Source organism: Amblyraja radiata, chromosome 1 (assembly GCF_010909765.2).
Source record: "Amblyraja radiata isolate CabotCenter1 chromosome 1, sAmbRad1.1.pri, whole genome shotgun sequence".
NCBI classification, from domain to species: domain Eukaryota; kingdom Metazoa; phylum Chordata; class Chondrichthyes; order Rajiformes; family Rajidae; genus Amblyraja; species Amblyraja radiata.
In genome coordinates, this window is record NC_045956.1 from 20,369,220 (window position 1) to 20,441,308 (window position 72,089).

Sequence of the window (72,089 nt, forward strand, 5' to 3'; positions counted from 1 at the left end):
AAAGAGCAAGCACTAACAAAGCTGGCCTCACAGTCAGAGAACTTGGAAGAGCCAGTGGGAGCGATCAAAAGAGCCAGCCAGCCAGCGAATGAGTTGCACACTGACAGACAGCCGCCAGGTCTTCCAAAGCCGCCACTATCTCATCTTGAGAGCTGTGCACACATACACGAGAGCGCTGATTGCCCGATTGATTTATTTCAACTCTGAAGGGGGCCGTTCGGCCCACTGGTTCTGTCACATTAGTCACACTGAATTGCTGAGGTCATTTGCGCGTATCTGCGATAAAGCAACTCGTGGAATCAAAGAGCCACTGTGATATTTTGTAGCCTTTTATTTTATAGATTTAAGAGCACTTCAGGAAAATTGGGTTTAAAGCGACGCAGCTCGTTTTGACTTTTCCCCTTTATTTAATCGCAACCGAGAATGTAAAGGTGCGCTCCCTCCCTCTCTCTCTCTGGCAGCCCTCCTGGCAAACCTAAAAAACTGGTGCATCAAAAGCTATGATAAATCCACTCTCCCCGTTCATTACTACCTAATTATATGGCTTAGAGACTTGACAGTGTTTTAGATTACAAACCAGTCTGGATAATAAGAAGGATGGGAGGCATAAGATTCCTGTGTTTTTTTTAAGTGGCCCAGCCTGAGTAAGAAATGGTTGGAACAAACCAGCGTGGGCTCGGACGAAACTAAAAATCGCGATTAGTTTAATAAATATGCCCCGGTGAAATTAGATTTATGGACATCATATTCTGTTTAACAATTTGCAGCTGAGATCACAGGGTTACATCAAAGGATTTCATGCTTTAAAAGTCCAGCACTTGTTCAAGAAGTAAAACCGTGAAAAAACGCTGAGTTATTCTGTTCTCTGTGTTGATCACATCATGAAATGATTTTCATTCTTATATGTGGTGATAATGGCATGTTACGTGTAATCCAGGTAAATGGTGGTTAGTCAGTGCACAGCAGCGGTTCTAAACAGCATCAGCTGATGTTGTACCCGGGAACAGTGCTGGACTTCTGCAGTAATGTGAATCAGACTGTGAAATCTGCTGGAGTTGATCATTACAAAGTAGATTCAGACACTGCTAATTTACATGCTTGTGTCTGTATTTTTATAGTGTGATTTTGTTTTAAAGTGTATTGAACCATATTTAGTAAGGTTCCAAATTGTGCTGTCTGAGAATCAGCTTTTTGATGTCCACAATGTATCAGAGTTCCAGGTGTGTGAGTGTGTGTTGAAAAGTGAAAGTCTAAGGATCAGGTGCTGGTGCAATAGGCCGTCCTCTCAGCTGCTGGTCTCATCATTGACTGCAGCATTGGAGCACTGATCAACTGTCGAGATGAGCGGGATGCATTTCACATTCGGCCTCTCAGCTTAATAGGGAAAAATAAGTGCTTGTGTTATTTTACGAAACATGCCTTTAACCCAATGTTCTTATTTTAATGGCATATTTAGTCATACAGTGTGGTAACAGGCCCTTCGGCCTAACTTACCCACACCGACCAACTTGTCCCAGCTACACTAGTCCCACCTGCCTGCGTTTGGTCCATATCCCTCCAAACCTGTCCTATCCATGTACCGGTCTGTTTCTTAAATGTTGGGATAGTCCCTGCCTCAACTACCTCCTCTGGCAGCTTGTTCCATACACCCACTACCCTTTGTGTGAAAAAGTTACCCCTCAGATTCCTGTTAAATTATTTCCGTTACCTTAAGCCCATGTCCTCTGGTTCTCAATTCACCTACTCTGGGCAAGAGACTCTGTGCATCTACCCGACCTATTCCTCTCTTGATTTGATATATCTCTATAGGATCACCCCACATCCTCCTGCGCTCCAAGGAATAAAGGACAAAAGGACAAAGGACTTATTGTCACATACACCAATTGGTGCAGTGAAATTTGAATTACCTTGCAGCACACAGATAAGACAAACACAACACTATAGAATTTAACATAAAACATAAAACATAAAACATCCCCCACTGCGGAATCAATGTTTCCCACTGTGAGGGAAGGCAACAAAGTTCAGAACTCTTCCTCATGTTTACCCGTGGTCGAGTCCCAGCCTGCTCAACCCCTGCCTATAGCTCACACCCTCTAATCCTGGCAACATCCTCATAAATCTAATCTGTACCCTTGTATTTAAAGTGTTCAAGAAGGAACTGCAGATGCTGGAAAATCGAAGGTACACAAAAATGCTGGAGAAACTCAGCGGGTGCAGCAGCATCTACGGAGCGAAGGAAATAGGTGACGTTTCGGGTCCGAAGAAGGGTTTCGGGCTGAAACGTCACCTATTTCCTTCGCTCCATAGATGCTGCTGCACCCGCTGAGTTTCTCCAGCATTTTTGTGTACTTTTGTATTTAAATTTTTTTTAATTAGCTTTCCAGCATTTATATCAGCCAGGGTACTAGAAACTGTTTTGAAGTTGTGAGTAGTTGATGGGCTGCCAAAGGTGTCATGATGTTCCTAGTCATTGCAGGAGTTGAGAAGCAGAGGACAAATTGTATCCATCTATTTGTATCAGATTAATACATGCATGGGGTGTCATTGGAGTCAATAATCAGCAACCATGCATTGTTTAGTTTAGTTTATTGTCACATGTACCGAGGTACAGTGAAAAGCTTTTGTTGTGTGCTAACCAGTCAGCGGAAAGACAATACATGATTACAATTGATCCATTCACAGACTATAGATGCATGATTAAGGGAATAATGTGACTAACATTTATTACAAAATAAAGCCAGTAAAGTCTGATCAAAGATAGTCCAAGGGTCTCCAATGAGGTAGATAGTAGTTCAGGACTGCTCTCTAGTTGTTGGTAGAATGGTTCAGTTGCCTGATAACAGCTTGGAAGAAACTGCCCCTGAATCTGGAGAATACACCTACCCATTGTATTTAAAATATAAAAATTATGTAAACATAAACAGAAAATATTGAAATTGCTGGTCAGTGAGCGATGCAAAAGAAAAAAAAAACACAGTAAATGGCTCAAAATGGTAATACATTCTACCAAATAAACTATTAACAAAAATCAAAATATTGGCACATAATTTTGTAAGTGATAGATTAACTTTTTTTTCTCTAATTTTCTCCCCAGTTGTTATATGGATCTAATTGCCCGCAGTTCACAAAGTATGTATTGTATTAATATAATGCCTTTAACAGATTAAAATTGCATCAACTGCTTCACAGGAGCATTTATCAAAGATTGGCATGGAGTCAAATAAAATAACCACATGAAACGTGACCGAAAAGTTGCCTGAGGAAATAGATTGTAATAATCAACCCGGACATTGAGAGGGGTAGTGCTGTCTAAGGAACAGAGATTAAATACAAGTAATTTAGGAGTCTGTATGCATGAAACACAGAAAGTTAGCAGGAAATAGGAAAGACAATGGAAAATTGGCCTTGTTTCAAGGGATTTGGAAGATAAAATTAGGGGTCTTATTACAGCAACATAGGGTGATCGTGAGACTCTATCTCGAGTAATGCAAATTATTTTGTTCCAACTATTTAGCCAAAAAGTCCCTTCAGCCCAGCTCAGCCATGACAACCAAGACGCCCTCTATAGTCATCTCATTTGATCTATATCCCTCAAAACCTTTCCTATTCCTGTACCTGTCCAAATTTGTTTTCAATTTTGTTACAGTAGCTGCCTCAACCATTTCTTTGGGCAGCTGACTCCATATACATACCATGCTCTGTGTGGAAAAATAAACTGTCCTACAGGTTTCTATTAAATTAGTCCTTTCTTACCTTAAACCTATGCCCTGTAATTCTTGATTCCCCAACCATGGAAAAAGGCTGTGTGCAATCACCCTATCTATGCCCTTCATAATTTTATATACTTCCGTAATATTACCTCCCAGTCTCCTACACTCTACGGAAAAATGTCCTAGCCTACATAACCTCTCCTTATGACTCAGTCCCTTGGGTCCGAGAACATTGGCAAGACGAAACATAGACTTGGTGACCATTTCGATGAACGATGCGCTCAGTCTGCGGAGGTCTATGGAACTCCCTGTTGCTAACCATTTTAACTACCCTTTCCATTTCCACACTGACATTTATGTCTTGGGCCTATTCCACTATAAGAGTGAGGCCACAGGTAAACTGGAGGAACAACACATCATATTCCACAACGATATGAACAATGAATTCTCCAATTTTAGGTATCCCCTCACGTCCCCCAAACCCACCCCTCCCCCAACCACACCCCCCTGCTTTCTCCCCTCCTGTATTTTTCTTTCAACCCCCTTCCTCCAAACCACTGTGCTCTGCCTGGATTCCTACCTCCTTTTATTGATTAGTATGGATGTCAGAGGTTATGGGGAGAAGGCAGGAGAATGGGGTTGAGATGGTAAGATAGATCAGCCATGATTGAATGGCGGAGTAGACAATGAACTAAATGGCCTAGTGCTGCTCCTATAACCTCTGAACTTCTCCCCTCCAACTCCCCTACCTACCCCCCTTCTGCTCTTATCTCTGACATTTGTACCAATCATCTGCCTGTCAAACAGCCCCCTCGCCTACGTCCACCTATTATCTGACACGCTTTGTTCTGCTTTTCCATCTTTCTTCTCCCCATCCCAACTATCAGTCTGAAGAAGAGTCTCGACCCGAAATGTCACCTATCCATGTTCTCCAGAGATGCTGCCTGACTTGCTGAGTTGCTCCAGCATTTTGTGTCATTTTGTGTATTAAAAAGCATCTGCAGTTCTTTGTTTCAACATCCTTATACAGTGGCTTGCAAAAGTATTCATACCCCTTGAACTTTTCCACATTTTGTCACGTTACAACCACAAACATAAATGTATTTTATTGGGATTTTATGTGATAGACCGACACAAAGTGGTGCATAATTGTGAAGTGGAAGGAAAATGATACATGGTTTTCAAATTTTTTTACAAATAAAAAACTGAAAAGTGTGGCGTGCAAAAGTATTCAGCCCCCCTGAGTCAATACTTTGTAGAACCACCTTTCGCTGCAATTACAGCTGCAAGTCTTTTGGGGTATGTCTCTACCAGCTTTGCACATCTAGAGACTGAAATTTTTGCCCATTCTTCTTTGCAAAATAGCTCAAGCTCAGTCAGATTGGATGGAGAGCGTCTGTGAACAGCAATTTTCAAGTCTTGCCAGAGATTCTCAATTGGATTTAGGTCTGGACTTTGACTGGGCCATTCTAACACATGAATATGCTTTGACCTAAACCATTCCATTGTAGCTCTGGCTGTATGTTTAGGGTCGTTGTCCTGTTGGAAGGCGAACCTCCGCCCCAGTCTCAAGTCTTTTGCAGACTTTAACAGGTTTTCTTCCAAGATTGCCCTGTATTTGGCTCCATCCATCTTCCCATCAACTCTGACCAGCTTCCCTGTCCCTGCTGAAGAAAAGCATCCCCACAGCATGATGCTGCCACCGCCATGTTTCACAGTGGGGATGGTGTGTTCAGGGTGATGTGCAGTGTTAGTTTTCCGCCACACATAGCGTTTTGCATTTAGGCCAAAAACTTCAATTTTGGTCTCATCTGACCAGAGCACCTTCCTCCACATGTTTGCTGTGTACCCCACATGGCTTGTGGCAAACTGCAAACGGGACTTCTTATGCCTTTTTTTCAACAATGGCTTTCTTCTTGCCACTCATCCATAAAGGCCCGATTTGTGGAGTGCACGACTAATAGTTGTCCTGTGGACAGATTCTCCCACCTGAGCTGTGGATCTTTGCAGCTCCTCCAGAGTTACCATGGGCCTCTTGGCTGCTTCTCTGATCAATGCTCTCCTTGCCCGGCCTGTCAGTTTAGGTGGACGGCCATGTCTTGGTAGGTTTACAGTTGTGCCATACTCTTTCCATTTTCGGATGATGGATTGAACAGTGCTCCATGAGATGTTCAAAGCTTGGGATATTTTTTTATAACCTAACCCTGCTTTAAACTTCTCCACAATGTTATCCCTGACCTGTCTGGTGTGTTCCTTGGGCTTCATGATGCTGTTTGTTCACTATGTTCTCTAACAAACCGCTGAGGCCTTCACAGAACAGCTGTATTTATACTGAGATTAGATTACACACAAGTGGACTCTATTTACTAATTAGGTGACTTCTGAAGGCAATTGGTTGCACTGGATTTTATTTAGGGGTATCAGAGTAAAGGGGGCTGAATACTTTTGCACGCCACACTTTTCAGTTTTTTATTTGTAAAAAAATCTGAAAACCATGTATAATTTTCCTTCCACTTCACAATCATGCACCACTTTGTGTTGGTCTATCACATAAAATCCCAATAAAATACATTTACATTTGTGGTTGTAACGTGACAAAATGTGGAAAAGTTCAAGGGGTATGAATACTTTTGCAAGCCACTGTATATATTTTCTGCGCTCTTTCCATCTTAATGGTATCTTTCCTAAAGCAGGGTGACCAAAATTGAACACATTACTACATATTGATTCATTGGAGGCAGTTCAAGAAGGTAGATTTACATTGGGTATGCAGGCAATGTCCTTTGAAGAAAGGTAAAACAGTTGGGGATCCTATTCTTCATAAGTTCATAAGTTATAGATGCAGAATTAAGTCTACTCCATCGTTCAATCATGGCTGATCTATCTTTCCCTCCCAACCCCATTCTCTCGCCTTCTCCCCATAACCCCTGACACCCATACTAATCTACAATCTGTCAATCTCTGCCTTAAAATATCCATTGACTTGGCCTCCAGCTGTCTGTGGCAATTAATTCCACAGATTCACCACCTTCTTTTGGAGGTTGAAAGGATGAGGCAATCTCATTGAAACATATAAGTTTCTTTGGGAGCTGGACAGGGTAAATTCTGAGAGGTCGTTTTCTCTCATGGAGAGCCCTGGACCAGAGAGCATGCTCAGAGTAAGATGTCACCCATTTAAGACTGTGATGAGGAAGTATTTTGTCTTTCACGGGTGTGAATCTTTAGAACGTCTTGCCACCACATCATGGGGACAGAATGCTACTGTATATTTAAGCCTGAATTAAGTAGAATTATGATAATAGGGGATGTTATGATGAAGGGGAATTATGATCTTGGGGAAGTCCAGAACAAGGGGTCACAGTTTAAGGATAAGGGGGAAGTCTTTTAGGACCGAGATGAGAAAAACATTTTTCACACAGAGAGTGGTGAATCTCTGGAATTCTCTGCCACAGAAGGTAGTTGAGGCCAGTTCATTGGCTATATTTAAGAGGGAGTTAGATGTGGCCCTTGTGGCTAAAGGGATCAGGGGGATGGAGAGAAGGCAGGTACAGGATACTGAGTTGGATGATCAGCCATGATCATATTGAATGGCGGTGCAGGCTCGGAGGGCTGAATGACCTACTCCTGCACCTATTTTCTATGTTTCAATGATTGAGGGCAGGAGGAGAACTTGAGGGGATATTAGATTAACCATGATTATATTGAGGGCTAAGCAGATTCAAAAGTCTGATTATCTTTTACCTGTTCTCACTAATTGTTGTCTTGGGAAGCACTTTCAGTAAGAAAGCATGGATGCCAATAATAGCAACATGTATTTATCGACTTCTTTAATGCAGTTTAAGTATCCCATTACTTCGCAGTAGTTTTCACAATTGTCAGTTGAATCAATGATCTAAGATAGGTGCTGAGGAACTGTTTTGTGAAATATGTGGAATCAGAGGTTTTTATGAAGGTGTTTGAGGACAGCTGAAGGCAAAGCTCGCCATGGAAGACTGAAGTAAACGGAGAAGCACTTGGTCAAAATTGGAGGAAGGTAGATTTATCAAAGTATTCTAGAGTTGTCCGAACTGAGAGAGATAGGGGTAGTAATCTATGAAAGGATTTGCATATGATTACAAATTTACCGTGTGAGAACATGGTGGATGAGGAAGGTAGTTGAACACCGGGCTTTGACACCAAGGATGCAGAGTTCCATCACATCCCACGTCAGTTATAATGGAAATTCTAATTCTTGGCTTGTTTCTGCCGAACTCAACTATGTCCTGTGGTTCTCGTTTCTCCTACTCTGTGCGCCTAACCGATCTATTCCTCACATGATTTTGTACACCTCTATGAGATCACCCCTCATCCTCCTGCGCTCCAAGGAATAGAATCCTAGCCTGCTCAACCTCTCCCTGTAGCCTAGGCATCTCGAGGCCTGACATCCTCGTGAATCTTCCAGCACCCTTTCCAACTTCTTTTGTAATATATCTCAATCCATGTTGCAAAATGGACGGTGTGCTTTCCTTCCCTTCGTAACATATTATTTTCTGATGCTATCAATCTTTGGTGGATTGAAGTAACAGAAACACCAGGAAAGTCATTGATGCAAAGTGATATCAAGCATTCATATAGAAAAGATATACACAAATGCTGGAGTAACTCAGTGAGACAGGTAGTATCTCTGGAGAGAAGGAATTGGTGAAGTTTTGGGTCAAAACCCTTCTTCAGACAATAGATAAATTAGCTTCCTTGAAGTAGGGGTACGCTATATCCTCTGTGCAACTAGCACTGGATTAAGAAAGCATCTTTATTACAATAATCTCAGTTTAACTTCTCCATTATTTATGATGAGGTGGAAATAAAGTAATAATGTATACATAGTCAAATTTGTACATTTCCAATGATCGTCGATTTAGGAAGAATTTTGTCGGTGAGAAGGTCGGGTATACTTCAAGAATTATCTTGGGGGGAAAAAAAAAATCCTTTATGAGTTTAAGTGTTAGTTCTGTAAAGATGTTTCAGCTGGTCATTCCAATTGGGATTTATAAATAAAGATTGGGATTTATTTTTTGCTTCTCGCATCCTTAAGGTAATTGCAAAACACTTCTCCACAAACAAATTGTGTTTGAAGTGGAAACTAATGTAAGCTTAACATGTTGACTTAATCTGTATATATCCTAGCAATTGCGTTTTTTTAAGTTGCTCTTATTGACTGATTGCTTGGGTGCATTGTGCAAACCTACAGAGACATATTGTGGAGGAAGGAACAAACCAAAGATAGACACGAAAAGCTGGAGTAAATCACCGGAACAGGCAGCATCTCCGAAGAGAAGGAATGGGTGACGTTTCCAGTCAAGACCCTTCTTCTGACGAAGGAGTATTAATATTAATGAAAATTAAGGAGAATTAGTATTAATGCCACAGTATTTCACTGGAGAGAAGGAATATGTGACGTTTCGGGTCTTTACTGTGGCATTAATGCTAATTTCAAGGATGGGATTGCAGAATAAATGGCACAGCATATCACAGTGGGAGGAAAAAGATAAACAGATGTAGAGTGCATTCCAAACAATTGAATAAAACAGCAGCATGTCAACACTAAATGTTACAAAGTGTTTTTGTATTTGATCTGAGAGAACTGTATGGTTTAAGAATTTCCATTCTTGACGCATCTAAATTTTCTTTTTTTTTGTACTGAACTTTAATGCTTTATACATGCGGAATATTTATTAAATTCGAGAGCAAAGACTGGCATGATGCTTATAGGCGCCATGCTTACAGCTGCTGAGTGTGAACATTCCCAGGTGATTTTACCGCTGATTTTTTCCCCCACTGCTTCTCTGTGGAAAACATCCAGGTTTCCACTCCCTGATTATACATCACAGCATGACTGAAGGCCTGAAACATGCTACCTGTGGGAAATCGCAGCTCAGATGTTGTGTCTATCATTATGTGGCATGCAGAGTTTCCAGTGTAAAATACTGCACCACTTGAATTCTTTGAAATATAATCTTTCAAATTACATTTTTTGACATTGCTCACAAAAAAAAAATCAACTTAAAAAAAAGAATCAGTCACAGCATGTAAACCTTGCAAGCAAGGCCTGTATTACTGCCCAATACTATTTGCCCTTGACAAGGCAGTGGTGATCACCATTCTTGTACTGTTGTGTTTCACATGGAGTCAGCACAGTACATTAGGCAGGAAATTCCAGGATTTTTACCTAGCAATCATGAACGAACGGAAATATATTTCCACGTCACTCTGCCGTGTGGCTCAGAACAAAATTGAAGGACTTGGCGTCGCAACATTTCTGTTGCCCCTTGAACTTCATAAAGTAGTTGGGAGCTTTATGGAGGAAATCTGGCCACTCATTGCAGTGTATTTTCATGTGGAAACAACACCTGTGGAGCTGGGAGTGAATATTCAATGTGAAGGATAGGAAAAGTGGATAAGCCTCTTTGTTCTAACTGTTGTCAAGGAGCGTTAATGTTGTTTAATCTCCTCTCATCCAGGCAAGTGGAGAATATCTCATCCTCCCCTTGATTTGTGCTCTCTAGATGACAGAAAAGGGCTTTGGGGAATCAGATGAGCATCTCGTCACAGAAAACCCACCCCCTGATGGGTTTATTTTACCACTATTTACCTAGCAGGTGCAGTCAAGTTACTTATCGATAGTGATACACATAATGTTATTAGTGGGAGTTTTGATGGTAATGCTATTGATGTTAGTGGTTAGGTTTTTGTGATTAGAAATTAATATTGCTTGATCTCTGTATAACCATATAACCATATAACAATTACAGCACGGAAACAGGCCATCTCGGCCCTACAAGTCCGTGCCGAACAATTTTTTTTCCCTTAGTCCCACCTGCCTGCACTCATACCATAACCCTCCATTCCCTTCTCATCCATATGCCTATCCAATTTATTCTTAAATGATACCAACGAACCTGCCGCCACCACTTCCACTGGAAGCTCATTCCACACCGCTACCACTCTCTGAGTAAAGAAGTTCCCCCTCATGTTACCCCTAAACTTCTGTCCCTTAATTATGATGAATGTCACTTGACAGTTGAGCTTGGATGATATCCATGTCCTGCTGCCTGCATTCCCCCCCCCCCCCCCCCCCCCCCACTATCTGAAGAGTTGCAAAATGATCTTAACATCCTCAAGTCATCAGTGAACTCCAACACTTCTGGCATTATGCTGGTGAAAGTCAATGATATAACAGCTCATGTTGTTTGGGCCAAGAATATTGTCCCAAGGAACACTGGAAACAACGTCTTGGGGCCGAAGTCATTTGCTCCCAACAACCACAGGCATTTCCCTTTGTGCAAGTTATGAGTCCAGCCAGTGAAAAGTGCCGGTATTCTTCCTGATTCCCATTGACATATATTTTGGCAGGGTTAGTTTAATTCTGTCACCTAACCTATAGAAATTTAATTCCTTTGTGTAAGTTTGGACAAAGATTGTATTGAGGTCTGGAGCTGTGTGGCCCTGATGGCACGCGATATTATACCTGTGATACTATATATTACAGGAAATGTGCGTTTTAACCTACATATTTATGAATCTATCCAAATATTTTAACATGCATTTTCCATAATAAGTAGTAAGTGAGTAACTAAGTGAGTAATTTAATACCCAAGTTTGTACAAACATACAAGGATAGTTGTATCTGCTCTACCAACTGAAATCAGTCCTTCTTTAGTTTAGAGATACAGCACGGGACAAGGCCCTTCGACCCACTGAGTCCGTGCCGACCAGCGATCCCTGCACATTAACATTATCCTACACACACGAGGGATGATATAAAATTGATACCAAGCCAATTAACCTACAGACCTGTACGTCTTTGGAGTGTGGGAGGAAACCGAAGATCTAAGAGAAAACCCTTGTGTTCACGGGGTGAATGTACAATCTCCGTACAGACAGCACCTGTAGTCGGGATTGAACCCGGGTCTCTGGCGTTGTAAGCGCTGGAAGACAGCGACTCTACCGCTGCTTCACCGTGCCGCCCGTGTTGTATATATTTAGGCCCATTATGGAAAATGATTAACCTAAATAATAATTTAGATTTAATAACCTCAATGAAAATATGCATAAACATAATGAAAAGCAAATGAAATTCCTATGGATAAATTCATGGCCTAATTTTATTCGAGAGGATAGCAAAAAGTTGAATATCTTGATGCCTTCTGAAACTTGACATTTTCTCATTTTAAAATCAAATACTTCAGCTCGGGAAAGTATGATTCAGTATGACAGGGGAAGTCAAGGGCAGTATAAAAATAAAAGAGAAGATGTATATCATAGCAAAGATGAGCGGGAAGCCAGAGGATTGGGAAACTTTTAAAGATCAACAGAAGGTAACCAAAAAGGCAATACGGGGAGAAAAGAGGAAGTACGAAGGTAAGCTAGCCAAGAATATAAAGGAGGATAGTAAAAGCTATGTGAAGAGGATATGTGAAGAGGACAAAAATAGTTAAGACAAATGTGGGTCCCTTGACGACAGAAGCAGGTGAGTTTATTATGGGGAGCAAGGAAATGGCAGATGAGTTGAACAGGTACTTTGGTTCCGTCTTCACTGAGGAAGACATAAACAATCTCCCAGATGTACTAGGGGACAGAGGACCTAGAGTGACAGATGGAAATTCACATTAGACAGGAAATGGTGTTGGGTAAACTGATGGGACTGAAGGCAGATAGATTCCCAGGGCCTGCTGGTCTGCATCCCAGGCTATTCAAGGAGTTGGCTCTAGAAATTGTGGACGCATTGGTGATCATTTTCCAATGTTCCATAGATTGTGGATCAGTTTCTGTGGATTGGAGGGTAGCTAATGTTATCCCACTTTTCAAGAAAGCAGGGAGAGAGAAAGCAGGGAATTATAGACCAGTTAGCCTGACATCGGTGGTGGGGAAGATGCTGGAGTCGATTATCAAGGATGTAATAGCGGCGCATTTGGATAGTAGTAACAGGATCGATCCAAGTCAGCATGGATTTACAGAGGGGAAATCATGCTTGACAAATCTTCTGGAATTTTTTGAGGATCTAACAAATAAAATGGACAAGGGAGAGCCAGTGGATGTAGTGTACCTGGACTTTCAGAAAGCATTTGATAAGGTCCCACATAGGATATTGGTGGGCAAAATTAGAGCACATGGTATTGGGGGTAGGGTATTGATATGGATAGAAAATTGGTTGGCAGACAGGAAACAAAGAGTAGGGATTAACAGGTCCCTTTCAGAATGGCAAGCAATGACTAGTGGGGTGCCGCAAGGCTCGGTGCTGGGACCGCAGCTATTTACAATATATATTAATGATTTAAATGAAGGAATTAAAAGTAACATTAGCAAATTTGCAGATGAAACAAAGCTGGGTGCCTGTATGAACTGTGAAGAGGATGCTATGAGGATGCAAGGTGACTTGGACAGGTTGGGTGAGTAGGCAGAGGCAATATAATGTGGATATATGTGAGGTTATCCACTTCGGTGGCAAGAACGGGAAGGCAGATTATTATCAGAATGGTGTTAGGTTAGGAAAATGGAAGTACAATGAGACCTGCCTGATATTAGAAAACCAGCATTTAAAACCGTATGTAAAATGTATCATCTTACTGGTATGAAAAAGAATATCAAAAAAGAAAATTGTTTATTTGCTTTTCTAATTATCTGCATCTTCCTGATATCTGGGTGGATCAGTGTTTCTGGTTCTCCGCTTATGAAAATGAGATTATCTTTCAGAGCATGGGCGTCAACTTTGAGGTATCCAGTGTCGGCTTCATTATGTGGAAGCTTAATAAAGGTTTGTGACGCATATCTAATCTGTGTGGTTTATTTTCTTAAACAATTAGAAAAAATGTATCTCATGCAGTTAATGACTTAATTTGGCATCACCCCATACAGCCGGGAGGTAAGGAGGAGACAGCAACTGCAGATGCTGGAATCCTGGAGCAAAAGAACAAACTGCTAGAGAAACTCAGTGTTAGGCAGGATCTGTGGAGAGAAATGGATGACATTTCTGGTTGAGACCATTTCTCAGACTGATGGTGATTGAACAGGCTGGTAGAAAGATGAGCGGGGTTAGGATTGGGGCCAGAAGCTGGAAAGGAATAGGTGGGTCCAGGGTAAGGAGTGGTTGAATGGCAGATAAGTCAGGTGGGGGAATGGAGATCGTAACCAAGGCATGAGGTGGCAAGTGAGGGAGACAATGGAATACAAATGGTTGAATCTGCAAAGAAAGTAAGGTGGGGAGTTAAATGTAGAGCCGGAGGGAGGGATGGTAGGTGGATGGGAATGGGGGTGAAGATAAATTGAGAACCCAAAGTAAGAAGGAATGGGTGATGAGTTCATGAAGGATATAGAGGAAGTGAATATTGCTTGTCTATGTCCCTCCACAGATGCTGCAGAACTTGCCGAGTGCATTCAGTTGTATTTTTTGGAGGCTGGTTGGGGTCTGCACACTGCTTGGTGGCAGTGTTGGTGGTAGTGATAAGGTGGAAGGTACCATTGTGGTCAAAGTAAACCAGTACCTGGCATCACTTAGAGTATACATACATTTCAGCGTGACCAATGCATTCTCCGCATGGCTATGAAGTATTGTCATCAGCTTGGCAAAAAGGTAAAGCAATGGTGCATTTGATTTAAATATAAAGTAGAAAAAACTGTTGCACAGGAATCTTCATTGAGATGTTCTCTGGGTAGTTCATAAGCCATAGCAGCATATGTAGACCATTCAACCCATCGAGTCTACTGCCCCATTCAATCATAGTTGATCTATCTTTCCTTCTCAACCCCATTCTCCTGCCTTCTCCCTGACACCTTGACACCCTTGAGTATTTTCAGGACTATACAAGGCATGGTGTTTTTCAAGGAATAGAATTCATTACTAACTCACAGTGAAGGAATCCCTTGGTAGCAGTGAATATAAAATAATTGAACTTATATTTAAGTGAAAGAACAATGAGTTCAGGACTAGTATCTTTTATGTTTTTACTTGGACAATATGAGGTCATGAAGCCAAACAAATGTAAACTGGCAAGTTAGGTTTAAGTGATTGGTCAATTGACATACAATGGGAGATAGTTAAGGGGATCTTTCTGAGTATGAAATGGGAAAGAAAAAATTCCAAGGGGCTGACCCATCATTCTGGTTAATGAAAAAGGATGAAGATGGTATCAAACTAAAAGTAAAAACATGTTTTTGTAGAAAGTTGGATAGAAGGTCAGAAGATTGGATTGAATATTAAAAAAACACCAAACAACATAAATGTTAGCATGGATGGGCTGGACCTAGGGGTTTGCTTCCATGTAGTACAGAGTTCTCTCACTTCAGATACGTTAGAATTGAAGTGGGTAGCATACGTGCTTTTACCTGAAAAGACCAGTGACTGGTCTCTTTGGCTCCGGAAAAGTCAAATGCAAACATTACCTTTCCAAAGCTGCTCCTCCAGCTTCTCTGGGCCCGACAAAAATACTGCCCTGGGCACATGGACCTTTCTCCACTCACCCCAACCTGGCTTCACCTCTTCACCCTGGGGCATAGATGTCGATGCCAGGGCTCACCTTGTTCCAAGACTGTGGAAGTGCCTTCAGGTGCACTTTTTAGCACCCGCAGGTCAATGGTGGAACTGCAAATAGGCACCGAACATGATACTGTTTAAGAAGGAACTGCAGATGCTGGAAAATCGAAGGTAGGCAAAAATGCTGGAAAAACTCAGTGGGTGAGGCAGCAAAGGAAATAGGCAACGTTTCGGGCCGAAACCCTTCTTTAGTCTGAAGAAGGGTTTTGGCCCGAAACGTTGCCTATTCTTTCTCTCCTGATGCTGCCTCACCCGCTGAGTATCTCCAGCATTATAATCTACCACTGTAAATAAGCAAATTACACAGTCGGGAGTTCAAAGTCGTCTTTAATCTGTACACATAGTCTAGCGGTACAGCAGGTTGGTAGTTGTTAGTTCATCGTTACCGCTTCCAAGACTGCCTGGTGTAGCAAGTGGGTGTTGGTATAAAGCATACAGTAAGGTGGGGTTAGTGATGCTATTTCTACTATGATTGGTTCACATGCAATAACCAATCTACATCCTTCCCCGTAAAGAGCGAATATAGTTAAACACTCATGCGACTTCCGAATTTAAACATACTCGCCGTATCTGTCGGGCGGTCTACTAATGCGGCCCGAACGTGTACGGACCAACCCCTCTCTCTCCGTGCCAGAAAAGTTAGTGGGAGAGGGAGGCAGTGAACCCGGAAGTGAGAAAGCAGCAGGGGACACTTGAGGTGACCGATAGGGGGAGCATGCGGGAGAGGTAGTGTTGTTGTTAGTCATAGCCGCCGGTCGCGGTGGAAAACGGGACATGCTGGGACTAGTGGTGGCCACAGCAGCAGACGGCTGGGACAATAAAGGTGGAGCAAAAGGATCGGCTGGTGGAGGTCGTAGTTCCTTTACAGACAGCAAGTGTTGGCGGCTCTGTCGGTACAGGGCGCCATCAACATCGACAAGGTAGGATCGGGGTTCCTTGGACGGGCCAACAACGCAACCTAGACGGGAATGTCCCATAGTAGTTTGCAAGTGGAAGACTTGGCCCCGCAGTAATGGTTTCAGCGAAAGACTTGTCATATGATCGTTTCTGGATGTTGTATTCTCCTGAATGTGCTTCTGGACCGCAGCTGGCTTCAGCACCTGTGGCACCAGCTTCTGCTAGGCAATTGGTATCGGAGGTCGTGTTGTTCTGGACATCAGGCGTTGGGCTGGTGAGCCCAGGACCCTGTATCTAGCGATGTTTCTGAGGTTTAAAAGGTCGAGGTACACATCCGACTTGGCTAGGTGGATGCGTTCCATCTAACGGCCCGTTCGGCGAGCCCGTTACTTTGAGGGTATTCGGGGCTGCTCGTGATATGGTGGAAGTTCCATCGGTTGGCAAAGTGTTTGAAAGCGTGGCTGGTAAATTGTCTTCCGTTGTCGGTTTGCAGACGGACAGATGCGCCGAATGTGGAAAAGTGTCTCTGTAGCTTTAGGTTGTTGTCATGCCGTATACCAGGATGTGTCTCTGCCATATACCAGGATATCATCTACGGTGATGGCACACGGGAGTCCTTGGAACAGCTGTTCCATGTTTCTCTGGAAGACTTCGCTGGCCGAATTGATGCGGAATGGCATCCTGAGAAATTTAAATCTGCCAAACAGTGTGGCAAACGTGGTCAGGTTTGATGACTCGTCATCTACTCGTTCTCATGCAATAACCAATCTACAACCTCCAACAATGCAATGGAATGTTACGATCTACGAAGGCACAGTGTGCTTTTTTAAAACCTTTGAACTTCCTTTGGCCGGAGCCCTAGAACCACAGTTCGTGTATATGGGTAGACATTGATTGGACTCATTATTCATAGAAACATAGAAAATAGGTGCAGGAGTAGGCCATTTGGCCCATCGAGCCAGCACCGCCATTCAATATGATCATGGCTGATCATCCAGAATCAGTACCCCGTTCCTGCTTTCTCACCATATCCCTTGATTCTGTTAGCCATCAGAGCTATATCCAACTCTCTCTTGAATACATCCAGTGAATTGGTTGCCATTGCCTTCTGTGGCAAAGAATTCCACAGGTTTACAACTCTCTGGGTGAAAAAGATTTTCCTCATCTCAGTCCTAATTGGCCTCCCCCCTAATTCTTAAACTGTGACCCCTGGTTCATGGACTCCACCAACATCAGGACCATTTTTCCTGCATCTAGCCTGTCCAATCCCTTAATAATTTTATATGTTTCTATAAGATCCTTCTCATCTTTCTAAATTCCAGTGAATATAAGCCCAGTCTATCCATTCTTTCTTCATATATATTTGTGATCACATATGAAACTAACATTCAGTTGTGAATGTAGGTGGATTTACAATATCACATGCAAGCCATCCTATTTCTGTATTAAATGCTCTGACAACCACCAGAAAACCGCTAGTCCAGACAACGTCTTCAATACGTTGCTGATTCTAGATTTGTAGGTTGTCCAGACTTTTTACTGTTACTTGGATTAATATCCAGACAGGCTTTAATTTCATTTTGTTATTAAAATGCTGCACATGAGCACTCCAGACCCTGGCTGTGAACTTTTAGTCTGTACTCCTGTGCTGGCCACACCCCTGGCCTTGGTGGCACACCCTGCTTGTACTCTGGACCTGCAGCTCACATTACAGACTAATGTGTGAGCCAGATTGTCGGGATTTCTGAACAAATAAATGCTGGATGACTGGGACTTATCCGCGGAAGCAGAGGTCAAAAGACATAATTAATTGTGCTCGGGGACGGGTGTGAGCTCAGGGATGGTCGACTTCTGTGTCTGCATTTGCAAAGGTCTGCTGTCAAGATCGATGTATTACCTCTGTTGATGGGCAGCCCTAGAAAGGTCATCCTCATTGCAAATCTGGGATGGAGATGAAACTGCTCTGAATACGGTGCACAGCTAAAAACTGTAGTGATAATAATGCTGGTATTTTAGGAACAGCGTGAATGCTTACATTTATGATTATAGCGAATAAGGAACTATGCCCTTATAGTAACGTTAATGTTAGAAAAAAGTGTCAACTGTGTTGTGAAAATGCAAATTAAAACAGGCTGATCTGTGCCACTTCTAGAGAGTCCTTTTGACGAGCTAATGATGTTATAATCCCCTCAGAAATTGCGAATGAAAGGATAATTCCACTCATGTCATCCCCTTTTGGTGATTTAGTGATGTCATTATGTCTTTTCATTCGGGTTTTCTAAGCTTGTCACATCTGGGATGTCATAATTGCCATACACAGAAAACGTGTTAATTAGTTAAAAATAATGGTCTTTTGTAGGTGAAGGTAACTTGAACTTTGCTTTGTGTGTGAAACTTCAGTTCAATACCACTGGAGTACTCTCTTTAATGACTGTTTAATGACAGTTCCGTCACTCTACAGATAATTCAGCATTGAGTGTTGTGTAGAGATTTCCAGAGCTTTGTTTTGCACAGAAAGCACACTTAGGTGCCGCAGAATAGTCATGCTACTTATGTACGTTCAATCAGATGGAGTCGGAGCAACTTGTCATTTGAGCCAGGTGGTAGAATATCTCCCCTATGTTTCAAATCTCCATATGCTTTGATGCAGCATCATATCTCAGTGAGAAGTTCAATTTCTGTCCAGGATGGGGTTCAAGAGGCATGATGATAAAACCAAAATACAAGGAATTCCATGGCAGGATTAAGTTATATTCTAAAATTAATTGGGAAAATATTTTTGTCTGTGTGAAGTTTGCCTGTCCTCACAGTGATTGCATGAGTTATCTCCTCTCTACCAAAGATTTTTGGGTTTGAAGGTCAATTGAGCACCATAAATTATCCCAAGTGTAACGATTAATGGAATGGGGAATGGGGGTGGTGCGTGCATCTGTGTGGGAATAAAACATAGAGGTGCAGGAGGAGGCCATTCGGCCCTTCGAGCCTGCACCGCCATTCAATATGATCATGGCTGATCATCCAACTCAGTATCCTGTACCTGCCTTCTCTCCATACCCCCTGATCCCTTTAGCCATAAGGGCCACATCTAACTCCCTCTTAAATATAGCCAATGAACTGGCCTCAACTACCTTCTGTGGCAGAGAAAACTGGCCTCAACTACGTTCTGTGGCAGAGAAAACAGATTAAGGTAGAATTAGGATAAACATTGGTTCTTGATGTTTAGTGTTTACCCAGGGGGCAAAAGAACCTGTTCATGCTGATCCTCTATAACTATAATATAATAAAGTCATGTAATAGAAGAATTAGGCCATTCGGCCCATCAAGCCTACTCCACCATTCAATCATGGCTGATCTATCTCTCCCTCCTAACCTTATTCTCCTGCCTTCTCCTCATAACTCCTGACACCCGTACTAATCAAGAGACTATCTATCTATGCCTCAAAAATATCCATTGAAGGCCTACACAGCCTTAAGTGGCAGGGAATTCCACAGATTCCCCACCCTCTGACTAAAGAAATGCATTGTCATCACCTTCCTAAAGGAACATCCTTTAATTCTGAGGCTATGACCTTTACTCCTAGACTCTCCCAATAGTGGAAACATCCTCTCCACTCTATTCGGGCCTTTCACTATTCGGTGTGTTTCAATGAGGTTACCCCCCTCATTCTTCTAAACTCTAGCGAGTACAGGTCCAGTGCCGTCAAATGCTCATCATAAGTTAACACACTCATTCCTGGGATCATTCTTGTAAACCTCGTCTGGACCCTCTCCAGGGCCAGTACACCCTTCCTCAGATATGAGGCTCAAGGCTCCTTTCAGTCTCAGTAGCTCGCTTCTGCTTCCACTCACCTCACAGCAGAAAAAGAAGACTTCTTTTAACCCTGTTATTTGGCAAAGAGAAGCAAGATGAACTCATTCCAAATGGCTGGGAGATTTCATGCTGTCATGCAGATGGCAGGAGGACTGGTTTGCTTTTCCTTTGTTTACATTCATCTTTGAGTGTTCCAGCACGAAAGGTGAAATCTAGCAGGACATTAGCATACTACTGAAGTTTGACATGCTACCAAAACAGCAAAACAGAAGCATAAAAATAATTCAGCTATTTTTGCTGCAGTTCTTCACCACTGCCTCTCCTAGCAAAAATGGACAACGGGAGACTATTTTACAGCTTCTACTGCACACAACATCGCAGTGCTCACTGGCAGTTAGTGCATCAGAATAGGCCAGGAGAAGGTTAAGCCCTCAATCTTCGTAGAAATTGAGAAGGGAAAAGAATACCACTGAGAACAAAACATCTGAATGACCCAAAAGATCTAGACATATTACTATTTGCCATGAAATAGAAACACAATTTTTCCTAAATCTGTAGCAGGACTGGGATTTCTGTAACATTAAACTTTTAAGTTATGCAAGCACAACTTGTGCTCACTTAATTATGATTTTTATTACATTGTTCGGCAATCAAGGGATGCCAATATTTAACAAAAGGAAAATGGCAGCAAACATTGGTAGAGGGACTGTGACAGCAGTAGGCCGGGGCAGAAATGTATTCAAGAGTCCAACAGCAGGTTGTTGGAGATGGGTTTGCAGTAAGAGTTGGAGGGTAGCAGTGAGAGCCGGGAGGTTGCAGTAGTAACGGACGGCTGGTGATCATAAGGTAGTAAGACCATATGTGAAATGTCTAGAATTAAGCCATTCTGCCCATCAACTCTACTCGCCATTCAATCATGGCTGATCTATCTCTCCCTCCTAACACCATTCTCATGCTGCTCCTCAGGTTTTGGCTCCACTTTAGTCCGACGCTATTGATTTTTGGGCACAGAGGGGGAGGGGTCTCCCTGTCGGTCTGCTCCTGGGCCTGGCCAAGATGGCCATTCGCGGGTTCAGGCAGTGGACAGTTGACGGCCGCACAGCGGTCGGCTGCCTGCCCCTTTTCCGGGGTTACGCCCGTGCATGCGTGTCCCTGGAGAGGGAACACACGGTTCTCTGGAGGCCTTCCGTGAACGCTGGTCACCGCGAGAGGTCGAATGTATTGTTGATAAAAATGTTAATATTTTAATTTGTTAACTTTGTTTGTAAAATGCCAATATAGGCATTCTTTGATCGTGTTACTACTTTGTATTTGTGTTTGTTCTGAATAAAAGCATTTTGTATGAAAAAAAAAATTATCCTGCCTTCTTCCAATAACCTCTGACACCCGTACTAATCAAGAACCTATCTATCTCTGCCTTAAATATATCCACTGACTTTACCTCCACAACCTTCTGCGACAAAGAATTCCTCAGATTCACCACCCACTGACTAAAGAAATTCCTCCTCATCTCCTTCCTAAAAGAACATCCTTTAATTCTGAGGCTATGACCTCTAGTCCTAGACTCTCCCACTAGTGGAAATATCCTCTCCACATCCTCTCTATCCAAGCCTTTCGCTGTTCTGTATGTTTCAATGAGGTCCCCCGCTCATTCTTCTAAACTCTAGCAAATATAGGCCCACGTGCCATCAAACGCTCATCATATGTTAACCTACTAATTCCTGGAATCATAGTATCACAGTGGGAGTTGGTCAGGTACTGTGGTAGGAGTTGCGTAGGTGTAGGGTGGGAGTTGTGTGGGAACAGAGGTGGGATCACTGGTGGAAGTTGGATGGGTGTAGGGATGGGAGCTGAGGCATATGCGGTAAAGGGAGTTAGACAGGTGGGATGGGGGTTTGTGTACGACAGCAGAGTTGGTGGGTGGGAGTCAGAGGTGACTACATTACGAATTATGGGAATGACACAGGGTTTTGAAAGGTGAAGGGAATGGAAGGTTGGCGATGAAGACTGCAACATTTGATGGAGGGAAGGTGAGACTAGGGTGATTATGGGAGCCCAGTTGGGCAGCAGTGGGAATCGCTGGGGGGAGTCGTGTGAGCCATGGGAGACAGTGGAAGTCGAAGAGCAGAAGACGGAACTGTGGTGGAAGTTTGGTTGGAGATGGGAGACTGGAGTGCGCAGTGTGAGTGGGGATGAGATACAGGGGGAATCAGAGGGCAGTGGGAGTCAGGGAAAGAGCGGTGGTGGCATGGAAAGAGTCAGAGATGAGAGTTGGTACGTTTCTGGTGATAGTGGGGTGTCCATGTGGTAAAGGTCACAGCCAAGCGGGTGGAATTGGGCAATTGTTTCAGCAGTTGGTGGGGTAGGGGAGGGATTTGGAGGCATTTGTGGAGAAGGCCAGGAGGAGAGGTGAGAGTAGGCAGCAAGAGTTGTGATGCTGTCAGGAGGAGTAGTTAAACATGTAATTGGAGCAGAGAGATAATGGCACCCATTGTGTTGGGCTACATTTAGTTCATGGGATCCAGGATGTATTCTGCAACATAACAGCATGATTTGTATCCTTCTTAAGCTTGGTGCAATTGGCCGAGACTTCTTTCCTAAGAATGCCTTCAAAGGTGCATGATCTAGTCTGTATAGTCTAGTCTGTATAGTGCACAATTGAATGAGCCCGATATTGATGGAAATGTCAGCATTTTCTAAAGATGGTGAACTGAAATGCTGCTATATGTGCCACAACAGCATTTGATGAACGGGAAGTTCTGGCCAGTATTCATTTTTCAATCATCATCATCATCATCTTTTATTGTCATCTTGCAAAGCAACAGTTGTACAGTGCAAAATGAGAAGACGTTTCCCAGGAAATACCGGAGCATCGCACATAAACTTAAACATTTCACGCATAAAATAAAAACAATAAAAAAAACAATCCAGTTCCTGATAAAACAGTACGAATAGTTTTAAAAAGTGCAGGTAAAAACAGCAATATTAAAATACAAGTAAAAACAGTCATAAAATGACCAGGGCAACTGATTTAAGTGGCCCGAGCCAGTGCCAGAGTTATTACTCAGTGCCAGTTATTAAATTGTCAGTGCAAAAGCAGCAGAATCAGGTGGAGTGACTGTTTAGCAGCCTCACAGCCTGTGGAAGGAAACTGTTTAACAGTCTGGTTGTCCGGGCTTTGATGCTACGGTATCTCTTGCCTGATGGCAGGAGATCTAGATGTGTATGGAGTGGGTACAGTCTGTCCTTTGCTATGCTCAGTGCTTTTTTTCAGGCAGCGGCTCTGGAACAGTTCTTGTACTGAGGGTAGCGAGACGCCAATGATCCTCTCTGCTCCCCTCACTACCCTCTGCAGAGACTTCCTGTCTGAGCAATTACAGTTGGAGTACCACATGTTCATGCAGTACGTGAGTACAGACTCCACCGTGCCCCTGTAAAAAGTCCTGAGGATGTTGATAGGGAGTGAGGCCTGTTTCAGTTTCCTCAGGTAGTGCAGCCGCTGATGGGCCCGTTTGACAATCCCAGTGTTGTTCCTGGACCAAGTGAGATTGTCTGCGATTTGCACTCTGAAGAACTTTATGCTCTCCACTCTCCCCACTGTGGTGCCACTGATGTTGAGGGGTGTGTGTTTGGGCTGCGACCTCCTGAAGTCGACAATCATCTCCTTTGTTTTGTCTACGTTTAATTCTAAATTGTTGTTGCCACACCAGTCCACTAGTTGTTTCACTTCCTCCCTGTACATTGTTTCATCCTGTCCACTGATGAGTCCCACCATTGTGGTGTCATCTGTGAATTTTATAATCCTGTTGTCCCTGAATCTAGCAGCACAGTCATGTGTGAGCGGTGTGAACAACAGCGGGCTGAGCACACAGCCTTGAGGGGAGCCGGTGCTCAGCGTGATCGAGCCTGAGGTGTTAGAATAGAAGAAGTATAAAATAGAATAGAATGCAATTTATTGTCATTCAAACCTAGGTTTGAACGAAATATCATTTCTACAGTTTTTTACATTACAAAACAATCCAAGACCCACACTTAACACAGTTTACATAAACATCCATCACAGTGAGTCTCCAACATCTCCTCACTGTGATGGAAGGCAAAGTCTTTATCTCTTCCCTTTGTTCCTTCTCCCGTGGTCCAGCAGTCCAACTGCAGTGTCGAGGCGAACTGGGGCTCCGATGTTAAAGCCCCCGGCGGGCGATGGTAAGTCCTGAGGCCGTTTAAGCCACGCCGGGCGATGTTAGGCCCCGGCTCCACGTCCTTAAACCCGCGATTCCAGCGGGAGAAGTCGCCGTTGCGGAGCTCGGAAAAGCGGTCTCCCACCAGGGACTTGGAGCTCCCGATGTTCCCGTCCACCGGGTCTGCGGCCGGTGCCTCCGAACTCCAAAAGTCGGGTCGCAGCCGCACGCCACCACAGCTCTTCCCGCTCCGAAGTTGGCCAGCTCCGCAATGTCAGTTCCGCAGGCTCTGCAACTGGAGCCCCCAGGTTAGTCCCGGCCGGAGGTCGCCGCCGGCTCCACGATGTTAGGCCCAACGACATCCGAGACCCGACAGGGAATAGTCGGGTCCCCGCACAGGGAAGAGATTTAAACGGTTTCCCCCACAGCCCCCCCACCACCCCCCACATATACACAGCTAAAAAAAATAATAAAAACTAACTCAAGACATACATTTAACAAGACAAAAATAAAACCAACACGGACTGACTGCGGTCTCTCTGTCAGAAAGTCCAGGATCCAGTGACACCGGGTGGTGTTGAGGCCCAGCAGGGTTAGTTTCTCCACAAGTCTCTGTGGGATGATGGTGTTATCCCAATCAGCAACATTAAATGCAAGATGTGATCATTTAGCTCTTGTGTTCGACATGAAAGTTGGTTGTGTGCAAAAAACGGCTGCCATGCTTGTCCACAAAGAGTAAGGATTTTGTTTTAAAGTGTAATTTTTCTTACCACATTGTTCACGAGATTTCATCAGAATACCGATATGTGTCTTCTTTGCTTTTTCTTGGCCCAATTAAACGAGTATCATTTCATGAGTGCCTTCTCAGTATTTTTTGTTCAATAATTTTAAGATACGTCGTTTGCACATTTCTTCTGAAAGTGGGTTTTTATCTCTCTCGGCAAGAAAAACCTTGTCTTCCTTCTTACCCTCTCTAAGTCTTCTTTTCTTTTTCTCCTTCTCCTCAAACATCCACTCCCTCACCCCTCCTTCCTCTTTCTTCATTTTTTTTGTGCCCCCCTTCCCCTCTCAAATCGTTTTCTAGTTTTTCCGGATGTGGGCCACTCTATAACACATCTGCCATTCACAAACACTCTCAACCTCTCCTTGACTCTTATTTTACGCAAATCCTTTCCATCCTTTTGGTTTCTTCACGCCCTCTCTTTCTTTTGCTATCACCGGGTCCGGTCATCTACGTTGTCTTTGCCGCGGTTTTCTTGTTTTCTTTTTTCTAGGCTTTTAATCTGAGCACCTCTCCTGGCACACCCACTCTGGAAACATGGATTTTATTCACTTGCCTTAAGTCGAACACAAGGCTAAATCCTCCTCGGCGCTTTGTTGCCGGCTGGTTTCACCATTCATCCCGTTGTCCCTGGGATTTTCCACCTTTCTAGATCGGAGTTTGTTTAGTCTTAGTTTGCTTTGTTTTTGTCTTGTTAAATGTATGTCTTGAGTTAGTTTTTATTATTTTTTTTAGCTGTGTATATGTGGGGGGTGGTGGGGGGGCTGTGGGGGAAACCGTTTAAATCTCTTCCCTGTGCGGGGACCCGACTATTCCCTGTCGGGTCTCGGATGTCGTTGGGCCTAACATCGTGGAGCCGGCGGCGACCTCCGGCCGGGACTAACCTGGGGGCTCCAGTTGCAGAGCCTGCGGAACTGACATTGCGGAGCTGGCCAACTTCGGAGCGGGAAGAGCTGTGGTGGCGTGCGGCTGCGACCCGACTTTTGGAGTTCGGAGGCACCGGCCGCAGACCCGGTGGACGGGAACATCGGGAGCTCCAAGTCCCTGGTGGGAGACCGCTTTTCCGAGCTCCGCAACGGCGACTTCTCCCGCTGGAATCGCGGGTTTAAGGACATGGAGCCGGGGCCTAACATCGCCAGGCGCGGCTTAAACGGCCTCAGGACTTACCATCGCCCGCCGGGGGCTTTAACATCGGAGCCCCAGTTCGCCTCGACACTGCAGTTGGACTGCTGGACCACGGGAGAAGGAACAAAGGGAAGAGATAAAGACTTTGCCTTCCATCACAGTGAGGAGATGTTGGAGACTCACTGTGATGGATGTTTATGTAAACTGTGTTAAGTGTGGGTCTTGGATTGTTTTGTAATGTAAAAAACTGTAGAAATGATATTTCGTTCAAACCTAGGTTTGAATGACAATAAATTGCATTCTATTCTATTCTATTCTTCTTCTATTCTAACACCTCAGGCTCGATCACGCTGAGCACCGGCTCCCCTCAAGGCTGTGTGCTCAGCCCGCTGTTGTTCACACTGCTCACACATGACTGCGCTGCTAGATTCAGGGACAACAGGATTATAAAATTCACAGATGACACCACAATGGTGGGACTCATCAGTGGAGAGGATGAAACAATGTACAGGGAGGAAGTGAAACAACTAGTGGACTGGTGTGGCAACAACAATTTAGAATTAAACGTAGACAAAACAAAGGAGATGATTGTCGACTTCAGAAGGTCGCAGCCCAAACACACACCCCTCAACATCAGTGGCACCACAGTGGAGAGAGTGGAGAGCATAAAGTTCCTCGGAGTGCAAATCGCAGACAATCTCACTTGGTCCAGGAACATCACTGGGATTGTCAAACGGGCCCATCAGCGGCTGCACTACCTGAGGAAACTCAAACAGGCCTCACTCCCTATCAACATCCTCAGGACTTTTTACAGGGGCACGGTGGAGCCTGTACACACGTACTGCATGAACATGTGGTACTCCACCTGCAACTGCTCAGACAGGAAGTCTCTGCAGAGGGTAGTGAGGGGAGCAGAGAGGATCATTGGCGTCTCGCTACCCTCAGTACAAGAACTGTTCCAGAGCCACTGCCTGAAAAAAAGCACTGAGCATAGCAAAGGACAGACTGTACCCACTCCATACACATCTAGATCTCCTGCCATCAGGCAAGAGATACCGTAGCATCAAAGTCCAGACAACCAGACTGCTAAACAGCTTCCTTCCACAGGCTGTGAGGCTGCTAAACAGTCACTCCACCTGATTCTGCTGCTTTTGCACTGACAATTTAATAACTGGCACTGAGTAATAACTCTGGCACTGGCTCGGGCCACTTAAATCAGTTGCCCTGGTCATTTTATGACTGTTTTTACTTGTATTTTAATATTGCTGTTTTTACCTGCACTTTTTAAAACTATTCGTACTGTTTTATCAGGAACTGGATTGGTTTTTTTATTGTTTTTATTTTATGCGTGAAATGTGCGATGCTCCGGTATTTCCTGGGAAACGTCTTCTCATTTTGCACTGTACAACTGTTGCTTTGCAAGATGACAATAAAAGATGATGATGATGATGATTGAAAAATGAATACTGGCCAGAACTTCCCATTCATCAAATGCTGTTGTGGCACATATAGCAGCATTTCAGTTCACCATCTTTAGAAAATGCTGACATTTCCATCAATATCGGGCTCATTCAATTGTGCACTATACAGACTAGACTATACAGACTAGATCATGCACCTTTGAAGGCATTCTTAGGAAAGAAGTCTCGGCCAATTGCACCAAGCTTAAGAAGGATACAAATCATGCTGTTATGTTGCAGAATACATCCTGGATCCCATGAACTAAATGTAGCCCAACACAATGGGTGCCATTATCTCTCTGCTCCAATTACATGTTTAACTACTCCTCCTGACAGCATCACAACTCTTGCTGCCTACTCTCACCTCTCCTCCTGGCCTTCTCCACAGATGCCTCCAAATCCCTCCCCTACCCCACCAACTGCTGAAACAATTGCCCAATTCCACCCGCTTGGCTGTGACCTTTACCACATGGACACCCCACTATCAACAGAAACGTACCAACTCTCATCTCTGACTCTTTCCCAGCCACCACTGCTCTTTCCCTGACTCCCACTGCCCTCTGATTCCCCCTGTATCTCATCCCCACTCACACTGCGCACTCCAGTCTCCCATCTCCAACCAACCTCCCACCACAGTTCCGTCTTCTGCTCTTCGACTTCCACTGTCTCCCATGGCTCACACGACTCCCCCCAGCGATTCCCACTGCTACCCGACTGGGCTCCCATAATCACCCTAGTCTCACCTTCCCTCCATCAAATGTTGCAGTCTTCATCGCCAACCTTCCATTCCCTTCACCTTCCAAAACCCTGTGTCATTCCCATAATTCGTAATGTAGTCACCTCTGACTCAGCGTGAGCCCTTGACTCCCACCCACCAACTCTGTTGTCGTACACAAACCCCCATCCCACCTGTCTAATTCCCTTTACCGCATATGCCTCAGCTCCCATCCCTACACCCATCCAACTCCCACCAGTGATCCCACCTCTGTTCCCACACAACTCCCACCCTACACCTACGCAACTCCTACCACAGTACCTGACCAACTCCCACTGTGATACTATGATTCCAGGAATTAGTAGGTTAACATATGATGAGCGTTTGATGGCACGTGGGCCTATATTTGCTAGAGTTTAGAAGAATGAGCAGGGGACCTCATTGAAACATACAGAACAGCGAAAGGCTTGGATAGAGAGGATATTTCCACTAGTGGGAGAGTCTAGGACTAGAGGTCATAGCCTCAGAATTAAAGGATGTTCTTTTAGGAAGGAGATGAGGAGGAAATTCTTTAGTCAGTGGGTGGTGAATCTGAGGAATTCTTTGTCACAGAAGGTTGTGGAGGTAAAGTCAGTGGATATATTTAAGGCAGAGATAGATAGGTTCTTGATTAGTACGGGTGTCAGAGGTTATTGGAAGAAGGCAGGATAATTTTTTTTATCATACAAAATGCTTTTATTCAGAACAAACACAAATACAAAGTAGTAACACGATCAAAGAATGCCTATATTGGCATTTTACAAACAAAGTTAACAAATTAAAATATTGACATTTTTATCAACAATACATTCGACCTCCCGCGGTGACCAGCGTTCACGGAAGGCCTCCAGAGAACCGTGTGTTCCCTCTCCAGGGACACGCATGCACGGGCGTAACCCCGGAAAAGGGGCAGGCAGCCGACCGCTGTGCGGCCGTCAACTGGCCACTGCCTGAACCCGCGAATGGCCATCTTGGCCAGGCCCAGGAGCAGACCGACAGGGAGACCCCTTCCTCACTCCCGACCCTCCCCCCTCTGTATCGGGTGCCCAAAAATCAATAGCGTCGGACTAAAGTGGAGCCAAAACCCGAGGAGCAGCATGAGAATGGCGTTAGGAGGGAGAGATAGATCAGCCATGATTGAATGGCGAGTAGAGTTGATGGGCAGAATTGCCTAATTCTAGACATTTCACATATGATCTTACTACCTTATGATCACCAGCCGTCCGTTACTACTGCAGCCTCCCAACTCTCACTGCTACCCTCCAACTCTTACTGCAAACCCATCTCCAACAACCTGCTGTTGGACTCTTGAATACATTTCTGCCCCGGCCTACTGCTGTCACAGTCCCTCTACCAATGTTTGCTGCCATTTTCCTTTTGTTAAATATTGGCATCCCTTGATTGCCGAACAATGTAATAAAAATCATAATTAAGTGAGCACAAGTTGTGATTGCATAACTTAAAAGTTTAATGTTACAGAAATCCCAGTCCTGCTACAGATTTAGGAAAAATTGTGTTTCTATTTCATGGCAAATAGTAATATGTCTAGATCTTTTGGGTCATTCAGATGTTTTGTTCTCAGTGGTATTCTTTTCCCTTCTCAATTTCTACGAAGATTGAGGGCTTAACCTTCTCCTGGCCTATTCTGATGCACTAACTGCCAGTGAGCACTGTGATGTTGTGTGCAGTAGAAGCTGTAAAATAGTCTCCCGTTGTCCATTTTTGCTAGTAGAGGCAGTGGTGAAGAACTGCAGCAAAAATAGCTGAATTATTTTTATGCTTCTGTTTTGCTGTTTTGGTAGCATGTCAAACTTCAGTAGTATGCTAATGTCCTGCTAGATTTCACCTTTCGTGCTGGAACACTCAAAGATGAATGTAAACAAAGGAAAAGCAAACCAGTCCTCCTGCCATCTGCATGACAGCATGAAATCTCCCAGCCATTTGGAATGAGTTCATCTTGCTTCTCTTTGCCAAATAACAGGGTTCAAAGAAGTCTTCTTTTTCTGCTGTGAGGTGAGTGGAAGCAGAAGCGAGCTACTGAGACTGAAAGGAGCCTTGAGCCTCATATCTGAGGAAGGGTGTACTGGCCCTGGAGAGGGTCCAGACGAGGTTTACAAGAATGATCCCAGGAATTAGTGTGTTAACTTATGATGAGCATTTGACGGCACTGGACCTGTACTCGCTAGAGTTTAGAAGAATGAGGGGGGTAACCTCATTGAAACACACCGAATAGTGAAAGGCCCGAATAGAGTGGAGAGGATGTTTCCACTATTGGGAGAGTCTAGGAGTAAAGGTCATAGCCTCAGAATTAAAGGATGTTCCTTTAGGAAGGTGATGACAATGCATTTCTTTAGTCAGAGGGTGGGGAATCTGTGGAATTCCCTGCCACTTAAGGCTGTGTAGGCCTTCAATGGATATTTTTGAGGCAGAGATAGATAGTCTCTTGATTAGTACGGGTGTCAGGAGTTATGAGGAGAAGGCAGGAGAATAAGGTTAGGAGGGAGAGATAGATCAGCCATGATTGAATGGTGGAGTAGGCTTGATGGGCCGAATGGCCTAATTCTTCTATTACATGACTTTATTATATTATAGTTATAGAGGATCAGCATGAACAGGTTCTTTTGCCCCCTGGGTAAACACTAAACATCAAGAACCAATGTTTATCCTAATTCTACCTTAATCTGTTTTCTCTGCCACAGAACGTAGTTGAGGCCAGTTTTCTCTGCCACAAAAGGTAGTTGAGGCCAGTTCATTGGCTATATTTAAGAGGGAGTTAGATGTGGCCCTTATGGCTAAAGGGATCAGGGGGTATGGAGAGAAGGCAGGTACAGGATACTGAGTTGGATGATCAGCCATGATCATATTGAATGGCGGTGCAGGCTCGAAGGGCCGAATGGCCTCCTCCTGCACCTCTATGTTTTATTCCCACACAGATGCACGCACCACCCCCATTCCCCATTCCATTAATCGTTACACTTGGGATAATTTATGGTGCTCAATTGACCTTCAAACCCAAAAAAATCTTTGGTAGAGAGGAGATAACTCATGCAATCACTATGAGGACAGGCAAACTTCACACAGACAAAAATATTTTCCCAATTAATTTTAGAATATAACTTAATCCTGCCATGGAATTCCTTGTATTTTGGTTTTATCATCATGCCTCTTGAACCCCATCCTGGACAGAAATTGAACTTCTCACTGAGATATGATGCTGCATCAAAGCATATGGAGATTTGAAACATAGGGGAGATATTCTACCACCTGGCTCAAATGACAAGTTGCTCCGACTCCATCTGATTGAACGTACATAAGTAGCATGACTATTCTGCGGCACCTAAGTGTGCTTTCTGTGCAAAACAAAGCTCTGGAAATCTCTACACAACACTCAATGCTGAATTATCTGTAGAGTGACGGAACTGTCATTAAACAGTCATTAAAGAGAGTACTCCAGTGGTATTGAACTGAAGTTTCACACACAAAGCAAAGTTCAAGTTACCTTCACCTACAAAAGACCATTATTTTTAACTAATTAACACGTTTTCTGTGTATGGCAATTATGACATCCCAGATGTGACAAGCTTAGAAAACCCGAATGAAAAGACATAATGACATCACTAAATCACCAAAAGGGGATGACATGAGTGGAATTATCCTTTCATTCGCAATTTCTGAGGGGATTATAACATCATTAGCTCGTCAAAAGGACTCTCTAGAAGTGGCACAGATCAGCCTGTTTTAATTTGCATTTTCACAACACAGTTGACACTTTTTTCTAACATTAACGTTACTATAACGGCATAGTTCCTTATTCGCTATAATCATAAATGTAAGCATTCACGCTGTTCCTAAAATACCAGCATTATTATCACTACAGTTTTTAGCTGTGCACCGTATTCAGAGCAGTTTCATCTCCATCCCAGATTTGCAATGAGGATGACCTTTCTAGGGCTGCCCATCAACAGAGGTAATACATCGATCTTGACAGCAGACCTTTGCAAATGCAGACACAGAAGTCGACCATCCCTGAGCTCACACCCGTCCCCGAGCACAATTAATTATGTCTTTTGACCTCTGCTTCCGCAGTTAAGTCCCAGTCATCCAGCATTTATTTGTTCAGAAATCCCGACAATCTGGCTCACGCATTAGTCTGTAATGTGAGCTGAAGGTCCAGAGTACAAGCAGGGTGTGCCACCAAGGCCAGGGGTGTGGCCAGCACAGGAGTACAGACTAAAAGTTCACAGCCAGGGTCTGGAGTGCTCATGTGCAGCATTTTAATAACAAATTGAAATTAAAGCCTGTCTGGATATTAATCCAAGTAACAGTAAAAAGTCTGGACAACCTACAAATCTAGAATCAGCAACGTATTGAAGACGTTGTCTGGACTAGCGGTTTTCTGGTGGTTGTCAGAGCATTTAATACAGAAATAGGATGGCTTGCATGTGATATTGTAAATCCACCTACATTCACAACTGAATGTTAGTTTCATATGTGATCACAAATATATATGAAGAAAGAATGGATAGACTGGGCTTATATTCACTGGAATTTAGAAAGATGAGAAGGATCTTATAGAAACATATAAAATTATTAAGGGATTGGACAGGCTAGATGCAGGAAAAATGGTCCTGATGTTGGTGGAGTCCATGAACCAGGGGTCACAGTTTAAGAATTAGGGGGGAGGCCAATTAGGACTGAGATGAGGAAAATCTTTTTCACCCAGAGAGTTGTAAACCTGTGGAATTCTCTGCCACAGAAGGCAGTGGCAACCAATTCACTGGATGTATTCAAGAGAGAGTTGGATATAGCTCTGAGGGCTAACAGAATCAAGGGATATGATGAGAAAGCAGAAACGGGGTACTGATTCTGGATGATCAGCCATGATCATATTGAATGGTGGTGCTGGCTCGATGGGCCAAATGGCCTACTCCTGCACCTATTTTCTATGTTTCTATGAATAATGAGTCCAATCAATGTCTACCCATATACACGAACTGTGGTTCTAGGGCTCCGGCCAAAGGAAGTTCAAAGGTTTTAAAAAAGCACACTGTGCCTTCGTAGATCGTAACATTCCATTGCAATGTTGGAGGTTGTAGATTGGTTATTGCATGTGAACGAGTAGATGACGAGTCATCAAACCTGACCACGTTTGCCACACTGTTTGGCAGATTTAAATTTCTCAGGATGCCATTCGGCATCAACTCGGCCAGCGAAGTCTTCCAGAGAAACATGGAACAGCTGTTCCAAGGACTCCCGTGTGCCATCACCGTAGATGATATCCTGGTATATGGCAGAGACACATCCTGGTATACGGCATGACAACAACCTAAAGCTACAGAGACACTTTTCCACATTCGGCGCATCTGTCCGTCTGCAAACCGACAACGGAAGACAATTTACCAGCCACGCTTTCAAACACTTTGCCAACCGATGGAACTTCCACCATATCACGAGCAGCCCCGAATACCCTCAAAGTAACGGGCTCGCCGAACGGGCCGTTAGATGGAACGCACCCACCTAGCCAAGTCGGATGTGTACCTCGACCTTTTAAACCTCAGAAACATCGCTAGAGACAGGGTCCTGGGCTCACCAGCCCAACGCCTGATGTCCAGAACAACACGACCTCCGATACCAATTGCCTAGCAGAAGCTGGTGCCACGGTCCAGAAGCACATTCAGGAGAATACGACATCCAGAAACGATCATATGACAAATCTTTCGCTGAAACCATTACTGCGGGGCCAAGTCTTCCACTTGCAAACTACTATGGGACATTCCCGTCTAGGTTGCGTTGTTGGCCCGTCCAAGGAACCCCGATCCTACCTTGTCGATGTTGATGGCGCCCTGTACCGACGGAGCCGCCAACACTTGCTGTCTGTAAAGGAACCACGACCTCCACCAGCCGATCCTTTTGCTCCACCTTTATTGTCCCAGCCGTCTGCTGCTGTGGCCACCACTAGTCCCAGCATGTCCCGTTCCCCACCGCGACCGGCGGCTATGACTAACAACAACACTACCTCTCCCGCATGCTCCCCCTATCGGTCACCTCAAGTGTCCCCTGCTGCTTTCTCACTTCCGGGTTCACTGCCTCCCTCTCCCACTAACTTTTCTGGCACGGAGAGAGAGGGGTTGGTCCGTACACGTTCGGGCCGCATTAGTAGACCGCCTGACAGATACGGCGAGTATGTTTAAATTCGGAAGTCGCATGAGTGTTTAACTATATTCGCTCTTTACGGGGAAGGATGTAGATTGGTTATTGCATGTGAACCAATCATAGTAGAAATAGCATCACTAACCCCACCTTACTGTATGCTTTATACCAACACCCACTTGCTACACCAGGCAGTCTTGGAAGCGGTAACGATGAACTAACAACTACCAACCTGCTGTACCGCTAGACTATGTGTACAGATTAAAGACGACTTTGAACTCCCGACTGTGTAATTTGCTTATTTACAGTGGTAGATTATAATGCTGGAGATACTCAGCGGGTGAGGCAGCATCAGGAGAGAAAGAATAGGCAACGTTTCGGGCCAATACCCTTCTTCAGACTAAAGAAGGGTTTCGGCCCGAAACGTTGGCTATTTCCTTTGCGGCCTCACCCGCTGAGTTTTTCCAGCATTTTTGCCTACCTTCGATTTTCCAGCATCTGCAGTTCCTTCTTAAACAGTATCATGTTCGGTGCCTATTTGCAATTCCACCATTGACCTGCGGGTGCTAAAAAGTGCACCTGAAGGCACTTCCACAGTCTTGGAACAAGGTGAGCCCTGGCATCGACATCTATGCCCCAGGGTGAAGAGGTGAAGCCAGGTTGGGGTGAGTGGAGAAAGGTCCATGTGCCCAGGGCAGTATTTTTGTCGGGCCCAGAGAAGCTGGAGGAGCAGCTTTGGAAAGGTAATGTTTGCATTTGACTTTTCCGGAGCCAAAGAGACCAGTCACTGGTCTTTTCAGGTAAAAGCACGTATGCTACCCACTTCAATTCTAACGTATCTGAAGTGAGAGAACTCTGTACTACATGGAAGCAAACCCCTAGGTCCAGCCCATCCATGCTAACATTTATGTTGTTTGGTGTTTTTTTAATATTCAATCCAATCTTCTGACCTTCTATCCAACTTTCTACAAAAACATGTTTTTACTTTAAGTTTGATACCATCTTCATCCTTTTTCATTAACCAGAATGATGGGTCAGCCCCTTGGAATTTTTTCTTTCCCATTTCATACTCAGAAAGATCCCCTTAACTATCTCCCATTGTATGTCAATTGACCAATCACTTAAACCTAACTTGCCAGTTTACATTTGTTTGGCTTCATGACCTCATATTGTCCAAGTAAAAACATAAAAGATACTAGTCCTGAACTCATTGTTCTTTCACTTAAATATAAGTTCAATTATTTTATATTCACTGCTACCAAGGGATTCCTTCACTGTGAGTTAGTAATGAATTCTATTCCTTGAAAAACACCATGCCTTGTATAGTCCTGAAAATACTCAAGGGTGTCAAGGTGTCAGGGAGAAGGCAGGAGAATGGGGTTGAGAAGGAAAGATAGATCAACTATGATTGAATGGGGCAGTAGACTCGATGGGTTGAATGGTCTACATATGCTGCTATGGCTTATGAACTACCCAGAGAACATCTCAATGAAGATTCCTGTGCAACAGTTTTTTCTACTTTATATTTAAATCAAATGCACCATTGCTTTACCTTTTTGCCAAGCTGATGACAATACTTCATAGCCATGCGGAGAATGCATTGGTCACGCTGAAATGTATGTATACTCTAAGTGATGCCAGGTACTGGTTTACTTTGACCACAATGGTACCTTCCACCTTATCACTACCACCAACACTGCCACCAAGCAGTGTGCAGACCCCAACCAGCCTCCAAAAAATACAACTGAATGCACTCGGCAAGTTCTGCAGCATCTGTGGAGGGACATAGACAAGCAATATTCACTTCCTCTATATCCTTCATGAACTCATCACCCATTCCTTCTTACTTTGGGTTCTCAATTTATCTTCACCCCCATTCCCATCCACCTACCATCCCTCCCTCCGGCTCTACATTTAACTCCCCACCTTACTTTCTTTGCAGATTCAACCATTTGTATTCCATTGTCTCCCTCACTTGCCACCTCATGCCTTGGTTACGATCTCCATTCCCCCACCTGACTTATCTGCCATTCAACCACTCCTTACCCTGGACCCACCTATTCCTTTCCAGCTTCTGGCCCCAATCCTAACCCCGCTCATCTTTCTACCAGCCTGTTCAATCACCATCAGTCTGAGAAATGGTCTCAACCAGAAATGTCATCCATTTCTCTCCACAGATCCTGCCTAACACTGAGTTTCTCTAGCAGTTTGTTCTTTTGCTCCAGGATTCCAGCATCTGCAGTTGCTGTCTCCTCCTTACCTCCCGGCTGTATGGGGTGATGCCAAATTAAGTCATTAACTGCATGAGATACATTTTTTCTAATTGTTTAAGAAAATAAACCACACAGATTAGATATGCGTCACAAACCTTTATTAAGCTTCCACATAATGAAGCCGACACTGGATACCTCAAAGTTGACGCCCATGCTCTGAAAGATAATCTCATTTTCATAAGCGGAGAACCAGAAACACTGATCCACCCAGATATCAGGAAGATGCAGATAATTAGAAAAGCAAATAAACAATTTTCTTTTTTGATATTCTTTTTCATACCAGTAAGATGATACATTTTACATACGGTTTTAAATGCTGGTTTTCTAATATCAGGCAGGTCTCATTGTACTTCCATTTTCCTAACCTAACACCATTCTGATAATAATCTGCCTTCCCGTTCTTGCCACCGAAGTGGATAACCTCACATATATCCACATTATATTGCCTCTGCCTACTCACCCAACCTGTCCAAGTCACCTTGCATCCTCATAGCATCCTCTTCACAGTTCATACAGGCACCCAGCTTTGTTTCATCTGCAAATTTGCTAATGTTACTTTTAATTCCTTCATTTAAATCATTAATATATATTGTAAATAGCTGCGGTCCCAGCACCGAGCCTTGCGGCACCCCACTAGTCATTGCTTGCCATTCTGAAAGGGACCTGTTAATCCCTACTCTTTGTTTCCTGTCTGCCAACCAATTTTCTATCCATATCAATACCCTACCCCCAATACCATGTGCTCTAATTTTGCCCACCAATATCCTATGTGGGACCTTATCAAATGCTTTCTGAAAGTCCAGGTACACTACATCCACTGGCTCTCCCTTGTCCATTTTATTTGTTAGATCCTCAAAAAATTCCAGAAGATTTGTCAAGCATGATTTCCCCTCTGTAAATCCATGCTGACTTGGATCGATCCTGTTACTACTATCCAAATGCGCCGCTATTACATCCTTGATAATCGACTCCAGCATCTTCCCCACCACCGATGTCAGGCTAACTGGTCTATAATTCCCTGCTTTCTCTCTCCCTGCTTTCTTGAAAAGTGGGATAACATTAGCTACCCTCCAATCCACGGAAACTGATCCACAATCTATGGAACATTGGAAAATGATCACCAATGCGTCCACAATTTCTAGAGCCAACTCCTTGAATAGCCTGGGATGCAGACCAGCAGGCCCTGGGAATCTATCTGCCTTCAGTCCCATCAGTTTACCCAACACCATTTCCTGTCTAATGTGAATTTCCATCTGTCACTCTAGGTCCTCTGTCCCCTAGTACATCTGGGAGATTGTTTATGTCTTCCTCAGTGAAGACGGAACCAAAGTACCTGTTCAACTCATCTGCCATTTCCTTGCTCCCCATAATAAACTCACCTGCTTCTGTCGTCAAGGGACCCACATTTGTCTTAACTATTTTTGTCCTCTTCACATATCCTCTTCACATAGCTTTTACTATCCTCCTTTATATTCTTGGCTAGCTTACCTTCGTACTTCCTCTTTTCTCCCCGTATTGCCTTTTTGGTTACCTTCTGTTGATCTTTAAAAGTTTCCCAATCCTCTGGCTTCCCGCTCATCTTTGCTATGATATACATCTTCTCTTTTATTTTTATACTGCCCTTGACTTCCCCTGTCATACTGAATCATACTTTCCCGAGCTGAAGTATTTGATTTTAAAATGAGAAAATGTCAAGTTTCAGAAGGCATCAAGATATTCAACTTTTTGCTATCCTCTCGAATAAAATTAGGCCATGAATTTATCCATAGGAATTTCATTTGCTTTTCATTATGTTTATGCATATTTTCATTGAGGTTATTAAATCTAAATTATTATTTAGGTTAATCATTTTCCATAATGGGCCTAAATATATACAACACGGGCGGCACGGTGAAGCAGCGGTAGAGTCGCTGCCTTCCAGCGCTTACAACGCCAGAGACCCGGGTTCAATCCCGACTACAGGTGCTGTCTGTACGGAGATTGTACATTCACCCCGTGAACACAAGGGTTTTCTCTTAGATCTTCGGTTTCCTCCCACACTCCAAAGACGTACAGGTCTGTAGGTTAATTGGCTTGGTATCAATTTTATATCATCCCTCGTGTGTGTAGGATAATGTTAATGTGCAGGGATCGCTGGTCGGCACGGACTCAGTGGGTCGAAGGGCCTTGTCCCGTGCTGTATCTCTAAACTAAAGAAGGACTGATTTCAGTTGGTAGAGCAGATACAACTATCCTTGTATGTTTGTACAAACTTGGGTATTAAATTACTCACTTAGTTACTCACTTACTACTTATTATGGAAAATGCATGTTAAAATATTTGGATAGATTCATAAATATGTAGGTTAAAACGCACATTTCCTGTAATATATAGTATCACAGGTATAATATCGCGTGCCATCAGGACCACACAGCTCCAGACCTCAATACAATCTTTGTCCAAACTTACACAAAGGAATTAAATTTCTATAGGTTAGGTGACAGAATTAAACTAACCCTGCCAAAATATATGTCAATGGGAATCAGGAAGAATACCGGCACTTTTCACTGGCTGGACTCATAACTTGCACAAAGGGAAATGCCTGTGGTTGTTGGGAGCAAATGACTTCGGCCCCAAGACGTTGTTTCCAGTGTTCCTTGGGACAATATTCTTGGCCCAAACAACATGAGCTGTTATATCATTGACTTTCACCAGCATAATGCCAGAAGTGTTGGAGTTCACTGATGACTTGAGGATGTTAAGATCATTTTGCAACTCTTCAGATAGTGGGGGGGGGGGGGGGGGGGGAATGCAGGCAGCAGGACATGGATATCATCCAAGCTCAACTGTCAAGTGACATTCATCATAATTAAGGGACAGAAGTTTAGGGGTAACATGAGGGGGAACTTCTTTACTCAGAGAGTGGTAGCGGTGTGGAATGAGCTTCCAGTGGAAGTGGTGGCGGCAGGTTCGTTGGTATCATTTAAGAATAAATTGGATAGGCATATGGATGAGAAGGGAATGGAGGGTTATGGTATGAGTGCAGGCAGGTGGGACTAAGGGAAAAAAAATTGTTCGGCACGGACTTGTAGGGCCGAGATGGCCTGTTTCCGTGCTGTAATTGTTATATGGTTATATGGTTATACAGAGATCAAGCAATATTAATTTCTAATCACAAAAACCTAACCACTAACATCAATAGCATTACCATCAAAACTCCCACTAATAACATTATGTGTATCACTATCGATAAGTAACTTGACTGCACCTGCTAGGTAAATAGTGGTAAAATAAACCCATCAGGGGGTGGGTTTTCTGTGACGAGATGCTCATCTGATTCCCCAAAGCCCTTTTCTGTCATCTAGAGAGCACAAATCAAGGGGAGGATGAGATATTCTCCACTTGCCTGGATGAGAGGAGATTAAACAACATTAACGCTCCTTGACAACAGTTAGAACAAAGAGGCTTATCCACTTTTCCTATCCTTCACATTGAATATTCACTCCCAGCTCCACAGGTGTTGTTTCCACATGAAAATACACTGCAATGAGTGGCCAGATTTCCTCCATAAAGCTCCCAACTACTTTATGAAGTTCAAGGGGCAACAGAAATGTTGCGACGCCAAGTCCTTCAATTTTGTTCTGAGCCACACGGCAGAGTGACGTGGAAATATATTTCCGTTCGTTCATGATTGCTAGGTAAAAATCCTGGAATTTCCTGCCTAATGTACTGTGCTGACTCCATGTGAAACACAACAGTACAAGAATGGTGATCACCACTGCCTTGTCAAGGGCAAATAGTATTGGGCAGTAATACAGGCCTTGCTTGCAAGGTTTACATGCTGTGACTGATTCTTTTTTTTAAGTTGATTTTTTTTTTGTGAGCAATGTCAAAAAATGTAATTTGAAAGATTATATTTCAAAGAATTCAAGTGGTGCAGTATTTTACACTGGAAACTCTGCATGCCACATAATGATAGACACAACATCTGAGCTGCGATTTCCCACAGGTAGCATGTTTCAGGCCTTCAGTCATGCTGTGATGTATAATCAGGGAGTGGAAACCTGGATGTTTTCCACAGAGAAGCAGTGGGGGAAAAAATCAGCGGTAAAATCACCTGGGAATGTTCACACTCAGCAGCTGTAAGCATGGCGCCTATAAGCATCATGCCAGTCTTTGCTCTCGAATTTAATAAATATTCCGCATGTATAAAGCATTAAAGTTCAGTACAAAAAAAAAGAAAATTTAGATGCGTCAAGAATGGAAATTCTTAAACCATACAGTTCTCTCAGATCAAATACAAAAACACTTTGTAACATTTAGTGTTGACATGCTGCTGTTTTATTCAATTGTTTGGAATGCACTCTACATCTGTTTATCTTTTTCCTCCCACTGTGATATGCTGTGCCATTTATTCTGCAATCCCATCCTTGAAATTAGCATTAATGCCACAGTAAAGACCCGAAACGTCACATATTCCTTCTCTCCAGTGAAATACTGTGGCATTAATACTAATTCTCCTTAATTTTCATTAATATTAATACTCCTTCGTCAGAAGAAGGGTCTTGACTGGAAACGTCACCCATTCCTTCTCTTCGGTGATGCTGCCTGTTCCGGTGATTTACTCCAGCTTTTCGTGTCTATCTTTGGTTTGTTCCTTCCTCCACAATATGTCTCTGTAGGTTTGCACAATGCACCCAAGCAATCAGTCAATAAGAGCAACTTAAAAAAACGCAATTGCTAGGATATATACAGATTAAGTCAACATGTTAAGCTTACATTAGTTTCCACTTCAAACACAATTTGTTTGTGGAGAAGTGTTTTGCAATTACCTTAAGGATGCGAGAAGCAAAAAATAAATCCCAATCTTTATTTATAAATCCCAATTGGAATGACCAGCTGAAACATCTTTACAGAACTAACACTTAAACTCATAAAGGATTTTTTTTTTTCCCCCCAAGATAATTCTTGAAGTATACCCGACCTTCTCACCGACAAAATTCTTCCTAAATCGACGATCATTGGAAATGTACAAATTTGACTATGTATACATTATTACTTTATTTCCACCTCATCATAAATAATGGAGAAGTTAAACTGAGATTATTGTAATAAAGATGCTTTCTTAATCCAGTGCTAGTTGCACAGAGGATATAGCGTACCCCTACTTCAAGGAAGCTAATTTATCTATTGTCTGAAGAAGGGTTTTGACCCAAAACTTCACCAATTCCTTCTCTCCAGAGATACTACCTGTCTCACTGAGTTACTCCAGCATTTGTGTATATCTTTTCTATATGAATGCTTGATATCACTTTGCATCAATGACTTTCCTGGTGTTTCTGTTACTTCAATCCACCAAAGATTGATAGCATCAGAAAATAATATGTTACGAAGGGAAGGAAAGCACACCGTCCATTTTGCAACATGGATTGAGATATATTACAAAAGAAGTTGGAAAGGGTGCTGGAAGATTCACGAGGATGTCAGGCCTCGAGATGCCTAGGCTACAGGGAGAGGTTGAGCAGGCTAGGATTCTATTCCTTGGAGCGCAGGAGGATGAGGGGTGATCTCATAGAGGTGTACAAAATCATGTGAGGAATAGATCGGTTAGGCGCACAGAGTAGGAGAAACGAGAACCACAGGACATAGTTGAGTTCGGCAGAAACAAGCCAAGAATTAGAATTTCCATTATAACTGACGTGGGATGTGATGGAACTCTGCATCCTTGGTGTCAAAGCCCGGTGTTCAACTACCTTCCTCATCCACCATGTTCTCACACGGTAAATTTGTAATCATATGCAAATCCTTTCATAGATTACTACCCCTATCTCTCTCAGTTCGGACAACTCTAGAATACTTTGATAAATCTACCTTCCTCCAATTTTGACCAAGTGCTTCTCCGTTTACTTCAGTCTTCCATGGCGAGCTTTGCCTTCAGCTGTCCTCAAACACCTTCATAAAAACCTCTGATTCCACATATTTCACAAAACAGTTCCTCAGCACCTATCTTAGATCATTGATTCAACTGACAATTGTGAAAACTACTGCGAAGTAATGGGATACTTAAACTGCATTAAAGAAGTCGATAAATACATGTTGCTATTATTGGCATCCATGCTTTCTTACTGAAAGTGCTTCCCAAGACAACAATTAGTGAGAACAGGTAAAAGATAATCAGACTTTTGAATCTGCTTAGCCCTCAATATAATCATGGTTAATCTAATATCCCCTCAAGTTCTCCTCCTGCCCTCAATCATTGAAACATAGAAAATAGGTGCAGGAGTAGGTCATTCAGCCCTCCGAGCCTGCACCGCCATTCAATATGATCATGGCTGATCATCCAACTCAGTATCCTGTACCTGCCTTCTCTCCATCCCCCTGATCCCTTTAGCCACAAGGGCCACATCTAACTCCCTCTTAAATATAGCCAATGAACTGGCCTCAACTACCTTCTGTGGCAGAGAATTCCAGAGATTCACCACTCTCTGTGTGAAAAATGTTTTTCTCATCTCGGTCCTAAAAGACTTCCCCCTTATCCTTAAACTGTGACCCCTTGTTCTGGACTTCCCCAAGATCATAATTCCCCTTCATCATAACATCCCCTATTATCATAATTCTACTTAATTCAGGCTTAAATATACAGTAGCATTCTGTCCCCATGATGTGGTGGCAAGACGTTCTAAAGATTCACACCCGTGAAAGACAAAATACTTCCTCATCACAGTCTTAAATGGGTGACATCTTACTCTGAGCATGCTCTCTGGTCCAGGGCTCTCCATGAGAGAAAACGACCTCTCAGAATTTACCCTGTCCAGCTCCCAAAGAAACTTATATGTTTCAATGAGATTGCCTCATCCTTTCAACCTCCAAAAGAAGGTGGTGAATCTGTGGAATTAATTGCCACAGACAGCTGGAGGCCAAGTCAATTGATATTTTAAGGCAGAGATTGACAGATTGTAGATTAGTATGGGTGTCAGGGGTTATGGGGAGAAGGCGAGAGAATGGGGTTGGGAGGGAAAGATAGATCAGCCATGATTGAACGATGGAGTAGACTTAATTCTGCATCTATAACTTATGAACTTATGAAGAATAGGATCCCCAACTGTTTTACCTTTCTTCAAAGGACATTGCCTGCATACCCAATGTAAATCTACCTTCTTGAACTGCCTCCAATGAATCAATATGTAGTAATGTGTTCAATTTTGGTCACCCTGCTTTAGGAAAGATACCATTAAGATGGAAAGAGCGCAGAAAATATATACAGTGGCTTGCAAAAGTATTCATACCCCTTGAACTTTTCCACATTTTGTCACGTTACAACCACAAATGTAAATGTATTTTATTGGGATTTTATGTGATAGACCAACACAAAGTGGTGCATGATTATGAAGTGGAAGGAAAATTATACATGGTTTTCAGATTTTTTTACAAATAAAAAGCTGAAAAGTGTGGCGTGCAAAAGTATTCAGCCCCCTTTACTCTGATACCCCTAAATAAAATCCAGTGCAACCAATTGCCTTCAGAAGTCACCTAATTAGTAAATAGAGTCCACTTGTGTGTAATCTAATCTCAGTATAAATACAGCTGTTCTGTGAAGGCCTCAGCGGTTTGTTAGAGAACATAGTGAACAAACAGCATCATGAAGCCCAAGGAACACACCAGACAGGTCAGGGATAACATTGTGGATAAGTTTAAAGCAGGGTTAGGTTATAAAAAAATATCCCAAGCTTTGAACATCTCATGGAGCACTGTTCAATCCATCATCCGAAAATGGAAAGAGTATGGCACAACTGCAAACCTACCAAGACATGGCCGTCCACCTAAACTGACAGGCCGGGCAAGGAGAGCATTGATCAGAGAAGCAGCCAAGAGGCCCATGGTAACTCTGGAGGAGCTGCAAAGATCCACAGCTCAGGTGGGAGAATCTGTCCACAGGACAACTATTAGTCGTGCACTCCACAAATCGGGCCTTTATGGATGAGTGGCAAGAAGAAAGCCATTGTTGAAAAAAAGGCATAAGAAGTCCCGTTTGCAGTTTGCCACAAGCCATGTGGGGTACACAGCAAACATGTGGAGGAAGGTGCTCTGGTCAGATGAGACCAAAATTGAAGTTTTTGGCCTAAATGCAAAACGCTATGTGTGGCGGAAAACTAACACTGCACATCACCCTGAACACACCATCCCCACTGTGAAACATGGTGGTGGCAGCATCATGCTGTGGGGATGCTTTTCTTCAGCAGGGACAGGGAAGCTGGTCAGAGTTGATGGGAAGATGGATGGAGCCAAATACAGGGCAATCTTGGAAGAAAACCTGTTAAAGTCTGCAAAAGACTTGAGACTGGGGCGGAGGTTCGCCTTCCAACAGGACAACGACCCTAAACATACAGCCAGAGCTACAATGGAATGGTTTAGGTCAAAGCATATTCATGTGTTAGAATGGCCCAGTCAAAGTCCAGACCTAAATCCAATTGAGAATCTCTGGCAAGACTTGAAAATTGCTGTTCACAGACGCTCTCCATCCAATCTGACTGAGCTTGAGCTATTTTGCAAAGAAGAATGGGCAAAAATTTCAGTCTCTAGATGTGCAAAGCTGGTAGAGACATACCCCAAAAGACTTGCAGCTGTAATTGCAGCGAAAGGTGGTTCTACAAAGTATTGACTCAGGGGGGCTGAATACTTTTGCACGCCACACTTTTCAGTTTTTTATTTGTAAAAAAATTTGAAAACCATGTATCATTTTCCTTCCACTTCACAATTATGCACCACTTTGTGTTGGCCTATCACATAAAATCCCAATAAAATACATTTACGTTTGTGGTTGTAACGTGACAAAATGTGGAAAAGTTCAAGGGGTATGAATACTTTTGCAAGCCACTGTATAAGGATGTTGAAACAAAGAACTGCAGATGCTTTTTAATACACAAAATGACACAAAATGCTGGAGCAACTCAGCAAGTCAGGCAGCATCTCTGGAGAACATGGATAGGTGACATTTCGGGTCAAGACTCTTCTTCAGACTGATAGTTGGGATGGGGAGAAGAAAGATGGAAAAGCAGAACAAAGCGTGTCAGATAATAGGTGGACGTAGGCGAGGGGGCTGTTTGACAGGCAGATGATTGGTACAAATGTCAGAGATAAGAGCAGAAGGGGGGTAGGTAGGGGAGTTGGAGGGGAGAAGTTCAGAGGTTATCGGAGCAGCACTAGGCCATTTAGTTCATTGTCTACTCCGCCATTCAATCATGGCTGATCTATCTTACCATCTCAACCCCATTCTCCTGCCTTCTCCCCATAACCTCTGACATCCATACTAATCAATAAAAGGAGGTAGGAATCCAGGCAGAGCACAGTGGTTTGGAGGAAGGGGGTTGAAAGAAAAATACAGGAGGGGAGAAAGCAGGGGGGTGTGGTTGGGGGAGGGGTGGGTTTGGGGGACGTGAGGGGATACCTAAAATTGGAGAATTCATTGTTCATATCGTTGTGGAATATGATGTGTTGTTCCTCCAGTTTACCTGTGGCCTCACTCTTATAGTGGAATAGGCCCAAGACATAAATGTCAGTGTGGAAATGGAAAGGGTAGTTAAAATGGTTAGCAACAGGGAGTTCCATAGACCTCCGCAGACTGAGCGCATCGTTCATCGAAATGGTCACCAAGTCTATGTTTCGTCTTGCCAATGTTCTCGGACCCAAGGGACTGAGTCATAAGGAGAGGTTATGTAGGCTAGGACATTTTTCCGTAGAGTGTAGGAGACTGGGAGGTAATATTACGGAAGTATATAAAATTATGAAGGGCATAGATAGGGTGATTGCACACAGCCTTTTTCCATGGTTGGGGAATCAAGAATTACAGGGCATAGGTTTAAGGTAAGAAAGGACTAATTTAATAGAAACCTGTAGGACAGTTTATTTTTCCACACAGAGCATGGTATGTATATGGAGTCAGCTGCCCAAAGAAATGGTTGAGGCAGCTACTGTAACAAAATTGAAAACAAATTTGGACAGGTACAGGAATAGGAAAGGTTTTGAGGGATATAGATCAAATGAGATGACTATAGAGGGCGTCTTGGTTGTCATGGCTGAGCTGGGCTGAAGGGACTTTTTGGCTAAATAGTTGGAACAAAATAATTTGCATTACTCGAGATAGAGTCTCACGATCACCCTATGTTGCTGTAATAAGACCCCTAATTTTATCTTCCAAATCCCTTGAAACAAGGCCAATTTTCCATTGTCTTTCCTATTTCCTGCTAACTTTCTGTGTTTCATGCATACAGACTCCTAAATTACTTGTATTTAATCTCTGTTCCTTAGACAGCACTACCCCTCTCAATGTCCGGGTTGATTATTACAATCTATTTCCTCAGGCAACTTTTCGGTCACGTTTCATGTGGTTATTTTATTTGACTCCATGCCAATCTTTGATAAATGCTCCTGTGAAGCAGTTGATGCAATTTTAATCTGTTAAAGGCATTATATTAATACAATACATACTTTGTGAACTGCGGGCAATTAGATCCATATAACAACTGGGGAGAAAATTAGAGAAAAAAAAGTTAATCTATCACTTACAAAATTATGTGCCAATATTTTGATTTTTGTTAATAGTTTATTTGGTAGAATGTATTACCATTTTGAGCCATTTACTGTGTTTTTTTTTCTTTTGCATCGCTCACTGACCAGCAATTTCAATATTTTCTGTTTATGTTTACATAATTTTTATATTTTAAATACAATGGGTAGGTGTATTCTCCAGATTCAGGGGCAGTTTCTTCCAAGCTGTTATCAGGCAACTGAACCATTCTACCAACAACTAGAGAGCAGTCCTGAACTACTATCTACCTCATTGGAGACCCTTGGACTATCTTTGATCAGACTTTACTGGCTTTATTTTGTAATAAATGTTAGTCACATTATTCCCTTAATCATGCATCTATAGTCTGTGAATGGATCAATTGTAATCATGTATTGTCTTTCCGCTGACTGGTTAGCACACAACAAAAGCTTTTCACTGTACCTCGGTCGGTACATGTGACAATAAACTAAACTAAACAATGCATGGTTGCTGATTATTGACTCCAATGACACCCCATGCATGTATTAATCTGATACAAATAGATGGATACAATTTGTCCTCTGCTTCTCAACTCCTGCAATGACTAGGAACATCATGACACCTTTGGCAGCCCATCAACTACTCACAACTTCAAAACAGTTTCTAGTACCCTGGCTGATATAAATGCTGGAAAGCTAATTAAAAAAAATTTAAATACAAAAGTACACAAAAATGCTGGAGAAACTCAGCGGGTGCAGCAGCATCTATGGAGCGAAGGAAATAGGTGACGTTTCAGCCCGAAACCCTTCTTCGGACCCGAAACGTCACCTATTTCCTTCGCTCCGTAGATGCTGCTGCACCCGCTGAGTTTCTCCAGCATTTTTGTGTACCTTCGATTTTCCAGCAAATCTGCAGTTCCATCTGCAGTTCCTTCTTGAACACTTTAAATACAAGGGTACAGATTAGATTTATGAGGATGTTGCCAGGATTAGAGGGTGTGAGCTATAGGCAGGGGTTGAGCAGGCTGGGACTCGACCACGGGTAAACATGAGGAAGAGGACTGAACTTTGTTGCCTTCCCTCACAGTGGGAAACATTGATTCCGCAGTGGGGGATGTTTTATGTTTTATGTTTTATGTTAAATTCTATAGTGTTGTGTTTGTCTTATCTGTGTGCTGCAAGGTAATTCAAATTTCACTGCACCAATTGGTGTATGTGACAATAAGTCCTTTGTCCTTTTGTCCTTTATTCCTTGGAGCGCAGGAGGATGTGGGGTGATCCTATAGAGATATATCAAATCAAGAGAGGAATAGGTCGGGTAGATGCACAGAGTCTCTTGCCCAGAGTAGGTGAATTGAGAACCAGAGGACATGGGCTTAAGGTAACGGAAATAATTTAACAGGAATCTGAGGGGTAACTTTTTCACACAAAGGGTAGTGGGTGTATGGAACAAGCTGCCAGAGGAGGTAGTTGAGGCAGGGACTATCCCAACATTTAAGAAACAGACCGGTACATGGATAGGACAGGTTTGGAGGGATATGGACCAAACGCAGGCAGGTGGGACTAGTGTAGCTGGGACAAGTTGGTCGGTGTGGGTAAGTTAGGCCGAAGGGCCTGTTACCACACTGTATGACTAAATATGCCATTAAAATAAGAACATTGGGTTAAAGGCATGTTTCGTAAAATAACACAAGCACTTATTTTTCCCTATTAAGCTGAGAGGCCGAATGTGAAATGCATCCCGCTCATCTCGACAGTTGATCAGTGCTCCAATGCTGCAGTCAATGATGAGACCAGCAGCTGAGAGGACGGCCTATTGCACCAGCACCTGATCCTTAGACTTTCACTTTTCAACACACACTCACACACCTGGAACTCTGATACATTGTGGACATCAAAAAGCTGATTCTCAGACAGCACAATTTGGAACCTTACTAAATATGGTTCAATACACTTTAAAACAAAATCACACTATAAAAATACAGACACAAGCATGTAAATTAGCAGTGTCTGAATCTACTTTGTAATGATCAACTCCAGCAGATTTCACAGTCTGATTCACATTACTGCAGAAGTCCAGCACTGTTCCCGGGTACAACATCAGCTGATGCTGTTTAGAACCGCTGCTGTGCACTGACTAACCACCATTTACCTGGATTACACGTAACATGCCATTATCACCACATATAAGAATGAAAATCATTTCATGATGTGATCAACACAGAGAACAGAATAACTCAGCATTTGTTCCCGGTTTTACTTCTTGAACAAGTGCTGGACTTTTAAAGCATGAAATCCTTTGATGTAACCCTGTGATCTCAGCTGCAAATTGTTAAACAGAATATGATGTCCATAAATCTAATTTCACCGGGGCATATTTATTAAACTAATCGCGATTTTTAGTTTCGTCCGAGCCCACGCTGGTTTGTTCCAACCATTTCTTACTCAGGCTGGGCCACTTAAAAAAAACACAGGAATCTTATGCCTCCCATCCTTCTTATTATCCAGACTGGTTTGTAATCTAAAACACTGTCAAGTCTCTAAGCCATATAATTAGGTAGTAATGAACGGGGAGAGTGGATTTATCATAGCTTTTGATGCACCAGTTTTTTAGGTTTGCCAGGAGGGCTGCCAGAGAGAGAGAGGGAGGGAGCGCACCTTTACATTCTCGGTTGCGATTAAATAAAGGGGAAAAGTCAAAACGAGCTGCGTCGCTTTAAACCCAATTTTCCTGAAGTGCTCTTAAATCTATAAAATAAAAGGCTACAAAATATCACAGTGGCTCTTTGATTCCACGAGTTGCTTTATCGCAGATACGCGCAAATGACCTCAGCAATTCAGTGTGACTAATGCGACAGAACCAGTGGGCCGAACGGCCCCCTCCAGAGTTGAAATAAATCAATCGGGCAATCAGCGCTCTCGTGTATGTGTGCACAGCTCTCAAGATGAGATAGTGGCGGCTTTGGAAGACCTGGCGGCTGTCTGTCAGTGTGCAACTCATTCGCTGGCTGGCTGGCTCTTTTGATCGCTCCCACTGGCTCTTCCAAGTTCTCTGACTGTGAGGCCAGCTTTGTTAGTGCTTGCTCTTTGATCGCCGCCCTGGCTGCCTGCAGGTGCCAGATGTCATCGCGTTTACAAGCAGCGTGGCTCTGGCTTTTAAAAAATAAAAAATAAAAGCACGCCAGCTCCACTTCAGACGCAAGAAAGTGGAAAACTTAAACCCTTTCTTTGGATCTCTCTTTTTTAAACGTATCATTGTTATACAGAGTTACAGGGTGAGGCTGCATACATAATGCAAAGATTTTGGAGGAGCGCTTTTACAGAAATAGTATCCCAAGGAGACGTCTGCATTCTGGCACAGGGGAAATTCGCATTCCCCGCGGTCAAAACCTTAGGCACCGCGTACATCAGGGAGCGGGGGGAGAGAGAGAGAGGGGGGTAGGTCATGATTGCCTTCATCTGAAGTGGCCGGCCGGGGGCTACTGTGAAGCTGATACCTGCAAGGCGACCAGACACCCGCCACACCGGCAAGCGAGTGCAGCCACAACAACAAAACAAGTTAGCGCGTCAAGGGAGGGCAAACTCCGACTGAACCACATCAAAGAGCAACCGGAGGGGAGGAGGGGGGGATATAAAGACTTACCGTTCGGTTCCTTGTTACTGGAGGGCTGGAACTTGTTGATTTGGGCTTCCGATCCATGATGGCGGAAGTCGAGAGCCGATATTAGCAGGAATACTAATGACAGGGACATTTGAGGGGGCAGTGGGCGAGCGCTGTGGACGCAGGTCGAACTGGGCACACGCCGGGCTTTCTTCTGGCTGATCCTCCAGCAGCGGCCGCCGCTTCTAGCAGGCAGAGGAGCGAGAGCGGGGACACTGATGTGCCAGCATTTCCACCAGATAATCACACAGTGGCTTCCACATTCCGATCCAAAAAGCACTCCCTTCTCTCCTCACCGTGCCCCGACCCAACGATCTCACTTATCAACTCAATGGCTAATGTAAAGGCGAAAAAAAAATGACAGACGGTTATTGCCAGATCCCAAGTTTTTTTTTTAAAAGGCGCAGCCAAGTCTTTACGCACACCTGTCAACTTTTATAACTTCTGGATTTTAAAACTGTCTTCAATATAAAGTCGACGATCTTTGTGTTTTTTCCCCCTTTGTTTTTTTTTCTATCATCAGCTGCCAGAGCCAGAGTTTTCTGTCTGGACAAAATTTTAGTCAAAAATTACTTTAAAAGGTAGTTTACCAGCGAACAGCTGGATTCCATTATTCCAGGGTACTTTCAAGTGGATTTTTTTTTTAAAGGGCTGATTTAAGGTTTTTTTTTCTCTCTCCCTCACTTGACGTCAGCTAAAGACAAAAACAAATCCTTCCAAGTGCTGCCTGGTGCCGTGCGAAAGGGAAGATTACGCCTTAGCACATTTTACGTCCCCACATCCCTCCCTCTCTCCCTCCCTCCCTCCCCCCCCATCCATCCATCGGCTGCTCCGTTCAGACGTGCGGGTGGATTCGCCTCTTGGGTGAGCAAGACTGCCAACTGGCGACACGACAGGTGGTGGAGCATTGCTAGCTGCAAACCTCTCCAGGGACAACAGACTTCAGACATCAGACTTTACATAGCAGCCTTAATCCCCCGGTGCAATATGCACGTCGAACCCTCGGATTGTTTAAGAACTATTTTGGGAGACTTGGGAAACCATATATTCATTTATGTTTTTATTAAAAAAATGGAAATTCCAAATAAATACTTCGGTGACTTTAAAAAAAAGTTTCGTCTGCGCTTATCGGGTTACTGTAGGGGACCAAGGCGAATAACCACATTCGTGTTCAATTCAGATCTGTTGAAAGCGCCACTGTTTCGTTTGTATTTCACTCAAAGTTCAGGGAAACGGTGCCGGTACCTTGCACCCGCTTCACAATAAAAGATGCGATGCTTGTGAGTCATTCAGAATAGCCACGTGGGTCAAAAGGTGTGGAATTCACTGAAGACTAGCTGTTAATTCAAACTACCACTCATTATTGAAGTGCATACCATACCACTCATTATTGAAGTGCAAATGAGTTGTCAAGGCGGAAAGCAATGATGGCTAAATGAAGACAACATAATGAGGCAATTGCAGATGCTGGAATATTCAGCAAAAGTGCTGGAGGAACTCAACGGGTCAGTCAGTAAAGGGAATGGACAAGTGAGGGGGGATCCTTCAGCCTAATTGATGCGGGGAGAACCTCTTTTATCACCTTTTCATCGTCTTTGTCACTTACTCCACCCATCTTCCAATTAAACCACCTTCACCTGAATCCACCGCCTATTTGCCAGGCTTTGTCCCCCCTCTTTTCCAGCTTTCTCCCCCCTCCTACATGGAAAGAAGGGTCCCGAAGCATCGCCTGCACATTCCTAGAATCTGAAGAAGGGTCTCGAACCGAAACGCCACCCATTCCTTCTCTCCAGAGATGCTGCCTGTCCCGCTGAGTTACTCCAGCATTTTGTGTCTTAACTTCGGTGTAAACCAGCATCTGCAGTTCCTTCCTACACCCTCCATAGATGTTGCCCGACCTGCTGAGTTCCCCGGCAGTGTGTGCTTTGCTAGAAGCAATATTTGTTGAAAATAGGCGGCCAGGTAGCATCTATAGAGAGAGAAACCTAGTCATTTAACATTTCTGCTTGATAGTTTTTTTTCGCCAGAACATATTTAAAAGATGATCAATATGCTGGATGGTGTTCAAAAGGGAATTGCAGATGCTGGAATATCGAAGGTACACAAAATTGCTGGGGAAACTCAGCTGGTGCAGCAGCATCAATGGAGCGAAGGAAATAGGCGACGTTTCGGGCCGAAACCCTTCTTCACTTATCTCATTCGGAGACAAAAATATATAAAATCCAACACGCAAGGAATACCGGTGAAGTGTTTATTGAGGCCAATTTGGGACGTGTTTGCACTAATGGATGCCCTTCCCTCGGCAGATAGATTTGCTGTCAACTCGTGTGGAAGGTTGGCGATGATACCACTCCACGTTGTTGGAATACATTTCAAATGCAAAGCATTACTGCACTTAATTGCATTTTTAATCCACAGCTCCAGTAAAATTAACGGGGTCTCGGAAAGAGAACACTCTCTCGTGACTGAGTTTGCTGCCATACAGATTTAAATCAAAATGCAGCTAAAGGATAATTCTTGATTTCAGAAAAGAGATTGGGTAAAGGTTAATAAAAATGGTGCGGGTAAATGTTGTCAATTTTGATATTATTGTATCCCTTTCTGCGTCACCGGTAGAATTGTTCTAACTCACAATATTATATGATGCGAGCTAATATATAATATTGTGAGCTGGAACAATTCTACCCGTGACGCATGAAAGAGATACAATAATATCAAAATTGACAACATTTCCAAATTAGGAGATAACAGAATGTGCCGGACAAAATATTTACAAATAAAATGTAATAGAAACAAGGGGAGGGGAAACGGTGAGACATACGTACGAGTAGACATGCGTTTAGGGCAAGGGATACAAGGTGTAGAGAGGATCTGAGGAAGCTTTTTTACCAAGAGGGTGGTTGGAATCGGGAATACTCTGATTGGGGCGGTCACGGTGGCGCAGCGGTAGCAGCGAATGCAGCGCCGGAGACCCGGGATCCCATCCCGAATACGGGTGCTGTCTGTGTGGAGTTTGTTCGTTCTTTGGTGTGTAGGTTAATTGGCTTGGTAAATGTAAAAAAGTGTCCCTAGTGGGTGTAGGTTAGTGTTTAATTGTGATTTGTATATGACCCTCCTAACTTCCAGTTCAGTCCCTGGTGGACTCTTCGGGAGTAATAAGGTACAAGGATACAATACAATAATACCGTTTATTTGTCATTTGAACCTCACATGAAGTTCAAACGAAATTTGGTTCCTGCAGTCATACAAGAAAAGAACCAAGACACACACCAACACAATTTACACAAACATCCATCACAGTGAATCTCCTCCTCACTGTGATGGAAGGCAAAGTCTTGTCTCTCCCCTGCTCTCCATTCCTCTCCCGATGTCAAAGTCAAAGCCCCCGGCGGGCGCTAGCAAGTCCCACGGCGACTTAAGGCTGCTCCGGGCGATGTAAGGCCCTACTCCGGGTCTTGATGTTGGAGCCCCCGGCGGGCGCTAGCAAGTCCGCGGCCATTAAAAGCCGCGCCGGGCGATGTAAGGCCCCGCTCCAGGTCATTCTCAACCCCGCATTTCGAGCGGGAGAAGTCGCCGTTGCCGGTGCCCCATAAAGCGGTCTCCCACTGGGGACCCACGAGCTCCCGGTGTCACCATCCACCGGAGTCGGGTCGCAGCAGCGCGCCACCGCAGCTCTCCACGCTCCGAAGCTGGCCAGCTCCATGATGGTAGGTCCGCAGCTCCGCAGGCTCCGTGACTTGAGCTGTCGTTCCGGTTGGAGGCCCCTCCACAGTGCTAGGCCCCAACTGCAACGGAGACCCGACAGGGAAAGGTCGGGTCCCCGTACAGGGAAGAGATCTAAAAGTTTCCCCCACCCACCACACATACACAGTCAAAAACCCACCACAAACTATACCCTCAACAGGACAATAAAATAAAAATAAAACAGACGGACTGCAGAGGCCGCTGCGACGTCGGTCGCGCCGCCAACGGAGACAAGGTACAAGGAGTAGATCTTGGAGGCAAGTACTCTCACGATATTTAAGAAGTATCCAAATGAAATATATGAACCATCAGTGCAGATGTGGATGAAGTACTGGTAAATATAATTCGTATAGATAGGTACTTGATAGTCAGTGTGGACAGAGTAGATTTACTTTACTTGTGGTGTAACTGAGAATTAGGTTAAAAAAAATCTTCATGATTTAGTACTCACCGTGCCCTTCTAATAGAGAATAGGAATCATTATAGCATTGCTTGAAAATGAAAAAAATATATAGAAATTGGTCAATCCTAATATTGAGAAATTTGTGTTGTACAACTAACCAAAAGGCAACCATCAACAATGCAGAGAAATATCAGAGGGCTAATTCTTATTGTCAAAGTTATGAGCTACGATGAAAGGACACTTGAACTTTACAAACTGAAATAAACAGTTTGAAAAAGGAAAATTCTGAATTAATGTGAAAAGTACAGCAGATTCTGGAAATCTGAAATGAAAACAGAAAATGTGGGAAACACTTAACAAATTATGGAAAGAGAACCAGAATTACTGTTTCAGGTCTGAAACTCTTCGAGTCATAGAGTCATGGAGTGATACAGTGTGGAAACAGGCCCTTTGATCCAACTTGCCCACACCAGCCAAGATGTCCCAGCTACACTAGTCCCACCTGCCTGTGTTTGGTCCATTTCTTTTCAAGCCTGTCCTATCCATGTACCTGTCTAACTGTTTCTTTAATGTTCAGATAGTCCCTGCATCAACTACCTCCTCTGGCAGCTTGTTCCATACACCCACCACCCTTTGTGTGAAAACGTAACCCCTTAGATTCCTACTACATTTTTTCCACCTTAAACCTATGTCCTCTGGTCCTTGATTCATCTTAATTAGAACTCTAGCGAAGGATCCCAGATGTGAAATATTGACTCTTCCTATCTCCACAGAAGCTGCTACCCTGTAGCATCCTCCAGCATTTTCTGTTTTAGAATAGGACAAAGAAAAGTATTTCAAGCTTTTAACGAGTATATTTAATACTGGTTTAAATATAATTATTTGCAAGCTTAGAGTGATCAAAACAAAGAATTAGCTCATAGAAAGAAAGTAAAAGCAATGGAATCATATGTGAAATAATGAGAGGCTGCTATAGGGTAGGGTAGGTTTTTGTGACTTTTTAACTGGAGGGATTAATTTTGATTAAATTGACTCATTTGTAAATATTTTTGTGATTTTGTGAATTCCTCCAGGGGCTGATTTTACACAACCTGGTAAAAGCTAAGCTGGGTTTAATATTTTTTTATCCAGACAAGTTGTTAGATTTCCCCCCCACCCTCCCATTACCACACTGACCTTTATGTCCTGGGCCTCCTCCATTATCAGAGTGAGTCCCAGCACAAATTGGAACAACAGCGCCGCTTATTTAGCTTGGGCAGTTTACACCCCAGTGGTGTGAACATTGACCTCTAACTTCAAATAGTCCTTGCATTCCCTCTCTCTCCATTCCCTCCTCCCTCCCAGTTCTGACAAGTCTTAATATTTCCAACTAACCCTTCCTTAACCCTCGAGCTGTCTCCTCCCATCCCCCCGCCCTCGGGCTCCTCCTCCTCCCTTTTTCCTTCCTTCTCCCCCCCCCCCACCCCCCACCCCCCATCAGTCTGAAGAAGGGTTTTGGCCCGAAACGTCGCTCCATAGATGCTGATGCACCCGCTGAGTTTCTCCAGCATTTTTGTGTACCTTACATTTTATCTCTGTTTGTTTTGGTGTTACCTTCTCCGACCCTCCAATGATCTATTCTACATTCTTCTAGACCTCCATTCCCTTTGTCCTGTTTTCACACCTTACACTTCCTTATCTATACACTTCCTTATCTACGTACCTCCCACTCCCCTGACATCAGTCTGAAACATAGAAACATAGAAACATAGAAAATAGGTGCAGGAGTAGGCCATTCGGCCCTTCGAGCCTGCACCGCCATTCAATATGATCATGGCTGATCATCCAACTCAGTATCCTGTACCTGCCTTCACTCCATACCCCCCTGATCCCTTTACGCACAAGGGCCACATCTAACTCCCTCTTAAATATAGCCAATGAACTGGCCTCAACTACCTTCTGTGGCAGAGAATTCCAGAGATTCACCACTCTCTGTGAAAAATGTTTTTCTCATCTCTGTCCTAAAAGATTTCCCCCTTATCCTTAAACAGGGACCCCTTATTCTGCACTTCCCCAACATCGGGAACAATCTTCCTGCATCTAGCCTGTCCAACCCCTTAAGAATTTTGTAAGTTTCTATAAGGTCCCCCTTCAATCTTCTAAATTCTAGTGAATACAAGCCGAGTCTATCCAGTCTTTCTTCATATGAAAGTCTTGACATTCCAGGAATCAATCTGGTGAACCTTCTCTGTACTCCCTCTATGGCAAGAATGTCTTTCCTCAGATTTGGAGACCAAAACTGTACGCAATACTCCAGGTGTGGTCTCACCAAGACCCTGTACAACTGCAGTAGAACCTCCCTGCTCCTATACTCAAATCCTTTTGCTATGAATGCTAACATACCATTTGCTTTCTTCACTGCCTGCTGCACCTGCATGCCTACTTTCAATGACTGGTGTACCATGACATCCAGGTCTCATTGCATCACCCCTTTTCCTAATCGGCCACCATTCAGATAAAGTCTACATTCCTGTTTTTGCCACCAAAGTGGAAAACGTCACATGTATCCACATTATACTGTATCTGCCATGCATTTGCCCACTCACCCAACCTATCTAAGTCACCTTGCAGCCTCCTAGCATCCTCCTCACAGCTAACACTGCCCCCCAGCTTCATGTCATCCGCAAACTTGGAGATGTTGCATTCAATTCCCTCGTCCAAATCATGAATATATATTGTAAATAGCTGGGGTCCCAGCACTGAGCCTTGTGGTGTTCAAGAAGGAACTGCAGATGCTGGAAGATCGAAGGTACACAAAAATGCTGGAGAAACTCAGCGGGTGCAGCAGCATCTATGGAGCGAAGGAAATAGGTGACGTTTCGGGCCGAAACCCTTCTTCAGTCTGAAGAATGTTTTTTTTTTTTTTTTTTTTTTTTTTTTTCCACAAGGAATAAAATCTCCTTATATGCAGATGATGTACTAATATATATTACAAAATTAGAAACTAGTATTCCAAACCTATTAAATCTAATAACTCAATTTGGTCAGTTTTCGGGATATAGAATTAATTGGAATAAAAGCGAAATCATGCCAATAACAAAATTCAATTTACATACAATACAACAATCCCCTTTTAAAATAGTTAAAGATAAATTTAAATACTTAGGAATCTATGTAACTAAGACATATACCTCTTTATTTAAACTAAATTTCCCACCCTTACTGAATAAACTACATAAGAATATTCAATACTGGAAAACACTCCCCATTTCTATGCTTGGGAGAATTAATGCTATAAAAATGATTTTTTTACCGCAACTGCTGTACCTACTTCAATTAATTCCGATATATATCCCAAAAACATTTTTCAAAAAAGTCGACTCCATCGTTACAAGTTTTGTCTGGAATTATAAGAATCATAGAATAAGTAAAAAACATTTATGTAAGTCAAAGATAAATGGAGGTTTGGCTTTGCCAAATTTCTTATTTTATTTTTGGGCAGTCCATATTAAAAACATGAATTTCTGGCTGGAAGAAATGGATCAACAACCAGATTGGTTAATGATGGAAAAGGAAGACTGTCTACCTTTTGAAATTGGACCGATCATATTTGCCCCCACAAAACTGCACAAAAAAACCTATAAAGAAAACCCCATAATACATAGTGGAATACGAATTTGGAAACAAATAAAAAAAGATTTAAAATTGAATAATAATACCACTATGCCTTCCCATTGTAAATAATCCTTTATTCAAATCATCCTTTATGGACAAAGGTTTCACACAATGGAAAAATTATGGAATCAAAAATATAGGACATCTTTATGGGAAAGGTACTTTTCTTTCATTTCAAGAGTTACAACAGAATTATGGACTGCACTCAAATAATTTCTTCAGACATCTACAAATTAGAGATTATGTTAAATCTAATACACAAGTCTACAGGAATAGGGAATCAGAAATTCTTGATGAATGTTTGAACAAGCATCCTAATACTGAAAAACTAATAGCTTATATTTATAACACCCTACTAAACAACGAGGTACCACCGACCGAACCATATAGATACAAATGGGAAAATGAAATAGGTCACCCTATCAGATTCAGATTCAGATTCAGATTCAGATTCAATTTTAATTGTCATTGTCAGTGTACAGTACAGAGACAACGAAATGCATTTAGCATCTCCCTGGAAGAGCGACATAGCAAATGATTTAAATAAATAATAATAAGTGATAATAAGTGTCCGGGGGGTGGGGGGGTGATTGGCAGTCACCGAGGTACGTTGTTGAGTAGAGTGACAGCCGCCGGGAAGAAGCTGTTCCTGGACCTGCTGGTTCGGCAACGGAGAGACCTGTAGCGCCTCCCGGATGGTAGGAGGGTAAACAGTCCATGGTTGGGGTGAGAGCAGTCCTTGGCGATGCTGAGCGCCCTCCGCAGATAACGCTTGCTTTGGACAGACTCAATGGAGGGGAGCGAGGAACCGGTGATGCGTTGGGCAATTTTCACCACCCTCTGCAATGCCTTTCGGTCGGAGACAGAGCAGTTGCCATACCATACTGTGATGCAGTTGGTAAGGATGCTCTCGATGGTGCAGCGGTAGAAGTTCACCAGGATCTGAGGAGACAGATGGACCTTCTTCAGTCTCCTCAGGAAGAAGAGACGCTGGTGAGCCTTCTTGATCAGAGTTGAGGTATTGTGGGTCCAAGAGAGGTCATCGGAGATGTTGACTCCCAGGAACCTGAAGCTAGAAACACGTTCCACCTCCGTCCCGTTAATGTGGATGGGGGTGTGCGTGCCGCCCCTGGACTTCCTGAAGTCTACAATGAGCTCCTTGGTCTTCTTGGAGTTAAGGGCCAGGTTGTTGTCAGCGCACCATGCTGCTAAGTGCTGGACCTCCTCCCTGTAGGCCGACTCATCGTTGTTGCTGATGAGGCCAATCACCGTTGTATCATCTGCATACTTGATGATGGTGTTAGTACCATGTACAGGTGTGCAGTCATAGGTGAAGAGGGAGTAGAGGAGGGGGCTCAGCACACAGCCCTGTGGAACGCCGGTGTTCAGGGTGAGGGTTGAAGAGGTGTGCTTGTCTAACCTAACAGACTGGGGTCTGTTGGTTAGAAAGTCCAGTATCCAGTTGCAGAGGGAGGGGTCGATGCCCAGGTTACCGAGTTTGGTGATCAGTTTTGATGGTATAATGGTGTTGAATGCTGAGCTGTAATCGATGAACAGCATTCTTACGTAAGTGTCTCTGTTGTCGAGGTGGGAGAGGGCGGAGTGAAGTGCCGTTGAGATGGCATCCTCCGTACTCCTGTTCTTGCGGTAGGCAAACTGATAGGGATCCAGTGTGGGGGGTAGGCAGCTTTTGAGGTGTGCCAGGACCAGCCTCTCGAAGCACTTGGTGATGATGGGGGTAAGTGCAACTGGGCGGAAGTCGTTGAGGCTTGCCGCAGTGGAGTGTTTTGGCACTGGCACGATGGAGGTGGATTTAAGGCACGTGGGGACAACTGCTTGGGCAAGTGACAGGTTGAAGATGTCAGTCCAGACGTCTGTCAGCTGCGCAGCACAGGCCCTGAGCACGCGCCCGGGGATGCCGTCAGGGCCAGCAGCTTTACGTGCATTAGTCCTACTCAGTGCCACGAATACGTCGTAGGGGGTGAGTGTGAGGGGTTGGTGATCGGCAGGTAGCACAGCCTTGATGGCTGTCTCTAGATTGTCCCTGTCGAAGCGGCCATAGAAGTGGTTAAGCTCCTCAAGGAAGGAGGCGTCGCTGGATGTGGGGGTGGTGTTGGAGGGTCTGTAGTCCGTGATGGCCTGGATGCCTTGCCACATGCGTCGGGGGTCGGAGTTGTTGTTGAAGTGCTCCTCAATCCTGAGCTTATGGCAGTGCTTGGCCTTCTTGATGCCCCTCTTCAGGTTAGCCCTGGCTGAACTGTAGGCTCGAGCATCGCCTGACCTGAAAGCGGTGTCCCGTGCTTTCAGCAGTAGCCTGACCTCGCTGTTCATCCATGGCTTCTGATTCGGGAATATGGTCACCTGTTTGAGGGAGGTGACACTATTGATGGTGGAGTTTATAAAGTCCAGAACAGAGGATGTGTAGGAATCAATGTCCGTGTGGGAGTCAAGGGTGGCCTGGGCTGCAAACGCCTTCCAGTCAGTGTTTCCAAAACACTGCTGAAGTGTGAAGTCCGCTTCCTCTGACCAGACTTTAACTGTCCTCACAGTTGGTTTAACCCGTCTGATGAGTGGGGAGTACTTAGGGAGCAGGAACAATGAGACGTGATCAGACTGACCAAGGTGGGGGAGGGGGATGGCTTTGTAAGCTTCAGCCATGTTGGTGTAGACTTTGTCCAGTGTCTTGTCTACTCTAGTGGGGAAGGAGACATGTTGGTGGAATTTGGGGAGTACAGTCTTCAGGTTAGAGTGATTGAAGTCACCCGCAACAATGAAGGCTGCCTCGGGGTTGTGCGTCTGTTGATTGCTAATGGCAGTATCACGAAAGATATGTGGGACAAAGGTTTACAACAAATACATCAATGTTCATTAAATGCCAGACATACTTTAATACAATTCAAGGTCTTACATAGACTACACTACTCTAAAATAAAACTAAATAGAATCTTCCCACAAATCTCTCTTATTTGTGATAAATGTCTACATCTAGAGGCTAATTTAACACATACGTTTGCAAACTGTATAAAACTTAAACATTTCTGGACTGATATTTTTGAAATAACTTCAGAAGTTATTAATACAAAACTGGACCCAGACACAAAATTAATAATACTTGGAATATCAGAACAAAGCTTAACACTCACAACAAACCAAAGAAATTTCCTCAACTACAGTATAATAACCGGGAAAAAATTAATATTAACATTTTGGAAAGGCCCTACAATCCCCACAATTAAAATGTGGATTACGGAAATGTCGGAGACCCTATACTTAGAAAGAATTAGACTTGTCTTAATGGACAAACAAGATCTTTTCCATAAAATTTGGGCTCCATTCATTAACTATCTGAAGGGATAGATTGGCACAGCACGAGGACCCAACTGAAACTTGAACTCAGGACCAGATGAAAAGTTATACTTTATAACCTACGAACCTATCTCCATTGACGTATTACAGGTAACCCATTCCACCTCCCTTGTTTTTCTGTTGTGTTTTTTTAATTTATTTTTTTATTTGTAACTTTCTACCCTCTCTTTCTATAAAAAATAAAAACACTAGAAGCAGAAGTAATTGATAATGGAAAATTTTAATAATGTATGACTGATGTATATGAAAAGTTTTTTTACTATAACATGTAACTACATTTTATAATATGTCTACTTCTAATAAATAAATAAATAAATAAATAAAACGAAGAATGGTTTTAACCCGGAACGTCACCTATTTCCTTTGCTCCATAGATGCTGCTGCACCCGCTGAGTTTCTCCAGCATTTTTGTCACTGCCTGCCATTCTGAAAAGGACCCGTTTACTCCTACTCTTTGCTTCCTGTCTGCCAGCCAGTTCTCTATCCACATCAATACTGAACCCCCAATACCGTGAGCTTTAAGTTTGTATACTAATCTGAGGAAGGGTCTCGATCCAAAACATCACCCATTCCTTCTCTCCAGAGAAGCTGCCTGTCCTGCTGAGTTACTCTAGCATTTTGTGTCTATCTTTGGTTGAGATCAGAGATCAGAGATCAGACCAGCATCTGCAGTTCCTTCCTACACAACTTGTTAGACTTTCTGAACACTTGAGCGTCTTGCATTAAAAGTACATCATGGTTGTAAAATATTTTGTGATGTCCCGATGATGATAATGAAAATAAAAACAAGATTTCCCCCTTTATTTCTGCAGTTCAGCAAGTCGAAGCTGAAATGTAATCAACATTGCTTGCACTTTTCTTATATCGTTATACCCAAGTAATTATACTAATCCCAGCAATCCAAATATAAAATAAGCATGATCAACATAAACTTCGGGACCTAAGGGAAATATGAACTCACAGCAGGTTATTTATGTGAACACTCTAGTTTATAAACAAATTCAATAAGGAAAACATAAAACATGCTACAGTTGTCAGATTTTTTTTTTTTTAATATGCTCAATTAATTGTAAATAACAATTAAGAAAACAATGGATTCCTGCTTCAAATGGATGTAGTATTATAAACAGTTGTCTTGTCATTTGATGAATACTTTGTGATAGAAATAAAAGTGATACAATGTCATAATCAAACAAACCCTGAGCAGGTTTAGAATCTAGAATGAAAAAAGGAGGATTTATTTAGCACTGTTACTCAACATTTGAATGATGATTGTTTGAGATCACAGAAATGAGCACAAGAATATTAATTTGCAGAAGTACAATTGGAGTAATTGATTGGGTACTAGAGGGCAGGAATTGAAAAGCTTTGGCCTTTCATACATATAGATTGGTTCATTATTTTAACTGTTCATTCACATGACACTCAAAACTACAAAGCATTTATTCAATAAAATATTAACCATTTGGTGGCACAGCGGTAGTGTTGCTGCCTTACAGCACCAGAGACCCAAGTTTGTTCCGACTACAGAGTTTGTACGTTCTACCCGTGATCACGTGGGTTTTCTCCGAAATCTTTAGTTTCCTCCCGCACTCCAAAGATGTACAGGTTTGTGGGTTGATTGGCTTGCTAAAATTGTCCCTAGTGTGCAGGAGGACCGTGTTAGTGTGGGGGGGATCGCTGGTCAATGCAGACTCGGTGGGCTGAAGTGCCTGTTTCCGCACTGTATCTCTCAGTTAAATAAACTAAACATATTTTGGACCAATCTAATTATAACTGTAAATCAAATAGGATAAAGCAAATGTTTAAAATGCACTCTTATTTTTAGGAGAAAAGACATTTTATCAACGTATAATAAAAGAAAGACTAGTGATTCAATACAGTAGGAAAAGGAATACAAAAAGTCAGAGGAAAGAAACAACAGATGCTCTAATCACATAAAAAAGGAAGGGTTTCGGCCCGAAACGTTGCCCGTTTCCTTCGCTCCATAGATGCTGCAGCACCCGCTGAGTTTCTCCAGCACTTTTGTCTACCTTCGATTTTCCAGCATCTGCAGTTCCTTCTTAAACATAAAAAAATTAATGGGTTGAATGACCTGAAAGTAGCTTCCTTGAAAAAAAACAACTTTTCACAAAAGAAATCAATTTTCTCCACGATCTGCAGCTAACATAAGCAGATTGTATTTCATAGTCGGGTTAGATTCAAGTTAAATCCTCTCTTTGACTTTTTCAACATTGTGTTCCAAATCCAGCCAAAAATGCTCCAGTATAAGAGTTTCACTGCTTGCACAGATAATTCTTATGGTCAGAGTTTTATACTGTTCCAATAAATAAAATCAATTTTTATTCAAATGTATTGCCAGCTAGACTTCTTACTGGCCTCTGGGAGCTATAATACGTCTCAGCCCATTTCCCATGAAAACCACAGAACAGCAGTCCTGAATTCCACTTCTCTGTTTTACTGGGTGTCAGTCTTAGCTCAGTGTTAGCATTCTTGCATTTAAGGCAGAAAGTTACAGATTCAAGTCTCACACTAGACATGTGGCCATTGATTGCAGTGCAAAGGCTGTACTTTTTTTTTTTAAGACAGTCTTATGCATTATAAGATCACATATCATGATTCAAAGATCAGTAGCAAAATTCCCAAGGCCAATCATTGCCTTTAACAAACTGTACTGAATAACATACGATCTGGTCATAATATCCAATATTTCCAAGACATATTTTACTGCACTATCTCAGTGACACTCTGATGTAAGCTTTGTATCACAATGATACTCTGTACTATTTATGTGTAAGGTTTATGAGATCTTTGGGTGACGTGGATTGAATACTAGCTTCACCATTGACATGCATTAGGCCACACAATGGTTATAGCAGCCCCTGGTTTGATCCTGAACTCGGAAGCCATCCATGTGGAGTCTACACCTACTTCCTGTGATGATGCTGATTTCCCACAGTGCTTCCGTTTCCTGTCACATTCCAAAGACGTGTTGGTGAGTTAATTAGTGAGTTTTAAGCGGAACCACAGGAGATGGGCAAGATCCTCAATTACTATTTCTCCTCTGCTTTTTACCACAGAGACAGACATGCAGACTAGGGAATTTCAAAAAGTAAATGACAATGTCGTGAGGCCAGCACAGTCAAGGAGGTGCTGAATGTCCTAAATGTAGGAAGGGGGACATATCTCCCAGGCCTGATCAGGTATATCGTGGAAGACTGTAGAAAACTAGAAAATAAATTGTTGGAGTCATGGCTGAGATATGTGAATCATAATAGTAAGATTAAACGAGAACTTACCAGTTTGAAGTTTGATCTTTATTTTATGATGAGTTACGATGAGGGACTACGTGAAGAACCCCGTCCAGCCACACGTGCGTCAATCTTCAAAGCAGCGGTGTGAAATCACAGATAATAGTGACTGAAGTATAATAGTAAGATGAGAGAAGACTAGAACTACCAGATGACCGTCATGAGGGTTGAGAGCGGAGGGTTGAAGTGGCGGCGCTGCCCTGGCAGCAGCGGCTCACCTGCAGTCTGTCTGTTTTTGCTTTTTTGTGTTGTTTTTTTTGTTTTGGTTAGTCTAGTTTTTTGGTTTTTTAGTTTGTGTTTGGGGGGGGGGGTTGAAACGGGGCTTGCTGTCTATCCCTGCGGGGGAATGCGACATTTTTGTCGTATTCCCCTTCTCTGCCTCCGTCTGCGCTGAGGCCTAATGGCGGAGCTGGTGACCTCGAGGCTCAGGAGGCAGAGCCCGCCAGGACTCGCCCTGAGCTCGCTGACGTGACGACGGTCCGGCTCGGGGCTGGAACAGGGCTTCCGTGAGGGGCTGTGACGATCCCGTGAGGACGGCCGGCCCGAGGAAGGAACGGTGCTCCCGTCGGAGTGGCCAAGCTCGGGGAGGTACGGCGTTCCCAGCCCGAGGGAGGAGCGGCGCCCAGTCGGGGCGGCCCAGCCCGAGGGAGGAGCGGCGCCCGGTCGGGGCGGCCCAGCCCGAGGGAGGAGCGGCGCCCAGTCGGGGTGGCCCAGCCCGAGGGAGGAGCGGCGCCCAGTCGGGGCGGCCCAGCCCGAGGGAGAAGCGGTGCCCAGTCGGGGCGGCCTGGCGCGAGGCTGAGACAGTAACGGCACTCACGTGGGGGCGATCCGGCTCGGGGCTGGAACGGTGCTCCGGTGGCTGGGACGGCAGTTTTGGCGGCGGTGGCCTGAGTCCGGGGTTCGGCTGCGAGCCAGCGGCTGCGTCGGCGGGACTGGTGGACGGCAGCTTCGACCACCCCGCACTATTATACTTCAGTCACTATTATCTGTGATTTCACACCGCTGCTTTGAAGATTGACGCACGTGTGGCTGGACGGGGTATCGCCTCAGCGCAGAGGGAGAAGAGGAGGGAAGAGACTGCAGCCCTAAGACCTTTGCCTCCATCACAGTGAGGAGGTGCTAGGTGGACTCGCTGTGGTCGATGTTAATATGTGTTTATTGCTGTTTTTTATTGTATTGTATGTATGACTGCAGGCACGAAATTTCGTTCAGACTTCGGTCTGAATGACAATAAAGGAAACCCTGTAACCCTGTATTGACAAATGAGGGAAAACATTCATAATGCATACAGTCATGACATAGATTTAAACATGCTGATGCTGTTAAATGAAGTAATAATAATAGTCACATCTCTCATCCGGATGGAACCTATAACAGAATGTAAAATAAAGTTGACAAATACCCCTGGTCTGGCAACGGGTTATTATAAAATGTTTAGAAATTTGTTCATTTGACCATGCTGCAGCCGTTAGGATGTGGTCCAATGGAACATAATTAACCCTTGCTGCTGCTGTTATAGCAGCCCTGGTGGAGTGAGATCTGGAATCAGTATCTGCTCCTGCATAACTCAACTCCGTATTAACACCTGGAAATGGTCTGTACAGATACGTTCTTATAAAGTTTTTGTAACTAACAATCATAGCTAGCTCAGAGCCTCAAAGGCTCTTGGTAACCTTGACGTATTGTTGTATATGTGTGCCCTCATATAACGAAAGGTCCCTGGGTGTGCCTTGACTTATTTTGAGACCTGACACCACTACTGCTCTGCTTAAATAAATTATAACATAAAAATACTATACATATTATTGACTATGTAATCATCCTGTCCTGTTGCAATTATGTAGCGAGTGACCCGTTGCACTAAACCAGTGCCAGGAGGATAACTACCTAATGAGATCCAGCCAAAGCTAAGAATGTAGCTGGAACCCCTTGGTGAAATAGTGTTAACACAATGTCAACATCCCATTCTGTATTGTACTTGTCCTGGGAAAACTTGTGTTAAAGATATCCTTTACTAACTCGATATCCGGGGTGAACCCAACAAAGTGGATCTCGTTAGCTGCAGCAAATCTGATGGACAGCACCTTGGCACAGTTTAATGACCCTATAACTCAATATTGTCAAAGACCATTTAAAATGAACTCAAGGGCTCAGAAATCTGTACCATTTTAAATGTAACATGAGCATTAAACAAACGCTTCCCATCTCCTGAAGAAGCATAGTACTGCTTTTTTGGTACTATCCCAGCACTTTGAATACATACAAGAATAGGTGTGACAACCCAAGCCGTAGGCAGTCTATTGAGAATCTGTAGAACATAAATTGATTTTATCATGCAACGGCTGATTTCCCGAGCCACAGGCTGAACCAGCAAACTTACGTTTAGAATAACCATATAAGGTTGCATTATTATTATTCCCGACAAATCGGGAATCAAACTGCATAGGCCAATCACACAGCAGGAAACCTAAAACGGGCTCTTGATGACTTTATTTGAAGACCCGACTGATGAAACAAAATGGTGGACCTAAAAGACCATTCCTCCTGCTTGTAGCGAGAATGTATCTTTCGCCACTGTTATGCCACATATTTTTGCAACCTGTGAATTAGCATGAAAACAACATATCTATATTCGGTGTTGCATTGAAACAGAATTTCATAAATACGGTGTGGTCCAACACCCATTCTGTGTTGTCATTGATCTGTACTTGATGATACTCCAGTGGCAAATGAGATTATGTACCTATTACAGGATTCTTTTACTTGATTGCACCCATGTGACTATCATATGCCACCATCATAGTGTATCAACATGAAGTTGAGCATGCAGATATGCATATTCGCTCAATCACTCTTTAACCCATAAAATGCACATAGGATCTATAGATAGTTGATACCAATAACTGAAGAGTTAATAACTCATGCAAATCTCTTCCACCTCCAACTAGAGATGACATTCGCAATTTCCCACCTTAGGCCATTACCATAATTTTGCAATATAATGAAATCTTTATTGATCAAACTACTGGAGCAATGCTGAATACTGTTTGTCCATCGTAGTGACTTTAGTAGCTTCAGCTGGTAATATCAAAGGTGTTTTATCAATGACCTTCATGGCACTTTAGAGTTTGCCATTTAGCATGCTCCCTCTTGCACAGCTGCATCACATCTATTACATTGCCAATTAGTCTAATGAATAGAAAGCTGCTTTTATAACAACAAGGCTGTTCCAGGTTTCTATTGACTCCAATCTGTTGCCCAGGGCGGAGTCACAGGCCAACTATCCATTTGATAACAACTTAATTTTAACTGGATAGAGGAGCCAAATTTCTCAAGTAGCTTGAGACTGAAACAGTGGAATTTAGCCAAATAAAGCGTCAAAATATCATCCAGCCAATCGATATCGGTTTTTGAACTCTTAGTCCTCTTTGAATGTATTATTGTCATCATACTGTTAAATTGCCTCATCATAGCAATGCCTCCAAATATCTCCTATGATCACTGTAAATTCTCTTCTTCTTATCGAGTCCACACACAAGATTAGAAGTTGTTCAGCAAGAGCTGAACACACTTCTCGGCATCTGCACAATGGTGTCTGTCTTGCGCTTCTTGTGCGTCTTGTGCGTGGTGGTGGAAAGATTGGTTGAAACAGGGCCGTGACGTGAACGCTCTTTCCTTGACCCCACTGTAAATGGAAAATACCCTATGAAATCGGTTTAATCAGCCATCTTTCATAATGAACAGGCCACGTCTGCCATCATTTCGTATCTGCCCTGAACGGCAACTCTGGCCCGATTACCGATAATTCTAACATGTCCCAAGACAACTCTTGCCACAATTCTGACCCTGCCTTGAAAGACAATTCTGCCCATATTTCCGAGCCTGTCTTGAAGGCAAACCTGGCTAAAATACTGAACCTGCCTCAACACAATTCTGGCCCAATTCCAACCTGCTTGGAATGCTAGTAATGTCCAGTTTTACCTGGTTAAATGCCTCTGAGTAGATGACAATGTCTTAATCATTTGTGTATTGTACAACCAAGTGTAAATCTTACCAACTTGTAAGTGGTCCCTTAATTGTAGAGTAACTCTGGTAGAGTGTGTGGACCCTTTGGCCAGCTTTCATGCTGCTACCAGCTTCAGTGAACTGCTTACTGCTGATGAAGCCGTGGGGTGCGTTGTCACTGAAACTATGAAGCCTTGCTCGTCGTTGGCCTAATTGGTCCAACAGCTTATGCTTCATCCTCCAGGTTTTGCCTGTGGAATAGGTCTTACCTGAATAGAAGATTCGGCGGCTGGCTCTAACGTCCCCTGGTAGCGGTGTTCACTGCATTGTGTTGGGATGGCAACCTTGCTGCCAGGAATGGTACCTCTGACACGTGCCCTTCATCCCTTGGGGTATGCTCCACGGCTATACCGTCAGCCTCGGCATCAGATTACACTGACCCGGCATGCTCTCCTCCTCCATGAGGGAGACATTAAGCAGCCCTGCTACAAGGTGCTGCTGGCGTGGCCTCTCCAATAGGCCAACGCTGGTATGTACTCTGCGTCAGCCCAATACTGACCCGATGGCTTCCATGCCTGTTCTGCAATACCTCCAACTTCAGGGTCAGAACAAAACTGCCCTGGTAAGCTCACCTCCTCCACGAGGGAGACATTATGCAGCCCTTCTACAGGTGCTGCTGCCATACATTAAGCAGCCCTATTACAAGGCGCTGCTGGCGTGGCCTCTTCCATAGGCCGGCACTGCCATAGACTCAGCATCCCCATTAAGGAGCCAGGTTACAAGGCGCTGCTGGTGCGGCCTCTCCCATATGCCCAACACTGCCATAGACTCGGCATCCCCATTAAATAGCCCTGTCCAAGGCTCTCCCATAGTTCCGCGCTGACACAACTCCTGCTGTTGGAGTGTATCTAGATGGAGCCTCCTCTCCATTAGGAGCTCCATCCTGGCCAACCTATAAATTTTCTAATTACCGGAAAGGAACCCTCCCGGCACCATTTTGGTCGGTTTACCCCATATCTTGGGGACCACTGCGGTCTGGGCACCGCATTGCTGCTGGATTTCCCCTCCCCGGGAATCCCAGCGTCTATATGTATTACCGGAGGGAAACCCTACCGGCACCAGGGCTGACCGTTCCGGTCCAATTCCCTACCCGGGAACCCCAGCATCTATATGCATATTGGAGGGAAAACCCTCCCGACACCCGGTCTGCTGGCTGTCCCCTCCCCGGGAACCCCAGCGTCTACATGCCTATCGGAGGGAAACCCTCCCGGCACCAGGAGTGCCTGGAAATCACTGACCACCCGGAACCCGACATTCCCCAGCTATCCGCTTCCGCGGCGAGAACCGGGGTTTCCCCACAGACCATAGCTGGTTCCTTCGTCGGCCCTCGCGAATCATCTGGCAGGAAACCTCTGCAACAAGAGGTTCCTGCAAGAAAACAAAACAGGTAAGAAATACAAACTTACCTGAAGTTTAAACTTACCGCTGGAGGAGCTCTGCTGCTCCAACCGGTCGCCTGCACCAATGCATCTGGTTTAAAGGCACACGTGCAGCTGGACGGGGTTCTTCACGTAGTCACTCACGTGACTCCGAAGTAAAATTAGACATGGGTAAGGTGCCGGAAGACTGGAGGGTGGACAATGTTGTGCCTCTATTTAAGAAGGGCTGCAAGTAAAAGCCTGGGAATTATAGACCAGTGAATCTAACATCCATGGTAGGGAAGTCAAGGGGCTGTCCCATTTGGGCGTACTAATCCGCGATTTCTGGTGAGTTTGCCCTCGACTCATACTCTCAGCATGGTCGACACGAGGTCGTAGGAGGTCTTTGTAACTCTCCTTCATGCTCAAAAGTAGTCCCCGTGTTCTCGAGGTCGCGGTGTATTTTTCAACATGTTGAAAAATGCCCACGAGTAAAAAAAGGTCACCATGGAAAAAATCGATACTTTTTTTACTCGTAGGTTTTGTCTTAGTAGGTTGTACAGGTGCACAACCTTTTATCCGAAGATCCAAATAACGAAAACCTCCGAATAGCGGCCATTTTTTCGGTCCTTGAAGAAAGGTCCTTGAAAACGTTCACCGAGGGCGGCCCGCAGAGGTGACAGCGGAACCTCCGGTCGGTCCTCGAAGAAAGGGGAACTAAATCCCCATTCATAAAAGAGAAGGTGAGGGTATATTGCGCGGGAGGGTTAATAATTGACAATATGCTGCTGCCTGCCCGCTGAGTTAAAAAGTTCCCACGGTAGACTCACGATACACAGTGCAGATTGTCGCTCCCTTCAGTTTCACCCCACCTACGCCCATCTGCTTCCCGGCCATGTGTGTGACCCCTTCCCTCCCCTCTCCAGCTCCCCGCCCATTGCACCGGCGCGGGGGCTTTGCACTGTCTTCACGTCGGCGATTGCAGCAGGACCGTGCCATTCACCGGAGACGTCAGGACCAATTGGACACCGACCACCAGGCCCACCGCAAGCACGGAGATCCCAGAGACCCACAGCCAGCAGCAGCCCAGCCCCGCTCCAACTACAGAGGAAAACTGCAAACTGGCCGGAGACGTCAGGACCACCAGAAGCCGTTCCCCGAGCTGCGCCCCCTCATCGGGACACCGACCCCCAGGCCCACTGCAAGCACGGAGACCCCAGAGACCCACAGCCAACAGCAGCCCAGCCCAGCCCCACTCCAACTACAGAGGAACCTGGGTTGCGGATGACGGGGCG

At 43.8% G+C, this 72,089-nt stretch overlaps 1 long non-coding RNA gene across 1 annotated transcript; it reads left to right on the forward strand.

Annotated features, from left to right (window-relative positions):
• Positions 1-12,302: 12,302 nt before the first annotated feature.
• LOC116971412 lies at positions 12,303-33,543 on the forward strand. The gene is made up of 3 exons (XR_004411495.1): positions 12,303-12,314; positions 17,661-17,665; positions 33,405-33,543. It is a non-coding gene; the product is annotated as an uncharacterized LOC116971412 (long non-coding RNA).
• Positions 33,544-72,089: the final 38,546 nt, after the last annotated feature.